This window comes from Piliocolobus tephrosceles, chromosome X (genome assembly GCF_002776525.5).
Source record: "Piliocolobus tephrosceles isolate RC106 chromosome X, ASM277652v3, whole genome shotgun sequence".
Taxonomy (NCBI): domain Eukaryota; kingdom Metazoa; phylum Chordata; class Mammalia; order Primates; family Cercopithecidae; genus Piliocolobus; species Piliocolobus tephrosceles.
In genome coordinates, this window is record NC_045455.1 from 4,133,711 (window position 1) to 4,205,799 (window position 72,089).

The 72,089-nt window shown below is 45.0% G+C and overlaps 1 protein-coding gene across 1 annotated transcript; it reads left to right on the forward strand.

Moving 5' to 3' along the window:
- Window positions 1–17,376: 17,376 nt before the first annotated feature.
- On the forward strand, window positions 17,377–48,480 carry IRS2 (insulin receptor substrate 2). The gene is made up of 2 exons (XM_023217642.2): window positions 17,377–21,941; window positions 46,021–48,480. The coding sequence occupies exons 1-2, from the start codon at window positions 17,921–17,923 to the stop codon at window positions 46,023–46,025; spliced, it is 4,026 nt and encodes a 1,341-aa protein (XP_023073410.1). The 5' UTR covers window positions 17,377–17,920; the 3' UTR covers window positions 46,026–48,480.
- Window positions 48,481–72,089: the final 23,609 nt, after the last annotated feature.

Genomic DNA, 72,089 nt, shown 5'->3' on the forward strand with positions numbered 1-72,089 from the left:
TTTTAGGGGAACCCAAAGTTAAAGAATGACCAAGTTAAATCTACTCCAGAAATGCAAATTTTTGTTTAACATTGAAAAATCAATTCATGTAGTTAGCCATACTTAGAAATCAAACTAGAAAGGCCTAAGATCACCTCAGGAGGCACCAAAACATATTTGATTAATTTTTATATTCATTCAGCTTAAAATCCTTGGCATAATGGGCTAGAGGATAACTTCTTTAAACTGAAAAAAATTGAACCTACCAAAATCTTAGAGCAAACATGGTACCAAATGGTAGAATCTGGAACATTCCCTTTCAAAGAGGATTAAGACAAGGTTGCTTTTACACCATACATTCAGGGCTCTAGCCAGTTCAATAAGATGAGAAAATCTGTAAGCAACACACAAAATGGTATTATTTGTGTATTATATTTATAAAATATTTCCCTCCAAACATCTTAAAAGCATTAAAATTAATGAGGGTTTAACAAAATTATCATAGATATAAGACAAATTACAATTTGATTTTATTTCTATACCCAAGCAACAAAGAGAAAATGTAGTTTTGAAAAATGGGAACCTTTTACAAGAGTAACAAAATATATAAGGTGTTAGATTTATCTAGCAAAATACTTTAAAGATCTTTATGGGGAACATTATAAAACTTTATAAAAAGACAGTTTACAATTCACTAAAGAAACAGGGAAATGTGCCACATTCCTAGCTAGGAGAACTCAGTACCTTAAAGATGTCCAATCTTTCTAATATTATCTCAGTCCTAACAAGGTTTATTAAACTTGTCAAACTGATGCTAAATCATAAGGAAAAGAGTTACAAATATCCAAGACATTCCTGAAGGAAAGTGAAGAACTAGGCGAAGAAAATGGTCTACCAGAAAGTGAGATTTGTTAATAAAATATAGTAATTAAGATAGTGAGGTACTGGCATAAGAAGCAGCAAAAGGAACATCAGGGGAAAAGAACAGAGGGCACAGAGGCTGACTCATGCAAACCTAGATACTTGCTATATCCGAGAAGTGCTATTCAGACCACTGGGAAAAAGTCAAATATTTAAAACAGGCTTCGGAAACAATTAAAAAAAAAACTGAAATTGAGCCACTATCAGACACCATGCACAATCATATAATGCAGGTGAATTAAAGCTAAAAAGAGAGAGAGAAAGGAAATACAGGGGTAAATATTTGAAAATTTGGCGATAGAGAAAAAATTAAAACAAAATGAAAAACAAAACTCAAAAGGGAAACTTGATAAATTTCACTCAGTTAAAATTTAAAATTGATGTTCATTCAAAAGAAAACATAAAGTAAACAAAAAGCCAGTAATAAATTTGACAAATCGATTTTTATAAAAGATTAACACATGGCATATATAAACAATGCCTACAATCCAATGGGAAAAATTATGAAAGACAATGATACCCTGTTGGTGGAATTTTCAATTTGTACACTCACTTTAGAAAATGATTTTTATTATGCATTAAAATTAAAGGTGGGCAGAATTAACACTGGCAATTCTATTCCTCTGTCCAAAACAGTGCGCCTAAGAATATATATATATGTATGCATAAATAAGTGTTAAAAGGCACTTTAATTGTTAAATGGTATGTAACTGTGAAACACACTTTTTAAAAAAACAAATAATGTTCAAATAGAAATTTTAAAAAACAACTACAAATAACCTAAATTTCTATTGGCAGAAGTGAAAAACAGTTATATATTTATTATAACCAAAAAAGATAAACTATGACTTCAGAAATCGTAATACATTTCTCTCAAAAACATAACAATGAATGGGGACAGAAAAAAGACTTGTGACCACCAGAGGTGAAGCACGGGGAACACAAAAGTGACTGCTGTGGGTACAAAGTTTCTTGAGGTTTCTTTTGGGGTGATGGAGATGTTCCAGACTTGGATTGTGATGACAACTTGACAGCCTTGTGATTATACTAAAAAATACTAAGCTGTACATTTTTATGGTACCTAAGTTGTATCTCAATATATGGTACCTAAGTTGTATCAACCCATAATGTTGAGCAAGTTGCAGAAGAATATTAACAGGATGATAATATTTCTATACTGCTTAAACTTAAGTACAATGCAAAATGTTTATATACATATCATGGAGACAGTCAAAGGATAATAATCACAAAATTTCAGATCGTGATAAAGCTAATGAGTGGACTTCAAAATATTGGTAATGTTCTACTTTTTAGGCTTGACTATGCCAATTTTAAAGTATTATTATTTATAATTTACATATATGTTAAATATCTTTTTGAATGTGTGTACTATGTTGCACAATATAAAATCCAAAAAGTAAAAAATAAATTTCTTAAGGTAAATAAACTGAATTTCATCAAAAATTTGAGAGAAAAATTGGAAGGAGAGTAACCATAGGGTAGGTGTGAAAAATAAAAGATAATAAGTACCTAGTATATTGCTGAACCAATAAGGAATTTAAAAATACTAGGGAAAAAATATTTATGAGGGGTGGAAGGAAGTGAATAAACTTGATAGATACTAAAATAGAAAATTGACAGAATTTGGCAATGGATTGGGATTGGAAGTGAAAACTATTGCAAGAAAGATTTCCAGGTTTCCAGCTGCACCATTGGATAGATGGTGACCTACTTATCAAGGTAAGAATCACCTCCCAAATAATCATTAGCAAGGGCAGTCAAATTTTTATTTGCAAGAAATTAGAAACACCAAAAATGAAGCAAGTATTAAGATGGTAGATAAATGAATCATGGTACAATGGGGTGGAGGAATGGTATGCGGACATTAAAAATCATGTTTTCAGAGACTGACGACATCTTGCATTTTAAGAGCAGATTAATATCTGCACATGCAGTACAGTTTCCATTCTGCAAAATAATACTAGCAATGGCTGTCTCTGGGAGATGCAATTATAACTAATTTTAATTGTCTTCTACTTACTTTTGTGGAATCTAAAAATGTCCTACAATAAACAAGTATTAAGTTAATATTATAGAATATGTGTGGCATTTCAAAATGCAACTAAAATCACCATGAGTCTCTTCAAGTCCATCTCTTTAGGACACTGATGTTACATGGAAGGCTGCAAAATCACACATTGTATCATGCATGTGCTATGAGGTAGTCTGGGAAACTGATGGGGAAGAGAAATGTTCCCTTGTTTGGTTGTTTGCTATGAAATAATTATGTGGCTGGGGTTAAAACCAAGTGGCAGCTTTCAGACACTTTTAATGCATTGGCAAAATGCCTTCTTTTCAAGTGCACCCCAGGTGATTCGGGGTAAAAGCTCAAAACAGCACCTTTTTGCCCAAAACTACCTTCAGAAAGAAGGGTTGTCAATTTGCTAGAAATAATTTTTGTCATCCTTTAGGGTTATAGGCACAACATGGTTATTCTCCTTCCCTTAACTTTGGGATGTTGGAGTTTTGCATGTCTATCGCTTCTCGTCCTTTGTTCCATTTTCTCTACTACTTTCTTCCACTTTCTTTCTGTTTCATCTTTTGAAATAAGAACTTTTTTGGAATAAATATTATGTTTTTATTTATTTATTTGTAAAAGGACAGTAGTTATGGTATTGTTACTTTAACCTTCTCTGCGTAGACATAATGTCTTAATCATGGCAGTTCTATTATATTTTTTAGGTAACATTTTCATAACATGAAATTATTCATTTTAAAATATGCCATTCAGTGACAATTAGTACTTTCTAGTGGTAGATTTTTAATACATTTATGTTTAATATATATCACTGAATAAATAAGATTGCACTGAATTAAATAGGCCTCCAAACAACAAAATGCAAATTGAAAACATTTTCTACTTTTTTTGCCAGGATGCTCTTGTTTCATTTGTTCAAGGGAAATACCTGCTTAGATATAAACTTCCTAAATTAATACAAATATCCTTACACAGTTAAATATGAGTTTAGGAAGCAAGCGTTTAGGTAACAAGGGATAATTCATTTCCATTATATGTCATTAGCTCTTGGAAGGTAGACTTCCAAATATGAAAACGCACTGATTTCATTGAAATGAGGGTTTTCTACTCCCTAAACAGAGAGCCATGGGAATAGGTGGTTTTATTCAAGTGACAAAGTATGGTTGGAATCACCTCTCACGTCCCTCTCCGCCTTAACCCCACAGATACAAACAGACTTCTCTCTAGCTCTAAAGATTACATACTCTATCTTGATAGTGTTGGGAAATGAAGAATTAGAAGAAACAAATTCTAGATCAGTAGCACATCTATAAGATGAGATTTTACAGATTAATCCTCTTTGCTGCAAAACTAGATTTTCTTTTTCCTCTAAAAACCTTCAGCTTTCTTTGATTGGCTTTACCCGTTTTTTCCCCTCTAGTAATGGTCAAGAGACAAATTGTACTCTTCCAGAACCAAATCTTGAAATATTTAATAAATACCTAATTTATCTAAATCATGTATTTACACATATTTGTTCAGAATACATAATATGGTATAACTTGTCATTTTTTAGTCATAAACCTTCTCTGACTCCTTCACAAAGGGCTCAGGTTTCCTTGCCTTGGCCAACTCGTTCACCAAGAGGCTCTAGGATTGGTACTTCCAGAAACCTGGAGGCCGACTGGGTTCCCTCTTCGCCCTTCCTCTACTCCCTTTTCCACCTTCCTGCACCCAGCATGCTTTGCTCTTCTCTCTTCCAGGTCATTCATTCCATCACACCCTCTGGAATTTCCACGTTCTTACAACAGAAGCTTCTTTCATCCTCAGATACCAGCTCTTCACTGCCTGAACAGAGAGGATCCGTAGGGCCCCATCTTTGTGGTCTGTAAACCAATCTGGTACAGAACACCAATGATCATAGCCAATATGTACTGGCTGTGTCTTCTGTGCCAGGCAGGACCTTTCAAAGGTCTTTAATGTGTTCATTTATGTGAACTTTTCAGTAGCCACACAAAAAGTACTTAATCAGAAAAATATATATATAAAAGTGTAATCTAAAACATAGAAGAACAATCCTGAAAAGAGTGTGTTGAGCACTTATGATGCAGCAGGTTCTTTGAGAAAGCCTATCAAGCATAGAGAGTGAATCAAAACACACCAGGGCAGGTTCCAGAGGCTACCAGGAATCCCCCTTGAGGAGGTGCAGTGGAGAAAGGACAGCCTGCAGGACTGAGGACCAGGAATGCCCCTTGAGGAGGTGCAGTGGAGAAAGGACAGCCTGCAGGACTGAGGACCAGAGGAAAGGCCAGACCCCAGTGTCCGTCTCTGTTCCAAGATGATGCCAACATTTAGTCTCACGTGTCTGGTGGCATCTAAGAGTCCTCTAATGGAGAAATCTCTGGAAAGGTTTGAGCTGAAGTCATTGGGAGGGAGGTGTTAAATGTAAATGTGTCGCATTCATTTCCAGTTGCTACATGAATGCATTCTAACAAGCTGTTAGAAAGGGAGTCAAGGAAAGGAAAGATTCTGATCCATATTCCAAAAATGCAAAGCTGAAGAGATGTTGCAAGATGACATTCAATTTGGGGAAAAGCCCAGTAATGGGGCTTCTCCACTTTGCAAGAAAACCATGAGATTAAGAGGAATGATGGACACCCACCATCCAGACATGATGGAAGCCCCTAGGGTTTCATACGTGGGCTCCCAGGGACTTTGACTCAAGCAGAAGGACCCTGGGCACACCCACCCTCTCCCTGTAGGCACCACAGGGCCCCTGGTTGGAGCCTCTCTCCTCACTGATGACAGCTATTGCTGCACTCACCATGGATGCCAATGCAAGCAACACAGAACAGGGGGTCCGCAGTGCTCCTCTCAGGTGCCAGGCCACACTTCCAGGCCACAGCTGAACTTGCATCTTCACAGACATCATTAAAACTCAACCTACCAGCCAGGTGCAGTGGCTCACGCTTGCAATCCCAGCACTTTGGGAGGCTGAGGTGGGTGGACTGCTTGAGGTCAGGAGTTTGAGACCAACTTGGCCAACATGGTGAAACCCCATCTCTACTAAAAATACAGTAAAAATTAGCTGGGCATGGTGGTGCACGCCTGTAGTCCTACCTACTCAGGGGCTGAGGCAGGAGAACTGCTTGAACCTGGGAGGCAGAGGTTGCAGTGAGCCGAGATTGTGCCATTGCATTCCAGCCTGGGTGACAGAGTGAGACTCAATCTCAAAACCAAACAAAATAAAAAAACTCAGCCTACCATGCATCATATTTCTGCCCATAGTAGAGGCCCTTAGAGCTATTCACTTTCTCCCATGGGGTTATCTTAACTGATGTTTTCCTTTCACCCAGTCCTTTTTCACTCCTTTACCTCCCAAACACTTCCAGTGTCTTCTCTCAAGTGTCCTTTCCATTGCAACACTACTCCCATGCTTTGTCAGCCTTTCCTGAAAGCTGGCTGCATCCTGGGGACTCTGACTCTTTCGCTTATTTTGACCCTGGACTTTCCTTGGGATTCTTCTCGTTCTCCAATGATTCTGTCAAATAGTACTTTGAATCCATAATGCAAAGTCTTCATTTATTGAAAGTTCATTCTCATGGATCCTGCCCCATCTGTCATGCCTTCTTCAGGCTGCATTCCCCTCTTCCTCATACCAGGAAACCAAGCACTAGATCAACATGGCTCGTATGTCGCCAGGTCCCCTGCCTGGACCACTCATCCTCGTTACCCCTGGCTGGCCAGTCCCTGCTGCAATGCTCTCTTCTGTCTACTCCCATGGTTCCTCAGCTGGCTAGTCTATGCCCCTTCATTGCGTTTTCTCTGCTAGCTTACCTTTCTGTCCCTGACTTCTAAAAGTTAGAGTAGTTGGGTCCAATCCCAGGTGCTCCCCTCTATCTCATCTCTCACAGTCACTTTCAGCAAATCCTAGGGACTTAAATGCAGCTAGATGCCCATGAATCCCAAATTAACATCTCCATTCCAAGCCTCACCAACAGCCTATGCAACATCTTCTCTCATATTTCTGTTATGTCCAACCTCGTATGTCCAAAATAAATCTCTTAACTCTCCCTCCCCCATCTCAGGAGAAGACCTTGTCATCACCCAGTGACAGTGAAGCACACTGAAGGTCCTCCCTTCCTCCCCCACTCCCAAATCATCACCAGGCGCTACTGAGCCTTGAGAAATTAAAGTCAATTATTTTTACACTGTTAAATGTTTAATACATATGTGTGCTACAAAATTCGGGAAGTCCAAAAAATAACACGATGAAACGCGAGTCCTCTCCCCAACCCGTCCCTTCCCCAGGAAGCCAGGTTGACGCCTTGCGTTGTCATATTTGTGAGTTCACTTGCAGTGGGTATCTGTGCACATACCCACACATTAAAAAAAAAAAAAAAATTGGTTGTACTATACCATACACACTGTTCTGAAGCTTGTTTTCCCACCTCACACTATACAGTCAAATATTATTCTGGGTCAGTATAAACAGAGCTGCCTCGTTTGTGTTAACAGTTGCATAGGATTCAGACCTTCGCCATTACAAGACAGTACTGTAATAAGCATGTGTATAAGTTTCTATTCCTAACAATAATGCAACAAAGACCCTTACAAAGAAATAATTTCCCATCCACATGAGTAATTCCTGGAAATTAAATTGTGGGTCAGGGAACATAAGGCATTTGTCATATTGATAGATACAACCAAATTGCATAGATACTGTTCAGTCCGCACCACCAGCAGCCTTGGGTGGGAACCCGTTTCCCAACATTCTGGCAAACACACTGTGTTATCAAACTTCTTGATCTGTGCCAATCTGATAGGTGAACTATTCTACCACACTGTGGTTTCCATTTGCATTCATCTTATTACAAGAAAGGTTAAGCAATCTTTCATACATTTAAGCCTTTCTTACTTCCATTTTCATTATTGTGAACTTTGTATTCAGGTCATTCACCTATTTTTAGAAGGTTTTTAGTTTCTTATTTTTTATAGCACTCTTTTCAAGTATTAAATAAGCATCATTAGCACTTCATCTATGATATTGGCTGCAATTTCCTTCCAGCTTGTACTTTAACTTTGTTTTTACTGTTTTTGTTTTGTTTTACTGTTTTTCCCCTACAGAATCCTATTTTAGAAAGTCAAATTTATCAATATTTCTTTACTTTTCTACTAGGTTTTATGGTTTCATGTTTTGATATTTAAATGTTTGCTTCACCTGATATTTTAGTGAAAGGAGACAGGCATCTAACTTTTATATGTCTATAGGTATATTTTCTGGCTCTGCCAACCCCATTTACTGAATCGTCTATCTATCTTATCCTCCAATGAAATAAACTGCCAGCTTTATAATATGCTTTGTCCTTTGCATCTAGATTTATTTCTGCACTAAATACAACTGGCCTTTTGATTTGGCTATATGCATGTAGGTTCTCCACCTCCCACTGGTTTGTGAGCTTCCTAAGCACACTGTCAGGGTCTGAGATTTTATTCCCCTTCCCTTAGAAAGTAATGTTGGCCTGTCACCGTTAGGTGGATGCTGGCAGAGGTGGATGCTGCAAGCCTTTCCGGTCAGAGACTCATGGCACAGAAAGCAGCATGACTGGCCTCTATTCCTTTTGCTCCCCAGGCAGCACGGGGCAACAGGGCGGGGCCTGTTGGATGCCACATCTGTAGTGGGATGTGTTTTGGCTGACACAAAGGGCTTGGAGAATCCACCATTTTTGCAGCAGGAAATAAGCAGGCCTGCTCTTTGTTCTGGAATGTGACCTCACCTTTTAGTGTGGTTTGCTGGAAGCACAACGCCTAGAAAAGGCTTGAGTAAAGCAAAACCAGGGTCTTGCTTATTTAACTGACCCACTAAGAGGCGTGGGAGCAGGAGAGACGCACGGAGGAGGGTCCCTCCCAGCAGACACAGCTGGGGGGTTGTGGTCCGTTTGCATTTTGATGTCCACAGGATCACACAGTGTCTAGCACAAAGTAGATGCTTAAGACACGTTGATAAATTTGACAGAATCCAACGTTTCTTGGGGTTAGAATGAATTTACCACCAAGTAGCATAACTACGAACCATTGATTATTATTCTCCTCCACACAGATAGTTCCTCACACTATTGACCTAGGCAGCGTGGAGTCTAAAACGTTACCTTTTAAAGGAATCAACCTAAAAGTAAATGAAAGAGAATTACTATTTGACTCATTAAAACTAATTTCTGTGAAATGAAATTTAGAGACTATTTACTGTCTTCATTTCCTGTGAAATGTTGAGCTGATAACTTAGAAGCAAGCACTGAGTTGAAGCACCCCTAACCGTTTTTTAGTGGCTGTACCATATTTGTCAAGGGCCCTTGGTTATTATCACTAAAATGTTTTAATTATGCCTTATTATGTTTGAATTTACAATCTAACCATGACCAGGAACACCATCTAGTGAAGAAACACGAGGAGATAAAAAAGTGTTTTTCCCTCTTACAAAATTAGCTAGAGATTGCAAATACCATTTAGAAACTAGAAAAACGAACTTGTTTAAGAACTTCAAGGAACAAAGACCCAATGGAAAACAGTGAGACAATTGGCAAATAGTTTAACTGTACTTTACTTAAGAAACATTTGGAAATGAATGACAGGGGATGCAGTCATATTAAACATGTAGACTTGTGACTCTGTGCCTGCACACTAAGAATTGAATGACACGCATGACGCTCTCTGTGGAAGCACATTAGAAGACGGTTAACGTCACAGGTGGATGTGCTGCAGACCTCACCGAAGCTGGCACACTGAAAACAGCCCTCTGGATCACTTGCAAATCAATGTAAATGTTAACATTTAACATCGATACATTAAAACAAAGCTTGCCTTAATTTCCCTTCTACTTGTTTTCATTTACCTCCTGTCTTCTAACTGCAAACATAACTTCAATCAGAGGATAAACCTGTTTAACCAAGATGGAGTTCCATTCTTTTTTTTCTTTGCTTTCTTTCTTTCTTTTTTCTTTTGGAGACAGAATCTCACTCTGTTGCCAGGCTGGAGTGCAGTGGCGGGATCTCGGCTCACTGTAACCTCTGCCTCCTGCGTGCAAGCGATTCTCCTACCTCAGCCTCCCGAGTAGCTGAGACTACAGTGCGCCACCACACCCAGCTAATTTTTGTGTTTGTAGTAGAGGTGAGGTTTCACCATGCTGGCCAGGATGGTCTCAGTCTCTTGACCTTGAGATCCTCCCACCTCGGACTCCCAAAGTGCTAGGATTACAGGCGTGAGCCACTGTGCCTGGCCCATTCTTGTCTTCTTACCTTATCTTTATATCACTTTTTCTTGGAATTTCCCTGAATATGTAATCTGATGTGATATTTGATACTTTGTGAAACTTCCTCAGCTCAAAGATAAGTCACTTTCTCTACTATACTACTATATATAGTAGTAAGAATCAGCTAAAATTGCAGCATTAGACATTAAAATTAAGCACTAAGAAAGTTAAAAAAATGCCAGATGATGGTTATAATACATGGAAATTTTTATCTTCACAATATGTGTGGCAACATTGTAACAAAAGACACAAGAAAAAAATACTTGAGGAAAGAAATATTTGAGGAAAGTAGTGCCTTATTACTTAGATAGAAAGCTAATGGGGCAAAGACCTATGTTTTGGTAATTCTTAGTATATGTTTGAGCCTTGACAAATATTTAGCACATTTTTAGTAACAATGTTTGCCGATTTTTATATTTTGAATTGAAAAAGCCATAAATGCACCTTCATAATAAAGGGTGAGCCCACTTTTCTATTATTCCGTAACTAAAACATGATGCTATTTAAAACAACAGGGCAAAATGATGAACTAGATATTAATTTCCTTTAAAGTTTATATTGTGAGAGACAAGGGTGCCATTTTGAAATTGTGTTGTACTTTTAGTATGAAGAAATGTTAAAACTAGGTACAAGTTTATCAAAATAAAACAGGTATCAAGTCTCAAAAATACCATCTATTTCATTTTCTGTGTGCTTTTAATGGCAGTGAGAATCATGTTTTTAAATTCTCACTTTTACTACCTAAAAGGAAATTTTTGTAGTATAAAATATAATTTTAAGATGTTTTCAATATATAATTCCTTTTTTTTCTCTTTTAGCAAGACAACTTTGGGCTGACATTTGAAACTTTTACTAAAGAACCAGCAAATATTAAAATGCAGGCTGATGTTTACACTTTCAGTAGTAATTCTTAGAATGTGTTTATCTGAACTGAAATCTCCACTTAACAGTCAGCGGGAAATGGCAATAAATGGCATCTGCCCTAAATTTCACAAGTTGTTGCTTTATTTATTTTCTTGTGAACCTCATTAATCCATACTCCCTCAAGTCACTTTAGTTTAATGTTATTTGTGTGACAAAAGTGTTTTAAACAAGGAAAAATGGAAAATTCATGTGTAAATAGCTAATCATTGCTTTTAAACATAGCATATACACGGAGGCTCAGAGGACAGGTTGGTGAAGATTTACTCAGAAAGAATTTAAAAACCTTACTTCAATTCTCATTTGTGTCATAATCATATCTTTATATTACATATTATAAAATATTTTTTACTTATCCCTCATACTGGTCAGAGTCAAATTCATGATCTTTGTGAGGATACTGACAAACTACTCTCACAAGCTATTACTATTATTGATATTTTATATATCAACTTTTTTTTTTTATCCATAAAAGCACCTCAACGACATGTTTGGTAGCAAACAAGTTTTCAGATCCCTTCACTCCATTGAATAACAGCTCTAAAAACACTTTGACTAACTTGAATATCTTCTATTTGCAATGCCTAAAGATTGAGAATAAAGCGGTTAAGAAGGAAGGTGTAATTTGTAAATTTAGAATTGCCAAATTAGTAATGAGTACATAAGTTCAAATAATTTTACTCAATCAAAAAGATAGTGACATTTGATGCTGATTAATTGCCATTTTTGTTATGTGTGATTTTCAGAGTATGTTTTCTTTCCTACTTTTTCAAATTTTGCTTTTCAGTATCTTTCAAGATGACTTTGGCTTATCCTAAAAAGAATTTGAGACCAAAAGGTCAATGTAGGGGAGAAATACAATTTAAAAAAATCTTTGCTTGCCAGCCAAGCAAATCTTGATTATAACTTGTTTGATTAGGCAAACATTCTAAAATAATACTGAATTTAGATTCTTGTTTTTATTTTGCTGGCTAGTTTTCTTAACTCTTAAGTGGGCAGTGATACACACTTCTATTAAACTGTATAAGTAACTATGCAAATTGGGATATAAATTGCATTAGAAGATGTGAACATATTTGCTTGATACTTAATTCAACCATAAAAAATAAATTATTGCACCTATTACTGTTCTCTTTCCTCATTTGTCATCTGATATTGCTCTTAGTCACTCACTGTCAAAATTTGTTTAATCTTACTTCTATTACTTTCCTTAAAGATTCATGCAAAGCAAATTTATGTCAGGTTGTAAGGACCTTTCTCTCAAAGCAACCACCACTGTATTTGTGACAACTCACACCAGAACCCTGAATCTGCCTTGGGAAGAAACATTGCCAGTTGGTGGCAGCATTCACAAGAGAGGGTCACATTTCCTCTGTTATCTTTAGGTTGAATTTCAAAACAACTCTAGAAAACAGACTCAGAGGGCTAGCCTTGGAAACAGCATGCAAACAACTGCAGAAAAGTGGAAGGTTTCTGACTACAATACAGTTCTACCAAACAGCAGAGCATGGGGCAAAAAAGCAGGCTGGCTACCTTCCTCTTGTTTACCTCCTGAGCAGTGTATAAAACAGGGTGAGCTTGCTCCTGGAATCAATACGTGAATCAATGGACACAGGCTGATCTTCCCCGCTTCGTAACATCTGTACTCTGTACAAGGACACTCCGGGCCACCCTCACTGAGCATCCTCCCGCCCTCTCCCAGAAAATATAGCTGTGTCATCTTAGAGACATTTTTAATGTCATCTGCTTATGATGTGCAGATTGAGAAGCAGACAATTTTGTTCTGCTCTGGCATGAAAAAACAAAACGTTTCAATCGGCTGCTAGGATATCAACACGAAGCAACACACAGGACATCAAATGTCATCATGCACAATATGGGTGTATTATATTACAGGTGCCAAGCATTCCAAGGAAAAGTAATGGTCTAAGAAGATGCTCTTGCATTTTAAAAGTATCTACTAGTGTTATACAGTCATTAATGTGTCATTTCCATTTCAATAATAGGAAGCCTTCTGGAAAAAAAAGCTTGTGTTGCTTCTTAAATCTAGAAACACATTCTCAAAATTCAAACACAACAAAATCCAGAGGCATATTAATAAAAATTTTAAACTCCTAACTGCAGTCAGTTTTTAATTGGGCATTTATGTATTTCTTCAACATAATTATATTTATAATGAAAAAATGTTGCGACTATTGGATTAGCTGTATTTGTACCTACAACATATTTTTCTAAACAGTATTAACTGATAGACTTTCAAAAAGTTACAGTAGTTTGTTCTATCCTATATGCACATTAAATAATCATTTATTTTAGAAAATCCTCCCTCATCAAATGAACATTTAGGAAAGAGACTGATCCATATTTTTAACAAGAAGAATAAACACTCAAGTAGAAAGCCTTTATAATTTCCAAGGGGCTGATCAATTCCATTAACACGTCCTGATACTTTAAATGTTTGCAATGCTGCACATAGCAAATGATCCAAACAGCAGTTACATTCTCTCCTGTAAGTCATTCTGTTGCACATACACAGACTTAGCAAGTTACAAAACTCTTGTGAAATTTCAGTTGAAACATTAGCAAATAAATTTGCTGGTAAAGTGCAAGAAGTCTCTTTATAAATCCTAGATGAGGAAAAGTCTGTCCACAGTTCATTCATCAGAGGAATGGAATTTCTCAAATGAGCTACTGAACAACATTATCTAATAAAATGAAATATAATGAAACGGTGCCACTCATTTTAAAGATTAAATATATCCTTTGACAGAAACCTGTGAAGTTAAAAATCTTTCCCTCTTAAAACACCTTTTAAATTAAAGCTATTCTAACTAGTTATATAGCATTCAATTTAATCTGCTTAGTTTTTAGATTGAGTTCACCTAAATACAAACTACTGTCAAACACCTACAGGGCAAATAACTAAAAAAAGAAAGACAATTTCACAAGCAATAAAATGCTATCCACCTTTCTCCTCCCATACTTGCCTCTCCTATGTGAAACAAAGAAAAGAATTAGTGATGTTCATTATTGGTAGTGCTACTAGTATTTGTATGGTGAACCTGTAACGTATTTTTAAATCTCTACACTTTAATGTAATTGACTCTTTCTTGAAATCATTTCGGAAGACTTCTAATAAAATAATCATTATTACATATGATTCTGTTAAAAATAGAAAAAACAAACAAACAAACAGAAAAAAAATCCCTGCTGAAAGATATCCCCATTTTATTAGCCGTGAAAGGAAAGAAAACTTCCAAGGAAAGATCTTGGACCATGAGAAAAAATTTCAACCAGGCTGTTTGCTGGCAAGAGGCCATGCCAGCCCCAGCCAGTCCCGCGTGCAGAGCATGTTGGCAGATGTTATTAGCTGACTTTTGCTGAAAAAGTATGGAAGAACAGTTGGAAAATCACAAGGTGTGGAACAAGCTTTAAATAAATAAATAGCTTATCTGGCAATAGAAAGAGGGAACGAAAACAAGTTCCTCAGTTGAGGAAGAGAACTGGGATACTTCTAATCATACAGTTTCTTACTGTCGGTTTGTTTCATGGGCTGACTCTCAATGAGAATTGAAATTGTATCACCCACATTTGTACTTAGACGTTCTAACTGCAGAATTGCAATTAATTTCCAGTTTGCTGTAGGAAATTTATACTCTCTATGACAGAATACCACGGATATAAGTGATAATTCTTTAACCTTCTCTCTTTTGTCCCCAGTCTGGTAACTGAGGCAATACATGGGGAAAGTGCTAACTGCCAATCCAGAGCTGCTGATACCTTAAAAACACTGGCCTTTACCACTAGGATGCCCCCAAGAAACAAGCAAACAGGAAAAGATGGTACTTGCTAACGTATGACGGGCACAGCAAGTAAATGTTCAACACAGATATGAAAATGTAACTTTATATTAAAAGTCAAAATGAAAAAGAAAAAATACTGCAAAATATACTTTCTCAGAAGAAACCATGACATGATCTTTAAAAGTGGTGGTTCCTTTAGCATTGTCTACTGATGGTTGGCAACATACAGGAACGTAGAGGTGGCCCATTTACATCCTCATAAAAGTGGGATGTAAGTGATCACAAAGCCAATAAAACTATACTACATTTTTTTTAAGTTCCAAGATAAGAATCCCTTCATCTTTCCTGAGTAGACATATTGCTAGGCAACATTTGTGAACATAAAAAAAGGTAACAAGATCTAAAAGCCGAAGCATAATGTTCATAAAGGTGGGGCCCCCAACACACACAATCATACACAATCATACCTACACACACACAATCATACACAATCTATTATATAAACAAACGTACACATACAGGTGCACAGACTTAAAATGGCATTTCTTGAGGTATTATTTTTTAAAGGCATGATTTAAAAATGGAAGATCAACTTTAAACACATCTCTTTGAGGCACATTGTGTGATATTTGCCACACTGATTATTCTTCCCAAATTCAGGCTACTAATCAATAATCCTAAAGTATACATGCTAAAAATAAAAACGCCATAATCTTTGTACTAGTCAGGGCTCTCTTGGCACATAAAATTAGCCAACACAATCTTCAAGTCACTTGTTACAAAAATATATTAAAATATGTATCAGCCTTTCAAAAATTACAATCTTATTTTCTCTTAGATTAAGACTTTATTACATTTAAAACACTTCTATGAATTATACAGGACATCCAAAAGTAAACATCCGGGACTTAAAAACAACCAATATCGTAAGACAAATTACTGCTGTAAATTATTTCATGAAGACATAATTTAAAAAAAATAAATAAACAGCCAAGGCCGGTTTTGTTGAGCTTTCTTCGTTGTGCAGGATCGGCAGCCCGCTGGGATCTGAACTCAGGAAGCCCTCACCTCACCCTGACTTGGTCATTGAGGAGACGCAATTGTGGGGATGCTTATTTGCTATAGGCTTTGAAAGTCACAAAAGCCCCGCAGATACCAGAATTCGAAGCAGTGCTCCAACGGCATCTCCAACTTGGCCGTCACCGCCCGCAACGCGCACACAGGTAGTGAACGCCCGCCCACCTGCCCGTCCGCTGGGCGCGGGCCGCTCCACGGGGGGAGAAGGGGCGCTCCTGCCTCGGAGGGGGAGAGGACGCCCCTGTAGAAGAAAGGGTGGCTCTTGAAGCGGTGTGGTGAGAGGACGCTTCCGAGGAAGGAAGGGGGGGCTCCTGCAGCGGTGCAGGGAGAGGACGCCCCTGCGGAAGGAAGGGGGCGCTCCCGCGGGGGCTGGAGAGACGCCCGCGCGGTCTCCCGGCTCCGGGGCCGCTGGTTCGCGGGCCCGCCCTCTCCCTGGCGCTATGGAAACCGCACTTTCTCCGCCTGCCGTCCCCAATCTCTTTCTCCTATTACCTCCCAAATGCGATTTCAACTTCCCGAGAAGCTGACAAGTGAATGGCGCAGAGGACGCCCCGTAAGGCGCCCGCGAGCGGGTGGGACACGGGCGCCCCCTCTGCGCCCCTCGCAGCCCCGCTGTCCTCCAGGGAAGGGCGCGCGCCGCTCTCGATCTGGAGCGCGGGGCTCGCGAACCCGCGGCTGCGGGCCCTGGAACCTCCCTGCGCTCAGCGGCTGCGGGGGACCGAGACGGGGACTGGGAACGGGGAGGGGGCGCGCCCACCCCGAGCGCGGGAGCGGCCGCCCTCGCCCAGAATGGGGACCCCGCGCCCCGAGAGCAGGGCCCAGCTCGCCGCCCAGGCTTCCCCTGCGAGGCCGCAGCCCCCGCCGCCGATCCAGATCCCCCGCCCCGCCCCGCCGCGGCCCCGCCCGGCGCCCCCTCCCCGGCGGAAGCTCAAGCCCAATTAATTGAGTCCGAGGCGGGAGGGAAGGGCCCTGCGCGCCGTGGCCCGCCCCGCCCCTCCTCCGCGCCCCTTTTCCCGCCCTGGGTGGCATCTCCCCCGCCGGCATCCACAACGAGCCGCTGATTAATCAGGCCGGGGCCGCCCCCACCCCGCCCGGCCCGGCCCGGCCCGGCCCGGCCCCGCCCGGCCGGGGCCTCCGCGGGAGGGGGAGGGGACGGCGGGAAACGCGGCCCGGGGAGAAAGGGGGGCGGGGCGGGGGCGCGCGGCCCGCCCCCGCGAGCGCCGCGCCGATTGGCCGAGCCCGCCGTCCGTCCGGGGGCGCGGCGCCAATGCGAGGCGGCGGGGCGGGGCGGCCGCGCCGTGTGTGCCTGCGTAACGCCGAGTCACATGTTGTTTTGCTCTTCTTAGTTCAGTCACTCGGTGCGCGATGTGTTACTCACTGTGCGGCGGGGACCGCGACGAGCCCGGGTCGCCTTTGGCAGCAGCAGCAGCACCAGCAGCGGCAGCAGCCCCGGCGGCGGCGCGGACCCCGAGCGCCCGGGCGCACCCCGGCTCCCCGGAGCGCGACGCGGCGGCAGCAGCCCCGGTGCGGCCGCGCGCGCCTTAGGCTCGGCCCCGCGGCTCGGGGACCCCGACTCCCGGCCCAGTCAGCGCGTCCCCCGGCGCCGCCCGAGAGCCTGAGGAGGCAGCGGCCGCAGGCAGCCAGGGCGGGGGGCGGCCACCGCCCGCGCCGGGCATCCTTGGGAGCCCCGGAGCGCGGAGGGCGCGGCGCAGCCGAGCGGTGCTGGCCCCCGCGGGCCTCCCCGGACCTTCCCCACCGCCTGGGCCCGAGGGACGCGTGCTCGGGCGGGCGGCCGGGCGCAAGGGTGGGAGGGAGCCGCCCCCGCCCGCGCCCCCTCCGCCCCTCGCCCCAGCCCCTGGGCGCCGGGCCCGGGCGGCGCGGCCTGAAGCGCCCGGGATGGCGAGCCCGCCGCGGCACGGGCCGCCCGGGCCGGCGAGCGGAGACGGCCCCAACCTCAACAACAACAACAACAACAACAACCACAGCGTGCGCAAGTGCGGCTACCTGCGCAAGCAGAAGCACGGCCACAAGCGCTTCTTCGTGCTGCGCGGGCCCGGCACGGGCGGCGACGAGGCGACGGCGGGCGGGGGGTCGGCGCCGCAGCCGCCGCGGCTCGAGTACTACGAGAGCGAGAAAAAGTGGCGGAGCAAGGCAGGCGCGCCGAAGCGGGTGATCGCGCTCGACTGCTGCCTGAACATCAACAAGCGCGCCGACGCCAAGCACAAGTATCTGATCGCCCTCTACACCAAGGACGAGTACTTCGCCGTGGCCGCCGAGAACGAGCAGGAGCAGGAGGGCTGGTACCGCGCGCTCACCGACCTGGTCAGCGAGGGCCGCGCGGCCGCCGGAGACGCGCCCCCCGCCGCCGCGCCCGCCGCGTCCTGCAGCGCCTCCCTGCCCGGCGCCCTGGGCGGCTCTGCCGGCGCCGCCGGGGCCGAGGACAGCTACGGGCTGGTGGCGCCCGCCACGGCCGCCTACCGCGAGGTGTGGCAGGTGAACCTGAAGCCCAAGGGTCTGGGCCAGAGCAAGAACCTGACAGGCGTGTACCGTCTGTGCCTGTCGGCGCGCACCATCGGCTTCGTGAAGCTCAACTGCGAGCAGCCGTCGGTGACGCTGCAGCTCATGAACATCCGCCGCTGCGGCCACTCGGACAGCTTCTTCTTCATCGAGGTGGGCCGCTCGGCCGTCACGGGTCCCGGCGAGCTGTGGATGCAGGCGGACGACTCGGTGGTGGCGCAGAACATACACGAGACCATCCTGGAGGCCATGAAGGCGCTCAAAGAGCTCTTCGAGTTCCGGCCGCGCAGCAAGAGCCAGTCGTCGGGGTCGTCGGCCACGCACCCTATCAGTGTCCCCGGCGCGCGCCGCCACCACCACCTGGTCAACCTACCCCCCAGCCAGACGGGCTTGGTGCGCCGTTCGCGCACCGACAGCCTGGCCGCCACCCCGCCGGCGGCCAAGTGCAGCTCGTGCCGGGTGCGCACCGCCAGCGAGGGCGACGGCGGCGCGGCGGCGGGGGCAGCGGCCGCGGGCGCCAGGCCGGTGTCGGTGGCTGGGAGCCCCCTGAGCCCCGGGCCGGTGCGCGCGCCCCTGAGCCGCTCGCACACCCTGAGCGGCGGCTGCGGCGGCCGCGGGAGCAAGGTGGCGCTGCTGCCGGCAGGGGGCGCGCTGCAGCACAGCCGCTCCATGTCCATGCCCGTGGCGCACTCGCCGCCCGCCGCCACCAGCCCCGGCTCCCTGTCGTCCAGCAGCGGCCACGGCTCGGGCTCCTACCCGCCGCCGCCGGGCCCGCACCCGCCCCTGCCGCACCCACTGCACCACGGCCCTGGCCAGCGGCCCTCCAGCGGCAGCGCCTCCGCCTCGGGCTCCCCCAGCGACCCCGGCTTCATGTCCCTGGACGAGTACGGCTCCAGCCCCGGCGACCTGCGCGCCTTCTGCAGTCACCGGAGCAACACGCCCGAGTCCATCGCGGAAACGCCCCCGCCGCGAGACGGCAGCGGCGGCGGTGAGTTCTACGGGTACATGACCATGGACAGGCCCCTGAGCCACTGTGGCCGCCCCTATCGCAGGGTGTCGGGAGACGCGGCCCAGGACCTGGACCGAGGGCTGCGCAAGAGGACCTACTCCCTGACCACGCCGGCCCGGCAGCGGCCGGTGCCCCAGCCCTCCTCCGCCTCGCTGGATGAGTACACCCTGATGCGGGCCACCTTCTCGGGCAGCGCAGGCCGCCTCTGCCCGTCCTGCCCCGCGTCGTCTCCCAAGGTGGCCTACCACCCCTACCCAGAGGACTACGGAGATATCGAGATCGGCTCCCACAGGAGCTCCAGCAGCAACCTGGGTGCAGACGACGGCTACATGCCCATGACGCCCGGTGCGGCCCTCGCGGGCAGTGGGAGCGGCAGCTGCAGGAGCGATGACTACATGCCCATGAGCCCTGCCAGCGTGTCCGCCCCCAAGCAGATCTTGCAGCCCAGGGCCGCCGCCGCTGCTGCCGCCGCCGCCGTGCCCCCTGCGGGGCCTGCGGGGCCAGCGCCCACGTCTGTGGCGGGCAGGACATTCCCGGCGAGCGGGGGCGGCTACAAGGCCAGCTCGCCCGCCGAGAGCTCTCCCGAGGACAGCGGGTACATGCGCATGTGGTGCGGCTCCAAGCTGTCCATGGAGCACGCGGACGGCAAGCTGCTGCTCAACGGGGACTACCTCAATGTGTCCCCCAGCGACGCGGTCACCACGGGCACCCCGCCCGACTTCTTCTCCGCAGCCCTGCACGCCGGCGGGGAGCCGCTCAGGGGCGTTCCTGGCTGCTGCTACAGCTCCTTGCCCCGCTCCTACAAGGCCCCCTACACCTGCGGCGGGGACAGCGACCAGTACGTGCTCATGAGCTCCCCCGTGGGGCGCATCCTGGAGGAGGAGCGGCTGGAGCCTCAGGCCACGCCAGGACCCAGCCAGGCGGCCAGCGCCTTCGGGGCTGGCCCCACGCAGCCCCCTCACCCCGTAGTGCCTTCGCCCCTGCGACCCAGCGGCGGCCGCCCCGAGGGCTTCCTGGGCCAGCGCGGCCGGGCTGTGCGGCCCACGCGCCTGTCCCTGGAGGGGCTGCCCAGCCTGCCCAGCATGCACGAGTACCCACTGCCGCCAGAGCCCAAGAGCCCGGGCGAGTACATCAACATCGACTTCGGCGAGCCCGGGGCCCGCCTGTCGCCGCCCGCGCCTCCCCTGCTGGCGTCGGCGGCCTCGTCCTCCTCGCTCTTGTCTGCCAGCAGCCCGGCCTCGTCGCTGGGCTCAGGCACCCCGGGCACCAGCAGCGACAGCCGGCAGCGCTCCCCGCTCTCTGACTACATGAACCTCGACTTCAGCTCCCCCAAGTCTCCCAAGCCGGGCGCCCGGAGCGGCCACCCCGTGGGCTCCTTGGACGCCCTCCTGTCCCCCGAGGCCTCCTCCCCGTATCCGCCGCTGCCCCCGCGTCCGTCCGCATCCCCGTCGTCGTCCCTGCAGCCGCCGCCGCCGCCACCGCCGCCCGGGGAGCTGTACCGCTTGCCCCCTGCTTCAGCCGCCGCCACCGTCCAGGGCCCAGGCGCCGCCTCGTCCTCGGACACCGGGGACAATGGTGACTACACCGAGATGGCTTTCGGTGTGGCCGCCACCCCGCCGCAACCCATCGCGGCCCCCGCGAAGCCAGAAGCTGTCCGCGTGGCCAGCCCGACGTCGGGCGTGAAGAGGCTGAGCCTCATGGAGCAGGTGTCGGGGGTCGAGGCCTTCCTGCAGGCCAGCCAGCCCCCGGACCCCCACCGCGGCGCCAAGGTCATCCGCGCAGACCCACAGGGGGGCCGCCGCCGCCACAGCTCCGAGACCTTCTCCTCCACCACGACGGTCACCCCCGTGTCCCCGTCTTTCGCCCACAACCCCAAGCGCCACAACTCGGCCTCCGTGGAAAATGTGTCTCTCAGGAAAAGCAGCGAGGGCGGCGTGGGCGGCGTCCCTGGAGGGGGCGACGAGCCGCCCACCTCCCCCAGACAGTTGCAGCCGGCGCTCCCAGCGCCCCCTTTGGCACCGCAGGGCCGGCCTTGGACCCCGGGTCAGCCCGGGGGCTTGGTCGGTTGTCCTGGGAGCGGTGGATCGCCGATGCGCAGAGAGAGCTCTGCCGGCTTCCAAAACGGTCTCAACTACATCGCCATCGACGTGAGGGAGGAGCCCGGGCCGCCGCCCCAGCCGCAGCCGCAGCCGCAGTCGCCGCTTCCTCAGCCGGGAGAGAAGAACTCCTGGGGTCGGACCCGAAGCCTCGGGGGTCTCATCAGCGCTGTGGGCGTCGGCAGCACCGGCGGCGGGTGCGGGGGGCCGGGTCCCGGTGCCCTGCCCCCTGCCAACACCTACGCTAGCATTGACTTCTTGTCCCACCACTTGAAGGAGGCCACCGTCGTGAAAGGTGAGGCCCTTTGCCTGGGCGTCTGGCGGGAAGCAGGGGTGGGGCGGTGAGGGAGCCTCTTGGGTTTCGCTGCTCTCACTTCTTCGGGACCTTGACCCAGAAGCCAACAGCCTGGCTCTGGCTCCTTGTTTTGTTTTTCTGTGGGCTGCCTTGTTCTCTTCCGTCAGAGAACTTGCCAGAACACTCGTCTTTGAGTTGAATGACGTTTTCCGCGTGGGAGGGAGACTGATTTTTTGAGGCCCCACCCATTCCCCCATTCTGTGCGTCCCACAGTCCCCTGTCTCTTAACACAGTGGAAGTTCTCCCAGACCGGCCACACTAGAGGCCGTGGGGCCCCCGACTGTCTTCCTCTGGGGGCCTGGGAGGACCTGCGGGTCCGGACCGCTGCCCGCAGCTGCAGCTTTCACCTTTCAATGTGTTCCCGGAGCGGGGCTCCGCCTGATTCTTGGTGAGCTTCAAGGTTCAGACCTGAAAGTCATTTAAGAAATGAGCATCCATTTTGACGGCTGTTAATAGCGACAGTTAACTATTTCCATGTTACACATAAACCGTAGGAGCTTTTCCATCGGAGGCATTGTTTTTCTCTGAAGGGTGAAACGGTAAGGCTGCACACAGCCTAATGCCGTGGTGTTCAACTTGAGCATATGTGGGAGTTACCTGGCGGGCTTTGCTGAAACATGGATCTCTGGCCTGTGTTAACCCCGCAGTTTCCGATGCTGTAGCTTTGGGGCGCGGCCCGGGCTGTGCCTTTCTAGTGAGTCTCCACATAATGACGACGCTGCTGGCCGGGGGACCACCCTCTGAGGACCCTGCCCCAGGTGAGACTCACCTGGGGAGGATTCAAAAATTACCTATTGGGCCTCACGCCAAGACACATTGAAGTGAAACAGGAGATGGCTAGGAGGCAGGGACGGGCGTTTTTCAGAGCTGTCCAGATGATTTGAATGTGCAGCCAGGATTTACAATCAGTGCTTTGGAGAAAACAGGGAAAGACAAAAAAACACAGGTCTTTTCAAGAACAATTGGATAGGAGAGTGCTGGTATTGTTCTTCGTGTGCTCATCAAATATCCATGAGAAGACAGAGCTGGGCTGACTTTGCAGCTGGTGGTGCATTCTGACTGTCTAAACTTTGAATGGTGTTTGGGTGGGGGAGATGAAAGGGAAAGGTGAGTATTCAATTCGGGAGAATTTATTTAATTTCGTAGCCGTTTTCTTTGTGGGGTTCCTAGCAGGATTGAGGCTTTATGGGAACAGTGAAACATATAGTAAAATTTGGATGCTGGACTAGATGTGAGCCTAAGGTGTAAACAGTCTTCAAGGGTCATAAGATGAGGATCAAGGTGGGCTGGGGATTCGCAGCCTTTTGTTCTTAAATAGACCAGTTTAGTGCTATCCAAATCTAGTATCTGTTTTATAGTATACTTAGGACTGTTGGTCCATGGGATTTAAAATTATAGCTGTGGGGTGAATACCCTGTTATTCCAGTGTAATAAAGAAAAGCTATTTCCTTTATTAAAACCATAGACTAGAAGATGAAAAGAGTCACAGAGAATTATCAGGATTGTGGTGCTTCAGCATCCAATTAAATCATTGGGAGTCGCCAGAATGTATCCCATGAACAGTGATTCTCAGCTGAAGGTCACTTTGGTTGGAGTTACTTATACACTATTGCTAGTGTGTCAGAAAGTTGAAGGATTAGCTGCCTTTAAGACACAGACCATTATAAACACAGCAGCAGTATAATTGAGTGGGGAAACACACACATATTTATGGTCTACACAAATGGGTATATGCTGGTGTGAACATGAAAGTAAACTACATCTTGCCAGAATCTGATTCTAATCAGAAAACAGCCTAAGAGCATAACACCTTTTCCTGCTTTCAGTGGAGCCGGTGGGACAAACCTGGAGTGGGTGGAGGTGAGGCCCCAGCAGTGGGCTCTGCCATAGCAGGGGCCATAAGCTGGAATTTGTGCCTACAGGCCTGGAGGGACTCAAGGCCTTTCTGATGAAGCTGATACGTTCAGAATTGGGGTCCAAATAGGAGACAGTGCCCTTTTCAGGCTACTGAAAATGTTGAACTCTAAGAGAGAAGTTTATTTAGAGACTGGATTGAGCTTTCATTTAAGATTTCCCACCAACATGAAATTCCTTTCAGCCATAGGATTCTCGATTTTGAAGTCCAAACAGAAGCCTGTGTTCTGTGGCTGCTGGACAAAGATGAGAGATCATTAGGGCTGCTGTTTTTCCGAAGTCTGTGTGGGTGTCAAGATGAACCCTCTTCTAGGAAGTAAAAGGACTCTTTTAAATCGAAATAGACAACTGCAGTCAGTCCACCATATGCCAAACCACATTTTAAAAAAGGAAATATCTGCCCCACTGGGTTTCTAGTAAAGTAAGTTAAACACAGAGAACGGCAGAATAGGAAAGACTAGTGTCACCTTAGGCCACGTAGCACCAAAGTTGTGGTCTGTTGAGACAGAAAGGAAACATTTAGGATCTTGGGATGAATATCCACTTTTATTTAACTCACACATGCACTAGAAATTTGTTTGTGATGCTCATAAATACAGAGTTCACAGTAGATAAGTGTCCTTTGAGGCAATGATTTGTAGAAGGCAGACTCGCAAAGCATTTCTTTGAAGATGAAGTAGAGAAAGCACTTACTAGGCGGCCCCCTGCCCTGCCTAGCTCTTAGAAGTGGCCTGTGTTTCCACCCTGAGCTGCTCCTGTTCTGCATGGGAAGTCCTTGTTAGTGATGCTGATGCAGAATAATTTGGGGTTACGTGGGTAATGTTTGGTATTTGCATAAGTGATAGCAGAGGGGTAAGGTTCCAGCCATGTCTGGCAGTTGTTTACAATAGAATTGTGAATGGGGATGGGGTTTCAATGCAAGAGCCAATTAAAAAGTGTATCTCAGGTACCTCTGTTTTTATTAGTCCAGAGCAAACTCTAAATTATGCATCTTATTTTAGGGCGAGTTAAAGTTACTTATCACGTGTTTTTGGTGTGTGTGCATGTGGAAACTAACCAATTTGTTAGGTTTTGTTGTTTGGGAATTGGAAATACGCTACTGAATTTCCTGCGCTTTAAAACTGATTTTTACAATTAACTTTATGTATTTTTGTGTTAGGATAGTAGATTGATGAATGCCATAAAATATGCTGTTATAGTGTTCCTCTTTAGTGATTTTAGGGATTTTATTCTAAAATTGGCGCGCGCGCGCGCACACACACACACACACACATATATATATATGTATGTATAAAACAGATTAGATCAGAATTACCACTGAAAGTATCCGTATTTAAATTTTGTTGGATACAAGGACTATCAATTCTTATCCTATGGTGAAAGAATGATAAGAGACATGTTTCCAAAGGGACAACTTTTATGTTGAAAAGTTTTGCCTTTTGAAGTTGTAAAGAAGAGAATTTTCCTAAATTCAGAAATCCAGAGAGATGACTGACAAACCACACAAGCTTTCTGTTTGCTGTGGCGGGCGCTGGTTTGCTTTAGTTGGCTGGCTCTGGCCATGAGAAGATAATAGCATGCACTCCTGCTGCCCTCTTCGCAGGAGCAGACAACTAAGGTGCTAATGAAAACACACACGGGCTTTCGTGAATGAAAGTCACGTGACTTGTTCTGTTTCCTTTATTGAAAGAGAAACCTTTACAAAAATAGTACTTCATAGAAGGAAGCATAGTATGTGGAACACTAAACCAGGAATCAGGAAACCAGGTTTCTGGTTGCTGATCTTAATGAGTCATTGTGTGTCTATGGGCAAGCCACTTAATCCTTCCTTCTCACTTTCCCTGTCTGTAAAATGGGGGTAATTATAATCCTCCCCTTTCTGTGTCACAAGGCTGCTGGAAGGCAAATGAGATCATAAACATCAAGAGTGTTTGAAGCTCTTCTAAAGGAAGATGCTAATAAATCCAGTTGTTGATACTTATTACTTTGAAACCATGCACGTATACAGGAGAGACACTTTTGTAAATGGGTACTCTTACATTGAAACAAACAGTAACAGTGTAGTCTGAAAATGGAGCCAGCACCTTGAAAATTGCTTACCTTTACTGCTTCATTGCTAGTTCCACTCCAGGCTCCCAAGAGCCATTGTTTTCCCCCTTTATTTAACTTAAAATCTGTTCATAGATATTTATGAACAGATTGTAACAAAGTGGTGTTCTGAATTACATAGTAAAGTAACAATTAGGGAAAACAATATGGTAATTCTGAAACTATTTTAAGACTGAACTTCTGATTACCTTTTATGACTTGTTTATGTATTAAGAGATGTTGACAAGATGAAAATGTATAATTCAAATATGCATTTTAAATATCACCTCTTAATGCTGAATGCGTTGAAAGAAAAACAGAACACTGCGGTTGTTTGACTACTCCTTGTTTAGTCTGGGGTTTCATTCTTTGGGGTTGATTTAATTAGGATGGTCATTCCTGCAGTTTTGATGGTAGCACTGTGCTTATCAAACATAGTAGGAAAATGTGTGATTCTTTTGTGTTTCTACCCCCCAAAAGGAATCTTAGTAGAGAATTGATATTTTATTTTCTTTAGAAGTATCAGTATTTAAAATGAGGCTCTTTTTTCTGAAGAGAAGAACTTGCAAAAGTTTTAGTAACAGCATGAATATAATGGGTTTTCTGTTAAAATTCCCACTAATGCATTTTCTTCAGAAGCATAGTTCCAAGAGCTAGTTAATTTTGGTATCAGATTTGGCAAGTAGAAAGGGTTTTTGTTTGTTTGTTTGTTTGTTTTGGGTTTTTTCTAGGGGAGTAGCACAGAATTAAGTGTTCCCATTTCACCTTATAAACTTAAGGGAAAATGTAACTTTATTCTTTTATCTGCAATGCCAAATAGAGTGAGGAAAACACTGGGTGAAGCAAAGTGCTGTGCCACCCTGTCCTGCATTTGGATAGCTGTAATGCAGGTGGATTCTCTGTTTAATTTCTCTAGTATGGATGACAGCAGAATTTATATTTCTATACAAGATGAACAAAACATTTTAATGTTGGCATTTTAATGAACAATTGAAAACAAAATTTTCTGAATGTCCAAAAGTATTGGTTATAAACATACTAACTGTCAGATCATGGTTTTTGTGAAAATAATGCTGTCCAAGTTTAGATAGGGACACTGTTTCTATATTTAGTTTGAGTGGGTTCTTCCAGATTGCAGTGGTTATTCTGACTCACTTAAGGTAGATTATTGTAGACAGAGTTCAGTGCTAGACTTTTCTGAAGAAAAGTAGTAAAATCATTTGGCATGAAGGAGATGATGAGGTTGATGATTGCTATTTATTTTCGTTTCTTTCAAGATAGCTACAGAGACTAACATTCCGTGGGTGCTAAAATAAAATGCATAGGTGAAGATTAGTATAGAGAGAGTTGGAGTATATGTTGTATACCAGCATTTTGCTCTGTAGGTGCAAATAATGCAAGATGCTTCTGTGTGTTATAGCTTTATTACTTAAGTGAATTCATTACATAAGAATTCTGAAATAGATTGGATTAAAACTTATAGGTTACATGTTTACAAATGATAAAATAGTCAATTTGGTGGTTCTGATTAATTTTCTATTAGACTAGAAAAATACTAAGTTTGTATAGAGTCACTTTTATGTGTCCAAAGACACAGTAAAACTTGAGTGGGTAGAGGTGAAACCTTGGAAACTTTGTCCAGTTTTCTTACGTCTTATATGATATCTGTATACACAAGGTTTATAAAATATTCCTTGCTTACTGTGTTTTTATTGAAATTTGTAATATTTGATCCAATATTTTGACCCACAATATGTTTTTTAAAGATAAGTGATCACATGCATTGCACCCTGTAAATGCTGGGGTTTTTTGTTTGTTTGTTTGTTTTTTGAGACAGAGTCTCGCTGTGTCACTTAGTCTCAGCTTACTACAACCTCCACCTCCAGGTTCAAGCTATTCTCCTGCCTCTGCCTCCTGAGTAGCTGGGACTACAGGCGCGTGCCACCACGCCCTGCTAATTTTTGGTATTTTTGGTAAAGACAGGGTTTCACTGTGTCAGCCAGAATGATTTCAATCTCCTGACATCATGATCCGCCCACCTTGGCCTCCCAAAGTGCTGGGATTACAGGTGTGAGGCACCGCACCTGGCCTGATGCTGGATCTTTTAATATTCATTTTAAAGAGTATCGGGTTTTCCAGAAATAAATATTGGGGGCTGGTGTGTGTGTGTGTGTGTGTGTGTGTGTATGTGTATGTGTGTATGTATATATGTATGTATGTGTGGTTCCATAATATCTCATTCAGTGATGCTCCAAGAGGCTCAGTGTGATATTTTTCTCCATAACTGAAATTCAAGTATTAATGATGTGTTCTTTGTTCGTGTTGAAACTTTATAACCTAAGCTTAGTCTACTGTTACTTTATCCCTCTACAGTTAGTACAAATACTTGAGTCCGTTATTACGGTGTGGTATGAAATTTCAATTGTTTTCAATGCATAAAAACAGATACTATGATATAGTTCATTATACTATGTGATTTTGTTACTTTACAAATACTGTGTGATTTTCTTACCTTAAAATACTTATGTTTATGTTAAGAATGACTCATTCTTGGATGGGCGTGGTGGTTCATGCCTGTAATCCCAGCACTTTGGGAGGCCGAGGCAGGCGGATCGCCTGAGGTCAGGAGTTCAAGACCAGCCTGGCTAACATGGTGAAACCCCTTCTCTACTAAAAATATAAAAATTAGCCAGGCATGGTGGCGTGCACCTGTAGTTCCAGCTACTCGGGAGGCTGAGACAGGAGAATTGCTTGAACCTGGGAGGCAGAGGTTGCAATGAGCCGAGATCGTGCCACTGTACTCCAGCCTGAGCAACAAAGAGTGAAATTCTGTCTCCAAAAAAAAAAAAAAAAGACTCATTCTTTTGCATAGTATTAATGCTTAATCTTTAATATTTAAGACTATGATTTAGTGCTTTCTCTGTGCATTCTGTGGACTTAAGTCAATCTTTGGCCTCCAAAGTATAACAGATAATCCCACAACTTGGCAGACAACTGGCAACTGAAGATTTTGAAAGAATGTTACTGAAGTTGAATGCAATGATAATGGACCATTATTCTGATCAATATGGACAGATAACTGCTGTTATCCTCTTGGGGTTAAAAGAGTTGTGTAAAATTCAAAAGGTGTTTTTATTCCCTTTTTAGTGGTAAGACATTTTCTGTATACGATATTGTACCATAATCCAAAAAATCCTGTGGCGTAGGCAGAACCACCATGAACCCCATTCTTTGGAACCAAGAACCTTCAGTGTGGAGAGGCCAGATGACTTGCCCAAGATCACTGAGCTAAAAGGAGGAGTGTGCGGTTCAACCTCACAACCTCTTAGCATCCCTAGCCCAGTTCTCTAATGTCATATTGTCTGCTCGGGAAGCTCACATGCAATAATTACATTAGGATTTTATTCTAGATCCTTGCCTTCAAGTTAATATTTTGCTGGAGTGATAGTTACTTACCCCCCACCCCTTTTTCTTCAACTTGGTATCAATTCAAAGAAAAATGGGGACAAATGAGGAGGAAGACTGGTAGGAAAGCCCCTATTTATTTTAATCAGTTTTTACATCCACCAGTTTGGAGAGTTTAGTATTTGATGCTATTTTCAAGGCTGTCATGTTGCTAGTGAATTTTAGAGTTGACTGTTAAGTTGGTGATGGATCTGTTCTGGGGACTCCAGTCATGCTTCCTGGACCTCTAGATGTGTCGACAAAGTGGAAAACTTAGATTCCTCTCGCTGTCTTTGATTACATCTTAGTAAAGCAAACAGTATATGATACTTGGTAAGATACCTCCCCACCACCACCATCAAATACATTAAAACTCTTGCAACTTAGGTGGTGACAATAAGAAAATAATATGCAAGGGTGTTCTGAGAACGAAGAGTTGAGAACTGTTGGTAGAATGTAACTTACTTATTTAAGTTGTGAAAACAGAGGCTGTGTGAGGTTGGGAGTCTTAGTCAAGGTCACTGATTTAATTAGTGGTAGAGTTGTTTGTAGATATCATCAAGAAAGAATAGGAGAATGTGATACAAACAATGACACATCTCAGTTGGTTCTTTGTATCCTGATGAATAACTGTCTCCCAGGATACAGCCTATGCTTTTTAGAACAACGTAGTATTTTAGAAACGATATTAGTCCTTTTACTTTGGAACATTTTAGTAACTTTCTTCATCCATAGACTAAAAGATACCCTGAAAGCCAGAAATAGAGAATGCTGAATTCCTAAATGAAGAAACGTGTTATAAATCAGAGAAATATGGCTGTTCATGACTATGTGGACAGTGTTTACTGACCGGGGAGAAGATTTGGCAAATATTTTCGGTCATGTATTCACTTTGTTAAAGAAAAGGAAACAAAGTTACTGGGATGAGTGAAATCTAAAGGCCTACATTATCTAGCAGGATTGAAGTCTTTGCTCTGTGTAACAGGTTCAGCCTGGGCGGTGACGCAGTGACGCAGTGATGGATGAGTCAGTGAGTGCGTTCAGTCACTGCTCTCTGTGTCTCTAAGACGGACGCTTGTTCTATAAGTGAAATCTCATATATTCCCCATTATGGGTAAACCCATTAGCATTTGCTAAGAAATGAGTCATTAACTTATTTAATGAGTTTATTTGAAAACTAACCAATTTAGAATCTGCCTAAGGACCAATAAGTAACGAGTCAGTCATTGCTAGGTGGTTATCTTTCTGCGGTTTTGAGTATTTCGTCAGTGCCTTTTTATTTTTAACACCCTTTGTTGTTTATTGTTTCTTTTTTATAATTCTCAGGGAAAAAATCATTTAGCTGGATTTTTATATGAAGATAAATAGTTTTCATGCAAATTTAATTTCACAGAAGCTGCCGTCTTTCTAAAGACGTGACTGTAACATCACTTTCAAAAGCAGAAAGAAACACTTCAGCAAACCCATAATATTTCTTAAGATATTCACACTTTAAAACATGTAATAGGCAAACCTGTGGCCTGGAACTCTTGTGGGCAGTGCAGTGTTTGGTTTGTGTGAGCTGTCAGGCCCCTCAGCATCAGGACAGAGTACCTCTTTCCTGGCCAGAACCCCCAGCGGTGAGCCCCGCGACTCACCAGACAGCAGGTGAGATTGGAGACCTGGTTGAATGAGCAAAGCAGGGAAGCAGTTTTGGTATCAGGGCGAATGGAGTTACGGACCCCCTTCCAGGTTAAGAAGAAAGCCGCATTCCCAGCGCCCTGTGTTGCAGTGATGGGTTTGTTGAGCACCCACCAATTTAGTCCGGAAAACTGATCCAGACGTGTGGTCTGGGGGTCTTCATGAATAGGCCAGAAGCCCTTTCCCCAGCGAGGTTTGGTGACTCTGGGAACTTTTGCCTTCTGCAGAGGACCTGGGGGGAAGAGCATACACCTATCTGCACTGCTCTGTGCTGTGAAGCCACTGAAAATAGGGACTGAAGTCAGGGACCATCTGATCCCGTGAATTCCCAGGTCTTCGGTAGAAGCCGCCCCCGATCCCATCATCTCAGTGGCCACCCTCACCCTTGACTGCCCTGCGCTGCCCGGGCCCAGCGCATGCCAGGTGGGCCTCTCTGCCCTCCTTTCTTTGTTCGGGACGTCCCATACTCAGATGGATGGATAAGTAAGGGGAATTGTGAAGCAGGGAGAAAAGTTTTGGAAATAGGCCAGAATTTCCTTACTAAATTTAAAAACCAGGCACATAATCCTTTAGAAACTCCAGGCAATAAGCAGGATTAAGCAAGTCATGGATTAGAGTGTATTGAGCAGAGACTGTTTTTGTTTGAAGAGGTCAGAAATGGAGATACTGGGACCCTGGTTTACTGTGGACATTGCAGGGTTTCTGAACTTCCCAGATGGCAGAAATTCCTGGAAAAGTAGAGTCTTGGGGTCGGTTTTTTACCCCACACCTTGGGTGCATTTTTAAAAAATAAATTACTAAAGTGCTTTGCTTCAGTTTTGTTCTGGTATGATAGTAGGTATTCACTTTTTTTGTCTCCCTGCGTAAAAACGACCTACAATAGCATTTTACATATACAAACGAAACAGAAAACAAATCCGTGAGCTACCCAGGCCCTCGTCCAGTTCTGTATATCAGATGAGTGTGCGGAGACTTGTACAAATAACTTCTGTTATGTTGTCAAGTAGACATCTACTAAGTGTATAGTTCAACTGAAAGTATATTTGGGTGTGCTTTAGCAAAATGTATTAGTTGCAAAAGTATCAAATCTCTTTTTCTCTTTTAATGTATTATAAATCCAGGACTGTAAATTTATTTTAATTGCAGTCAGTTTCAGAAAACTAACTTTAATTCAGCTGGCTGAGAAAGCAAAAGAGAAAAAATTGGAACTTTAATATTGAACTGTATGAAAATACTAGATACAAATGCTACACAAAACCCCTTTAGATGTAAGCATCAATGAATTTGCAGACATTGTTGAGATTATTTGTTTTGACAAGTTTTTTAAATGATAATTTTCTCCTAAAGGCTTTGTAGCTTCCACATATAAGGGCATTTTGGTGTTTGAGGACAGGTGAAAGTTTCAGTGGTCCAGTAGAAAGGACACACCTTGGTTCAGTTTGCCATCTTACTGTTATTTGCAGCTTAGCTTATCAGTGTTCCTAGTTCCAGATGAAACAATCACTGCAATAAAATGTCCAAGTTTTACCAGCAGGGAGCATTTAATTAAGTTCTTAGAACAAGTCTGAGTGATACGCATTCATCTGTGTGAGTCTTGGTCTGTCCAGGTCAGCTGGACTGTTTAGAATTCACTGGGTCTTCAGCCATTTCCAAAAGGCGGAACATAGTTGATATTTTAAGCCAATCAATGTATTGAGAGTTCAGCGTGTGTCAGCGCAAGAGTAGATGTCCTGGGAGATGCAGAAGAAATGTGAAGCCGGGCCTCTGTCCCCTAGGTGCCTTCAGAGGCAACTTGGCAGCATCCCACCATGTGCCATTTTCTGGGTAGCCCCTCTGATCCGTTTCCTAAGTGTCCACCCTGTAGGCAATCTTGGCTGAGCACAGAGAACGGCATGTTTCATGGGATGTCTCTGCTGCAATTGTGGATGTCCTTGCTGGAACATTCAGAGTACTGGTCCCATTCACAGCTGGGACCACTCAGATGTTTCACCCCTTCACCCCTGCGTGAGCCTGGGGTGCATCAGATGAGGTGGTGGTTGTGAGTTTTCTTCTCTGAAAAATAGTAGCTTTGATTCTGCTCCTCTCCCGATTCCTAGATGTTAACTTGCCCTGAGCTGTTTGGTGGTCTTGCGGCCAAACTCTCCTGGTATTTCATTCTGTGCTCAGTCTCTGTCATAAACGGTAGTATTCCAGAAACTTCCCCATTGTTAGGTTTCTTGGCTCCTTTTCGTAGGCGGCCCCGAAGCCTGCGTTAAGAGTATTGATCTCATTCTTTGTACAGGCATCCCTGGCCTGTCTAGGAAAGCCCCTCCCTTCCTGGCAACCACAGCCCGCCCCCCCCCCCCCGCCCCCGCCTCAAAGGGCTGCTTCCCATTCTTGGTCCCCCTGCCCACCATGGTGGTGGCCAGTGGAGGAGAAAGAAGGAAGTCCCATTGGGTTGGAGAGCTCCAAGTCACCCACCCGTGAGGCTGATGGGAGAGTTGGTCACAGAGTCTTGTGTCATTCTCAGCTTCTGCCACCTTTTACAGTTCTTTTAGGAACAACAGCAACAACATAAAAGGAACTTTACTTATGGGGTGTTTGAGAAAGGTAGAAAGTTGGAGGCAGAAAGGACGATGGCAAAAATGGTGAGATCTCCCTTTAATTTTTAAATTTATTCAAACCGTTAAATTTCTGCATGTTTTCATTACAAAGATGACAATTAGTACATGTGGACTATCTCAAAACTACTTCATCCATTTGAGCAATATGAAAGGATAGGCTAGAGAGAAACAGATTTGATTTTTCAAGCTAAAAAGAATAACAGAAAGTGGGCGAGTCTTCCGTGAACTGTCTGCCTTTGAAACGTAGGAAGTAAACTTAATTTTGTTGTGCATTTAGGACATGAAGCACTACAGGTGGTGAAACACTCTAGAAATGAAGCAGGAAAGGGAGAGGGGGAAAAGGAAACCTGAGCCAAGCAACCTGAAGGTGGGGAAAAGCCAGTCTTATGGATGTTAAGGGAAGAATCCAGGTAGGCAAAGGGGATGAACAGCAGTGCAAAGGCTCTGGGGCAGCAGGTTGCCCGGTATGTTCCACAACAGGAAGGAGGCCAGTGTGGCTGGCATGGAGAGCTAAGGCTCAAAGGAGAAGGTCGAGAGAAAGAGGTAGTAAGGGACCAGGAGGAATCCAGCCCGGCCAGCCGTGCTACTGATGTTTCTTCACATATCACAGTGTGTCCGGGAGATAGAGTCCTTGGGAACAATATGCAGAGCTTTTAAAAACTTTCATACTGTGGCCATCAATTCCATCATCATCGTGGTGGTATCCCTGGGTCCTGGTGGCTACTTGGCAGAGTATATGTCAGCTCAGATTTCTTCCTCAAAAGTATAGAAAATTGGAAAGGACCTAGTAGTGATCTAGTGGAATGAAGACACTGAATTGTCACTGAGGTTGGGGAAACCACTGGGACATGCTTCCAGGATAAACTGCAGAACAAAAGCGCATGTCTGTAATCATGGAATGACATGCCTTATTCTAAAAACTTACGTTCGTAGCGTACCTTATAATTTTAAGACATTTAAAAATGGTATTGAATCCCGATAACCTATGCGTAGGGTTGGATCTTGTTGTTATCCCTGTTTTTTAATGGAAAATCTGAGGCCCGAAGATGGTAGGCCACGTATATGCCCGCCCCGCCGTACAGCCTGGCTCCTGCTGTTGGAGAAACTTTCCCAGTCTGTAGAGAGAGGATGTGGTCCTGGCAAGCCTGGCTCCTGCCTGATTCTGTATCTTCTGGGTAACACAGAGCCTTCATTTTTAAAAACAGACAAAGTCTTTCCCTCTGACAAACTAAACGCTGAATCCGCTTATTTTGAACTCTGCCTTGAGGCGGGGTGACCCGTGCATTACGGTTAACTGTAGGACCTGCTAACTATCGGCTTATCAAACAAATCAGTTTCACTCTTCAGTTAACTTGGAAATGAAAATTACAGAAATTAGAAAAAATGTGCAGAAAATGTGTTATTCCAGTGTATTATTCCATTTGTTTCATAGAGATCCTGGCTTCACAGGAAAGAGCTGAGGGCATGGGTTTTGCTGAGGGTGTAAGAGCTTGGGGAAGGTGAGGGCTGGGTGTGTACAGGCGCCCTGATGTCCTCTTAGCCTGCTGGTGAGGAAAGTGCACGTTTAATAAATGGGCTCCAGCCAACTGTGTGCAGTTACTTGCATAATTTTAAAAACATGGTGGAGCGTTTAGGTCTATCTTTAGAATTTAGGCTTCATTTGACTTAGTTTTCCTGAAATATGTAGAAAACTAATGGTGAAAGAGGACCTCATTCTTGAATTATGTGCTTGAACTGTGTTGCTAGTTATTCCTTCCAAGTAGAAATTGTAAAATGGCCCATCATTCTCTAAGCAAAATGAGAGAAATAACAATTATTTTATAGGAATTTCATATATATTGAATATCACAAAATCATGTAACTGGAAATGTTTAAGTGGTCGAGCTGGGCCAGGCACAGTGGCTCACACCAGTAATCCTAGCACTTTGGGAGACCAAGGCGGGTGGATCACGAGGTCAGGAGTTCGAGACCTGCTTGGCCAGTATGGTGAAACCCCGTCTCTACTAAAAATACAAAAATTAGCCAGGTGTGGTGGCGCACGCCTGTAGTCCCAGCTGCTTGGGAGCCTGAGGCAGGAGAATCACTGGAACTCAGGAGGCAGAGGTTGCAGTGAGCCAAGATCGCACTGCTGAACTCCAGCCTGGACAACAGTGTGAGACTCCATCTGAAAAAAAAAAAAAAAAAGGAAAATGGTTGAGCTGATTTTCCAGGATGGAATATCACTGCGTGATGCTCTCCAGGAAGAGAAGGCATTAAGTCTGTAACACACAGGATAGAACTATTGTCTATTCTGTGCACATCTGCTTGATCCTGAGTTTTGTCACCTTGGTTACTAACAAGATGGTTAGAAAGGTGTGTCTCTCTTAAAGGCCGCAGTCACAGCCTTGGGAAACCTGGAAATGTGACTGTATCAATCATCACACAGTCCAACTTCCTTTTCGTGTAAGAAATGTTTTCTTTATCATTAATTGATCGTTTCTCCCCTTTCCAAACTTCTGGCAATTTGTGAAATGGAATCTTTACATTTACCGGTATTTCCTTCTTCCACACCTCCTCCTCCTTGCTGGAAAGGAGATATGTTTGTGGCCACATTCCCAGTGTGGCCCGCCTGGGCAGGAGCCTGGGTGCACACCGACCTGCACAGCCTCTGGCCTCTGTCCCTGGGCCTGCGAAGCAGGAGCAAGGGGCCTGTCCTCACTCTGAATCCAACTGCTGGTGACTCAGGGCGCCCTGCTGGACCCTCCAGGAGAAGTTGGGGTCCACGTTTCTAGGCTGCCTGCTCATCCAAACCTCCCTCCATGTCCCCAGTCAAAGCGTTTCAGGGATCTGGGTCTTCTGGTGTGTGAGGCTCCTCCCAGCCTGTGAGCATTTGAAAATGTCTACAAGATCTTTGCCATTTTAGGTTCTACGGAGGCTAAAGAATGTATGTTTCCTCTGCTTAGACTTCAGTTTTTGAGTAATTTTATAGACACGTTGGCATTTTGGCAGAAAGGGCCTATGCAGTAACTTAATATGACTTGTGCACTGTTTCACTGCCAGTCGGTCACATGCAGGGGAGTCAGAGCCAAGGTGGGTGAGGCTGGGATAGCTACATGCTTGGTGGGGAGGAGGAACCAAAGACACGGATTTCCTGTCTCCACATCCCTGGGCAAGGCCTGGTGATCAGCTGCTGCTGTCTTATTTTATTTGCTTCTTCAGTAAATGAACTTATATAGTTGGTAACTTGGCATTTTCCATTTTGCATTACTGAAATTTCAATAAATAGTGCTTTATTTAGATGTAAATCTCTGTCATTTGTGGCAGAGGAATTTAAATATTGGCCTGCATTTTAGTGTACCTTTTGGTATAGAGCAGAGAGAAGGGAAGTGCCATCCCCCCGGTGGCCGGGACCAGGCGGAGTCCAGCCTGTCGATGATGCGTCGTGTGTGCGTGGCAGGTCTGTGGTATGGTGAGGGAGCGTGTTCTCTACGGGCAGCTGTCTGCGTGGTAGACATGTGCGACCCCTTCCTGGGCGTTTTGTCCTGTCCTCAGGACATGAAGAAAGCAGCTAGGCAGAGGCACTCTTTGCAGCTTTAAATGGCCTAGAGTTACCCCCAGAAAAACAATTCTACTTTTGTTCCACTTCTGTCCAATTAAAACAAGTTCGTTCATTTCATTCTGGGAGCTATTTGCCATTGTTTTTGTGCATTCGGCAGTTGTTTATTTGCTGCTTGCAGTTGTGGTTGCTCGTGATATCATTCACGAATACAATTTTGAACGAGGAAGAACTGTGATGACAAGTGCACTGGGAGACACCACTGTGGCTCTCCACAAATTAGCCAGAACAGGAGGGCGGGAGGAGCCTGTTTCTCCCTGGCAGCACAGGGCTGCCTGGTCTTGAGAAGTCTGTAGTTGAGAACACAGCATGTGGTTACATGTATACATTATTTGAAGGTGCACAAAGAAAGCAAAGGGAAGCCAACCACAAAATGCCAGTTGTGCTAGTAGCATGTGCTTCTTTATGAATGAGCATGCATATTTTTGTATTATTTATATATTTTATACGTGAAATCTCATTTGCCATATTCCCTGTGACTCCACTGGGGAATTCAGGGTGGGGGAGGTAATGCCCCCATCTTCATAAGAAGGAGCAGACTTAGAGACATAGCTGTAGAGATTACACAGCTGGTAAGAGGTGGTTCCGAGATGCCAGCCCTGGGGACCTGGCTCTGGTGTGGCCACAGTGCCTTTCACACCAGTGTCCTGAGAGTCGTGGGAATGGCATGTAGTTCAAAGCACAGAGGTGGTGGCCTGGAGTCATTTCCAGGCTCCTGGGGAAAAGCGGGATGTTTTTGATATGGCCGATTAGGAAGAATGGGTACTTTGATCTCTACAAAGAAAGTCTGCACTTCAGTGACTAAGTAGGATTTGACCCTTCAACCTTGACTGTAGTAGATGCTCAGTTAAAGGCTACATGGTCATTCTTATGAGGCTTTTAAATTAGATAGGTGAATTTGTCCCCAGAGAGACAAAGCTGAAATCCTGTATCACATAGATGTTATAGACCGGGGAGGGGTATTTACCTAGTTATTTAAGCTTTTGAAGTAGAAAACAGGTCCAGTTGAATTGATATATAACAACAGGCTATTTGGAAATGGATATATTTCGAATAAATAATTATTCTACATTCCCTTAATTTGGTAGCAAAAATATAATTAGGTTTTATAATTTCATATATAAACAATATAAACATTGTTATGGTGTACATAAAATTTTTTAGATTAGTAAAAAAACCATACGTAGAAGTGTGTTAAATATGAGAAAAGAATTACATCGTTCATTGGCTATTTGCAATTTTAATGCACATTATATCGCTTGGCCCAAATACTGTTAGGGCAGAAGCATAATGCTTACATTCACATTCTCAAATGACCCAAGAAAGAAAAGATTTGGACCCTTTATGAATTGCAGATTTCACATGTAAACCTTTACTTCTGTTAAAGGAGGAATGCTAGTGTAGGATGTATTTAGCAATGATTAGATTTATTGAGCATTTTGTATTATGAGTGAAAAATCAAATAGAACAGCGGTAGCTAAGAGAAGTTCATTCCAAAAGTGTGCTGGCTTCACAAATGATTTTGTGATGTGCGTCCTCTTTTTCAGTAGGGTCTGTAACAGGATAGTGTGGTTTTTAGTAGAGAGTATTGCATTTCTAAAGTACTTAAGCTTGCAGATGATTTTCAAAGGGGCATCAATTAGTTTCCCAGTAAAACACACAGATGGAACTGTATGGTGTTATTCTGACAAATTTGCCTGTGTTTCTTCGCATTGTCTTCCTTAGTAAAGGTTGCCATGTTCCTGTGCTCCTTGAAGGGTTAATAAACATTCTGTGAAAGGTCAGGTAGTAAAGAGTTGAGGTTCATTGCCATGCAGTCTCTGTCACAACTGCTCCACTCTCCTTATGGTGTGAAATCAGCCATATGTAAATGCATGAGCACGGCTGCATCCAAATAAAACTTTATTTGCAGAGACAGGCAAGCCGGATCTGGCCTTACTTTACTTACCTCTGCTTAGAACGTCACTCTCCGAGTGGGCTGGAAAGGGTTTTCTTTTCTTCTGGGTCTCACGCAGTCCTAAAGCTTTGTTCTCTTTTTGAAAACTACTTGAGCATTTCTGCCTGTGAGAAATGGCACGAACCACATTTAATACCTGTAAGCTTTACTAAGGATCTGACCAGCAGGGTGCCAGGTGCTGGGGACAGGGAGGTGAGAAGGCAGGGCCTGGGCATCGCCTGGCAAGGAAGACAGACCGTGGAGCACACCCACGTCGACTCACAGGCTTCACTGAATCGTGTGACATGCTAGTGTGCTGTTTAGTATCCTTCGAGGAGAGTTTTATAAAGAGCTAGTGGTTCAGTGTGGAAGTTGACACTTTGGGGTCCCAGTTGACAGTTGCAGGTGTCTCTGCTCCTGCCCCGTTCCCACCCATCTCATTGTCACCAAAGGGAGGCAGAGAGGAAAGTGTTCTGGGAGAAACTGAGGACTCTGCTCTTCCACAGATGGGCGGGGAAGCTTCAGCAAGTTGTTTATGCTTCCTGGTCTGGGTTTTAACTAAAAAAGGATCTAACATTTCATAATTTAAAAGAAAGGGTCCACCCGCAATTCTTGGGACTTCTTGTGTCTCAGGTGTTTGTGCGGAAGAATCATCGATACTGTTTCTTGTATGGCATTGGCGACTGCTGCAGGGGCAGTGGGCAATTCTTGCCATAGACAAATAGCTCACATCATGCACATGGCAGGGTTTTTAACAATAACATTCAGAAAAGAACCATGTACGTTCTGTGTTATACAATCTGCTGTAGCCGCGCACTGTAAAATTTATACAGGCTCCTGTGTAGGAAAGTTGAATGTGTAGAGGGAATTTGAAGTGCAGTAGGTAAAAGTTTAGGAGGCCTGATTTTCCTAGTTTGGGATGATTAAGATCGGGTCTTATGTGAAGGACTAAACAGGAGTTAAAGGGGGAAGATACCTTTTACTAAACCCAGCCTGTGAGACAACCAGATTGTCTCATCCTATTTCATATTGTGTCATTAACATCAAGTTGCAACTTGATATTAGGATTTTTTTTTACTAACAGGCATTCAGAATGAAATGACTTTAATTGTCAGTGGAAGTGATGAGCTCATAGAAAAGAATGTTGTCAGTCTTTCTCAAGGAGGACTGGAAAGCAAGTTATTGCCCCTGTTTGTCATGGGAAACTTATTCTTCCATATTTCCCTTTTAAGTTATTTTTTTTCCAATTTAAAAGAAAAGTTCAAGTAACCGTTTTTCCTAGAATCTCTGGCTTTTGTTATCATACCCAACCTTACTTTTTTTTTTCCATATTCTTAGAGTGTCTTGCTTTAGTAAAGTCTGGAGATACTAAATTATCGGGGTTTTTTTTTTTTTTTTTTTCTCAGAATTGCTCCTGCAACTGAAAAGTTAATTTTCCCTCGTAATTCTGTGTTTAACATAAAAGGGTGAAACTGGGCACTGAGATGGACCTGTACGATATGTTTGAGCTCATGGAAGGTTTAATTGCTTTCTGAATCACATTTACTACTAGAAATACAAATTTTAATTTTAAGAAGTATATGGTTTCATTTTGTCAAGCACATCAGTATTTGTAACACTCCTAATTCAGCTACGGCTGAAAATGTGAAAGCATCTGTATCTACTCCATGAATCTGGCCTCTGGGTGGTCCAGTGTTGCTCACCAAAGGCCTGTGAGGCGCCATGTCCACAGCCTCTCTGCAGAGCTGCCATGACCCCGGTGTATATATCCTGGATTTTGAACATGGAAATGTAACGTTGGAGGCAAACGTGTCCAAACCCAACTTGTCATGAGAAATCATGAAGAAAAAGGATTGGTGAGTCCGACTGTGTGCCTAAAATGCTGCCTGATGTTATTGGCTGGAGCAAACTGACCTTATTTCCAACATGTTCTAGGCTTGATGCCCACTTCAGTTTTCTGTAATGTGATTGCAGTCATGGTGCCCAGCACCGCGTGACATGTCATTGTTGGGACACTGTTCCATATATTATAAGGAAGCTTTCCTCCTTGTAATCGCAATGTTTTCTAGTGATTTGTTTTCTCCTTTCTCTCTTTTGGGAGAGTCAAGTTGAGCAGTTTGGAGGTGGAGCTTTTACTGACAGCTCTCCTTCATTTGCATTCTGATTGCTCTTTTAAGTGGAGGAGAAAAGGGGAGGAATTATTGCCCATCTGCAGGGCATTATGGTGAGTGGCACAGGGGACTGTATCCCACGTATGAATGTCATCTGTCACAAGCGACAGCAGAAAGGAGGTACGGAGTGGATACACTGCGTGACAGGTCATATGGAACAACTTTCATCTCTGCTAAAAGGGTTTTTGTTTGTTGATTTTGTTTATTTGCTCAAATAACTCTACATGGATACGTCTGTGGATGGATTTCTTTACAAAGCAGCGTCTAAGGGACGGAGTAATACAGTGTGTAATGAATGGTGTGACAAATTCAATGAGTGTCAGTAAGTTTACGTTTTTTTTATATATGTTACCTGTAGTAGCAGAACTGGTGTGTGGTGTTCTGTCATTGGGTTCATGAACAACACGTGAGTCTTAGTGTTTTCTTTTTGGTTTTGCCATTACAGCTGATGAATTCTGAAAATGTCTCCCTTCTTAGTGAATATTCAGGGTAGAACAGCCACAAAATTAATAATTCTTTGCTTCTACTAAAATTAACACAGATAATACAATAAATAAATTTTTGTTGGAATCTCATCTTCCGGAAGCCTGATGTTTGATCATATGTAAAGCTTGAGGATGTCAGATGATTAGTGTTAGAAAATTGTTGGTGTATTTTTTTTCCCTAGTCAGGATGAACCAGGCCGATTTTCAGGGTGAGGGATAACTTCGGTTCCTTTGAAAGTAAATGACTATAAAGGCAAAAGTTTACTCTCATTCCTAGGTTTGAATCCACAGGAGTGTTTTCCAGCTTTCTTCTTCCTCGGGTGGGGAGTGTCACTGATGAGTGGGTGGCTGTCAGGTGGATGGCAGGTATCGTGTTTCCGTGGTGGCTTCAACCAGGGGCACTAGCTCTTGGTGTTTGGTGTCTGAAAGCTGTGTGTGAACGACAGAGAGCCCTCCCGAGCCATTGCCCGTGTTAATGACTTTAGCCCTATGCCGGTGGGGCCTTTGATAGTATGCGTGTCAAAGATTCTACCACCGGCTCAATTGGAAAAAGGTATTTGAGACATCAGTTCAGGCAGATGGCTTCTGTCTTAAGCCTTCTTTCTCTAACAAATGAATACAAACTATACTTTGGGTTTCAACAGAGATCCCTTTTTTCCACCATGCATTCTCAGTACTGATGCTTCTCAGGTCTCCGTTGTATCCCAGGTCCTCTGCTGCGGCTGGCAGGGTCCAGTCTGAGGTGCGCTCCAGCCTTTTCCTCACTGCCCTTTTGCACCTCCACAAAGGATTGTTTCTGCTGGTTAATTCTGTTTAAATCACCGCGAGTGCTTCCAAGCATCCCTAAGGGTCACCTGGCATCAGCTGTGGTCTCCTGCGGTGGGGGGATGTCTAAACAAGCAGGTCTGTGAGAGGCAGGGTGCTGAGGGGCAAGAGCACAGGCCTGTGCCCGCTGAGCACACCCAGACCACAGTTCTTGCTTTACCGTGAAAGGAGGCGGCCGTGGAAAGCGATTGTATTTTAACCTAACAGGAGACAGGCTAGGTGAGACACATGCACGGTGTGCTTGCTCTGGTAACACGTGTGTGCATGCAGATGGATGTGAAACGCTGCACAGCTAACGCCCCCGTGACTGGCTCTGAGCGGGTCGTCATCCTATTTCTGATCTCCCTCACCTCAGCTCTCTTGAGTCCTTTGAGTGTGCCATTAACAGATTCATCTTCCTGTAATAACCCTTCCTTCCTCCCTTCCCCTTCCCCTCCCTCTTTCTTTTTTTCCTTTCCTTCCCCTTGCCCTTCCCTTTCCCTTTTTTTGTTTTTTGTCAGCCATCTTCCTCCAAGTTATCAGTGAGGCCCTGCACCAGAGTAGAATTAAACAAAGAAAATTGTTGAAAGGTCATTGCATGAATAAATGCATGGATTATTTCCTTGCCATTTATCAGCTCTTTTCTTGCATAATGCTAATGCTTAGAAATTAACGTTTTGATAACTATATTCTACTTCCAAAAAATAAAATTACATGTTCAACTTAATTAGAGCTCGCAAACAGATGTAATGATAAGAGTGGAGTTTTACAGCGATACAGCATCCTAAAAAAACAATGAAAATGAATCTCAGCACTTTGGGAGGCCGAGACGGGCGGATCACGAGGTCAGGAGATCGAGACCATCCTGGCTAACACGGTGAAACCCCGTCTCTACTAAAAAATACAAAAATCTAGCCGGGCGAGGTGGCGGGCGCCTGTAGTCCCAGCTACTCGGGAGGCTGAGGCAGGAGAATGGCGTGAACCCGGGAGGCGGAGCTTGCAGTGAGCTGAGATCCGGCCACTGCACTCCAGCCCGGGCGACAGAGCGAGACTCCGTCTCAAAAAAAAAAAAAAAAAAACAATGAAAATGTCAGTGGCCTCATGAAATCACAAATGAAAATGGAAAGTGATTTTTTCAGCAACAATTTATCCGCCATTTATACGACAAAGTTTGAGAAACTGCAGAACTTACTTGTTTAGCTGCTTTCAAAATAACAGACTTAGAGTTAACATGAGATAATTCACCCACATTTAGCTAATTGTTAGTGTCAAAATAAAATAAGCAATTGATTAGAAATCTTTCTGTCAATGGATTTGCAGACTCTCAGTTACCTGCTTTATGGTGGCCATGGGGTTCTTCCCAAATCAGGGCCTCGGGGACAAAATGCAAGTTCATTTTACAGTGAATTACAAGTCAAGGTGTATTTTAGCAAATGCCTGCTTTTTTTTAGGGGATACAATTAGATTCTCGCTGAAGTCTGCTGGGATTGAAAATCACAACAATAATGAATCAAATAACTCACAGACAGATCTTTCCTTAGGAAGAAATTAATTCTGTTAAGTTTCATTGGCAGAACATTGTTTACTTATTAAATTTCTCATGGACATAAGCTTTATAAAAATAATAAGATAGGCCGGCCGCGGTGACCCACTCCTGTAATCCCAGCACTTTGGGAGGCCTAAGTGGGTGGATCACCTGAGGTCAGGAGTTCAAGACCAGCCTGGCCAGCATGGTGAAACCCCATCTCTACTAAAAATATAAAAATGAGTCAGGCATGGTGGCACGCACCTGTAATGCCAGCTACTCGGGAGGCAGAGACACGAACACTGCTCAAACCTGGGAGGCGAAGGTTGCAGTGAGCCAAGATCATGCCACTGCACTCCAGCCTGGGTGACAGAATGAGACTCCGTCTTAAAAAATAATAATGATAAATAAGATAGAGTAAAAACAGCCTCAGAATGTCTCATTGTAGGGAATTTAAAAATGTATACCTTGTATATTGACAAGTATTTTTTCTGTAAAGCTTTTAGGGTTTTTGGGGGGGGCTATAGAGTGTAGTGCCTTGAGTTCCTAAGGAGACTTGGTTTTGAGGGACTCACTCAGCTTCAGGGCACACTGGAAGTTTCTGTCTTGTTGAGTTCAGTCTTCTAAACTTAAGATGGATAGAAAAGAATTTGATTCACAAAAAAGTAAGTCAGGGAGTATGTTAAGAGTCTAGGATCAAAATTCTAAATGATTTTAGAAGAGTGTCCAGAAATGCAGTTTGTATAAATGCATCTGCAAAGGAAGGAAATGTACCTGTTTGAGAGCAAAGCAGTGCTGACCATCATGGAACTGAGTGATCAAAATGAACAGTATGTCATTTTCGTTAAAAAGCCAAGAAGCTTAGAAGGAAAAAAACAACACGCTGTGAAAGGTCAAAATCTTCCAATTTGTTCTGTCCCTTGAAGAAGGAATATATCAAGTAAAAATAGGCCTAAAACCCTGGAAATTGAGAAAGGTTAAAGAATTTTGATCCTTCATCCTGGAAGGGAGGAAGCAGTTAGATCTGGCCAAGTGTCCTCAGTCCCTGTGCCTTCTGAGCACAGCGAAAGGGTAAATTACCTCAACTGGAACATATGAAAGTTGGGTGGATAAAAATAACGCTTTCCTAATGTTGAGGGTTATGCAGCCGCACGTGAGGCAGTGCAGCAGCCTTCCATTGCTGGACACGTTCAAAAAGAGATGGATGATCCCGTTGGAAGTTTTCTGAGGGCAGAAGTGTGGAGTTCTTACTTATTCCACTTTCATAACATAATGCACATTTGTAGGATAAACATAGTTTACAGAGCATTGTAACGTGTGTCATGGTTTTTCATCTCTGCAGCCGTGGGAGGAAGGTAGTGGATTCTGTGTATCGCACACAACACAGGGAGCATCAAGGCCTAAGGAGTTCAAGGGATCATTCCATCACACAGACACGCAGTGCCACCTGGGAACTGGCCCTTCTTTTTCTATCTTGTTCGACAGAATGATTCACAAAAACACGTGTGAATATTTTTCTTAAATTGAAACCATGAACCTCACCGTATAGACAGCCCACCATGAACCTAACCGCTCTGTTTCCAGGAAAACTCGGAGTTTTCCCACTGAACTCACTTTTGGAAAACAGAATGAATACGTGTTTCTTTCTCAAAGGACATCAGTTTATGAAAATGACCCAGGTCTTAGCCGTGGGTTAGAGGGGCTTTTTCTGGAACTCCAGAGATTGCTGTTTTCTCCTGAGGATCTCTGCTAACTTCCCTCCTTCCTTTTTCAGAGTGAAGATCTGCCTGGCTTTATCACCAGGATGTCACACGTCAGAGAATAGCATGAAAAGAAGATGCTCAGCATTGTTTCAGCCCGAAGCTGCTTACGTTTTCTTTTGGATCTGAGCAGTGACTATGTTTGGAAACATCTGTGGACTCTGTTAGATGAGGCACCAACAAGGCAAGGTCACCCGCCTCTCTCCCTTGTTCCCGGATGGGGCATTCGTCATTGTGCTGTTTGCGTTTGGTTTTGTTTTGTTTTGTTTTAACAAAATTAGCTGAAGAAGTTGTTCTCAAGAAAATTGGATGTTTTCATTGGCCTTCTTCAACTGTGGCCCGTGTCTTAATTTCTTCTTTTCCTGTTGGCAAAGCAGATGTAGCCCTCAGCATGCTAGGAGAGTGCACCCACACCTGTGAAAGTGGTAAAATCTGGTATTTCCTGGCTTACACTCAAAACGACCACAGTCCTACCTCAGTTCAAGGTAAAGCCGGATTTCCGTGGCGGGGGTCCGACAGGACCTCCTGTAGTAGCCCCTGCGCTGTGTGTCTCGAGCGCGGTCCTCGGCCTTAGTGAAATGGTCCAAGTAGACGGCTGCTTGTCGGATTCCAGTGCAGGTACCTGCGATGTTTACGTCCACAGCGAGCCCCGTGTGGGACTGACGTTTCTCCATGGAAGTGAAATTTGGGATTGGACTTCAAAGACAGATTACTAAATAATAACGACTATATGTAACTGAAGCAACCTGCTTTTGAAAATCAACTGTATTGGGTAGTGGGGGGTGGGAGGGAAGGGCTTTGGGAAGGGGATGAATATCTCTTTTTACCTTTAACAGACTTGTTTAATCTTCTCGATGTAGATGTTTATGTAGGTACTTCACATTGCAAACGCCTTTTATTCTATTTACAAGCTCAGATGTCTCTGCTCTCTTGAATCTTGGGCATGCCTTTCTGTAACCAAAAATCCCTGTAGGTGTGCTAGCGATTCCACGGTGGTCCGGGTTGGGCAGATTTAATTTTTTTAAAAATGTATTATCTTTAATAAAATATTATGTCAACCAGTGAGGCTGCCCTGAACAAAAAAACAAAAAGAAAAAAAGAAAAGAAAGAAACTGATAAAAAGAGGCATTCCAGCCCCTATGTTGCTGACGGAAAAAGAAAAAGAAGAAAAGCAATCTCGCAGTACATGTTACTTGTCGAAAAAATTCCTGACAAGACTACCCTTGTTTTATGTTTTCAGTATTCTGAAAATACCAGTGTTGTGGCAGTTCTTGCAGATGTTACCTAAAACTGCTGAACTTGACCGGCAGAATGTTCTGCCGTTTTCTGCTCCCTCGACACTCAATTGGAGGGCTGTCGACCTCTCCTCCCGTGGGGCTTCCCCAGTGCCTATCTTCTCTGATAGTCATGGAGAGGTTACACTAATTCATTGGAGATGTAAGTTGTTGTTTTGTTTTGTTTTGTTTTGAGAAAAATATATATAAATATATAGATATATATCACTATAGAATAATGCATTAATAAATGAGGCTTTTTTAGAGGAAGACCAAAAATTTCAATGTCTTAAAAATATATTTAATGGCAATGCAAAAGTCTTCCTGCTTCCGTGCTGAACTTTAGAACAGAGGATTGTATTGCAAGACAAAGTTGAATGTAAAGTGATCTCCCTGAACATTTTTAAGGTTTTACTTTTCTGAAGTTATACATCACAGCAGCGCCTAGGCCATACAATGTTAGCTGGAAGGTCAATTTCAGTGTATGATGTACTTTATTAAGATGTATAAAACATCCTGAAGTTTTTATTTAGTTTTGGGAATAGGCATCGATGGGTGGTATTTGCTTTGTAACTCCCCCCAGGTACGATAGGGACTGAATATGGACCCTGCTGAATGCAGTGTATTGACGCATATTTAACTCGCCCTGTCTCCTTAGAGTAGTCATGACACTATACAGATGGTTCATGTTCATACTGCAGCTTAAAACAAGCAAAATACACAGATGATAATATACTAAATTTTCCTCTATCCTGTACATTTCAAAAAAAAGGCATATGCAATATTTACATTTTTAATTTAGTTTACAGAATGGAACCAAAATGTATAAATGTTATGTTTGCTAAAACTTCACAATGTATATTGGGTCTTTGTACATTTTGCCTGACTTACCTTAAATTTAAAATATTTTTTGCTATATAAACTTTAACAGTTATTAAACAGTGTTTTCTTTTTGGGTACGTATTGTTTCTGGATATCAAGATGTTAAATATATTTCTTGCTATTGTGATATGACAAGAGACTTAACTTATCTTGCTCTGTCTTCCACTGTACACGCTGTATATAGGGGTCAATGTGATGCTGCTGGAGACGAGAATAAACTGGACTAGAATAGTGCATTGTATTTAGTCTGTATTGATCATGGATGCCCTCCTTAATAGCCATATGCAATAAAATAAAGTACATTATTTATGAAATGAATACAGTCCTGAAGATTTTTTTCTGTATGAATTCTCCGTTTAACGTAAAGCCAATCTACTTTTAGAGTTTGGGAGTAGTTGAGGAAATAGCTAGGCTCCTAAAAATACTTTGATACCTTTTAATTTTAAAACTTTTATTCTGGAAGCCAAAAAATACCTGCCAGATAGCAACATTTATGAAAAACAAATGTGTTATAACAACAAAAGAAGAACATTCTATTTACAAAACATAGAGTCCTCATGATGTGCCGGATGCTATTCTAAATGCATTACAAATATTAACTTGTTTCTATCTCATGACAGTCTTAGGAGGTCAGAATTGCCATCCTCATTCTGCAGAGGAGGAGCCTGAGGTACAAAAATGCTGAGAGACTTGTCTGAGAGCACACAGTCCGTGAGTGGTAAAACCAGGACCACTCCCCAGCTCTGCAGTCCAGAATCTGCTTACGCACCTCTGCTTAGTGCTCCCTTCCTGATGTGCACACAGAAGATACACCAATGTGTACATCAGGAATGCTCCCTCCGTGACATGCACACAGAAGAAGATGTACCAATGCATACATTAAGAATGCTTCCTCCAGCCGGGCGCAGTCGCTCACGCACCTGGCCGGCACTTTGGGAGGCCGAGGCAGGCAGATCAGCTGAGGTTGGGAGTTCAAGACAAGCCTAACCAACATGGAGAAACCCTATCTCTACTAAAAATACAGAATTAGCTGGGCACGGTGGCACATGGCTGTAATCCCAGCTACTCGGGAGGCTGAGGCAGGAGGATCGCTTGAACCCAGGAGGCGGAGGTTACCATGAGCCAAGATCGTGCCATTGCACTCCATCCTGGGCAACGAGCGAAACTCTGCTTCAAAAAAAAAAATAAATAAATAAAAGAATGCTCTCTCCATGATGCCTACACAGAAGAAGATACACTGAGGCATACATCAAGAATACAAAGAACAAAATCATCAGATCCAGGAAAATGCAATTCAGGAAGCAGAAAATATAAAACTGATGCCATGAATTTTTATCCAGGACAGTTTTACCTCCTTGCTTGAAACAGTTGTCCATACATCCACTTTGCCCTAAAATGATAGTCATGTAATAATGTGTGTGTTACCTTTTGAACAAATAAAATCAGTGCAATTTGGAAAGGTGACTTTTAAATGATGGTTTTTAAGTCAGCAAGATGAGCTCACACTGTGGTGTGGAAACCCGTGATGGGGTAGCCACGGGCTGCCTCCCCTGTTTGTGCCTGGATGGTTTGTTCTGGGGGAGCCTGTTCGTCACACAGAGTAAGAGGCCTGATCTGCAAGGCTTGATATACCTGAAATCTGATCACCATTTTAACAACAAAAGGGCAAATGATGCAGTCATTCCACAGGCTCATCTAAGGCAGGAATGGACAAGTGATTCACCTGAAAGAGCCACCGTGGATAAAGTACAGTGACGTGGAGTTTGTTTCAAAGGTCTACAGATCCTGGAAATATTGCTCAGAACCAATGCAGGGCCTTTTCCAGAATGTTAAGTATTACATGACAAGATGTGATGACTGCAGACTGCAATAATTTTGGAAGAATTTGGTTCTAACCCACTGATGGCCTCGACAGGCAGCTTGCAGGAGGCACCTTAGCTCATGGTACTGTCATGATATTTGAGTCCCATCCTTGAGCTGATCTGCAGCTCGTCCTTCCTCAAACCTTCCTTAAGCGTTGCTTCACAGGTTAGATGGGTTGTTCATTACTGTGAGTTGTGAGTTAACCAGGGGTAATAGCATTTGAGTGAAACTAGCATTACTTGACATAGCAACTTTTGGATGGCACCAGTTGAAGGACAGAGCGGATGATTCCTCCACTGAGAATGTGCAGTGTCTCTTCCCTGTCATTGCCCCAGCAGCTTTTCTCTGATTTCTGTAACCGAGTGAAATCTGATGTTTATGGTTCTTGCTTTGGCGATGATACACAGATGATAGACCTAGCATGCCGCAGTGGATAGCTTGAAAACATTAAGCGTCCCTTTAGGAGTTCCTTTTAGATTTCGACCCTCACAGCTGTGTCCTTCCTCTTGTCTCTTCAGCCTGGTTTCCCTCTGCAGATCCCAATGACCCTAAATAGCAATTTGGTGGTTTCTTGTCTGCTTATCATTAATGCCTCCTTCATTTCACACTGGTCCCGCTTTCCTACCTGAGCTCTCAGATTACTCACAGCCTCTCCGCTGCATCTGGAAACTCTCTGTCCTATTTCAGGCACTTGGTTCCTCTGACAGGAGCTCTGCCTGAGTTTGTGCCTCTGAAGTTTTCTTTTTCTCCATTTCAAAATCCTCTCCTTTCACCTTGGAACTCAAAAAGTTCTAAATGTTTATGAAAATTACTTACACCCCAAGAAGCCTACCCCCAACTATTTTGCAGCCTGTCTGGGTGTGTCAGACACATACCAGAGACTGTACAACATGCTCCTATCTCTCTAGACCTTTCTGGCTATGACACTGGTAATTCTCAGATGGCATTGACAGAAAACATACCGATTGATAGATTTTTCTAGAAAAGATGCATAAAACAATAAAGGAGATGTATTAATTCACATGTGTTTAGCTGCAAGTAATGGAAACCCCAATTCAATGGCTCTTAGCTGATCTGAGCTGCTGTGATGGAATGCCATAGACTGGGTAGCTTATAGACAGTAGTGTTTTTTTTTTTTTCCTCACAATTCTGGAGGCTGAGAAGTCCAAGAGCAAGCTGCTATAATGTGACGTCTGGTGAGGGCCTGCTGCCTGGTTCATAGACGGCACTTTCTCAGTGCCCTCCCATGATAGAAGGGGTGACCTAGCTCTCTGGGGTCCCTTTCATCAGGGTACTAATCCTGTTCATGAGAGCTCTGACCTCATGACTGAATCGCTTCCGAAAGACCCCCACCTTCTAATACCGTCACTTTGGAGATTCAAATGTTAATATGTGAGTGGTGGGAGAACACAGACATTTAGACTATAGCAAGCTCAGAGCAGTAGTTCTCAAACTTCAGGGCTTCTTAGAATTATCTGGAGGGCTTGTTAAAAACAGATTGCTTGACTCCACTCCTCCACTCTTCTCAGCAAGTCTGGGGTAGGGCCCCAGAATTTGCATTTCTAAAAATTTCCAGATGCTGCTGTTGCTGATCTGGGACCACACAATGAAAATCACTAAATTGCGAAGGGATGTATTAACTCACACAACAGGAAGCCCGGGGCTGGTTAATTAGGCAGCTAAGTGGCGTGCACAGAAGCCCTGGGTCCCTTCATCTTTCTACTCAGCCATCCTCCCGATCTTTGCTTTCATTTCTCACACTTGGCCCCCTGTGTTTATAAGATGGTTGCAGCAGCTCCAGGCAGCAGATCATCTCATAATAATGTCCAGCGAAAGACAGTGTCTCTTCCTTGGGTGTCTTTTTGGCGTGATGCAAATGACCCCAGAACCACCCCACCACCAGCTGCCTCTGCCTCACTACCATTGTCTGGGATTGGGTCCTAAGCTGCTGGTCCCATTGATTATGAGGAAGGAGATGGCTGATTTACACTAAAAGAGATGCACCCTCCAGGGCTGGGAGGTGTCCGCATCCCAGGAAGAGACCATTGAACAAAAGCTGGGCGTTGGAAACCAGGAAAAAGAAGGAATACTGTCACTGCAGTAGAAACTGTCTGCTACAGCAGCAGAAAATGAAAGGACCACCCTTTTCAAATGCAATTATATCTCCCATGTATGATCTCCATCTACAGTGATTTTGAAAGGGGGATTTGTAATAGGGTAAAAGTAGGACAAAATTATGAATCTAGCGTGATCAAAAAGAGGATGGCGTCATTGGCTTATGTTTGCAGAATTGTTACTTTCCAGACTCAGAGCATAATTCTGCCACTATAGGCTTCACATATCCTTGCTTTTGTTATTAAATTCTGTGCAACATGGGAAGCTGTTTTATAAAAGATCAAGATACAAAGGATTGGAAAATTGGACCTTTGAAGGTACATCAAAGAGCTAGGACTATTTAGACTGGAAAAGAGGAAACTACGATGATTAATTAGCATTGATAACATTAGGGGCTATGGATAAAATAAAGCCTAGTCAGCTGACCTTCTCAAAAGATGATAAAGCCAGAGAACGTGGTAGACTACAGTTAGAAAAATGTGTCCTATTCCCATAAAAAATAACTTGATAATAATGAGGGTTATTAAATATCAACTTTGAAACCATTGTCGATTTCATTGCCTGGAGGCCTTAAAAAACAGGACTTTGCAGCAGTCTTTCTTCGTAGTGATGGGAGAGGGGACATAGACCACATAAACTCGACTGGCTCCTCCTCCCAGGGGCTCAGCATCGCACAGCTGATGAGGCAGCCACCCGCTTTGTTGCTCATGTCAACAGCTGCCCTGGACTTGCACAGGGCATGACCTGCAGCCTGAGATCCTGGCTTCTCTGAAGATGAGAGAACTACTGAGCATCGGATTTAATCAGGAAAAAGAATCGCCATAGTTTATTCTGCCTAATTTAGTCTGTAAAGTGTTTACCAAAGTAGTATTTAGGAATCTGAAGGAGAGATCGAAAATTTGAAGGAAAGATCAGAGTGTGAGGTCCATCCTGAATAGTCCAGGTTCATAAGATCATAAGATCATGCTGATAGAGCAGCTCTAAATCATGTTGCTTGAAGAGATTTTAAAATACAGGACAGCCTAAGTGACAAAGTGATCTTTATCAAATAGCCACGCCCTCTGACTGGCACCTGTAGTCCCAGCTACTTAGGAGGCTAAGGTGGGAGGGTCACTTGAGCCCCAGAGTTGGGGGCCGAACTGCACAATACAGCTAGATCCCATCTTAAATAAGAAAAAATAAATAAATAAACGCATGTATAATTCAAATTCTCCTTCCTCCCCACCCACCCATTATCTTTTAGGAAAAGTCAAAATTCCTGAGCGTGGTAGGCCTGAGACATAAGGTGCTATATGAATTGGCATCTGCCTAATTCCCCAGATGCATCTTCAAGGCCCTGTCCCTCCCCCCCCCACCCCTCCCTATGTCGGCACCTAAGCCTTCCTAGAGCATATAAAGTGCACCCAGCTCAAGTAAGGAAGAGAACATAAAATGAAATGGAAAGACAAAGAATTGCTGAACCTAAAAATAAATGTTTATCTACCAAGAGTTATTATTTCCTAAAAGATCCCTTGAGAAAAGTTATGCAACAAGTTAGAAGCATTTTTAAAAATACACATTTAAATGCTATACAACATTGCTTCATTTCTTCCTTTGAAATCTGAGGACATTCATCATCTCATTTCCATTCACCTCTCCTTTCTCCTTTTTCCTCGCCTTAACATTTGTCAGTTACATTATTTTCTGCATTTTCAAGGTAAAAAAAAAAATACATTTTTTTCTGTAATGTAATTCATAAGAGTTTAAAATACTTATCCGTCATTTACATTGATTCATTTCATGCCGCCAGTTCTTTGAACATGCTTCATTTTTAGCCATCTATTAATTGCTTGGATTTTGTTACTGAAAACAAACAACTCAAAACTTTTTTCCAGAAACTTTTTTATATGCTCTGTTCCCTGAGCTCTCTCATATGTGAGAGGTAATTTGCCTATTGTCTTTATAGATGAGCACAAATTGGCTGTATAGACCACTATTAGGTCCTATACTCCTTTCCAAAGAACTTTGTGACACTTCTCCAGCCTTCTTATTTATTGAATCAGGAGGTTCTGATGAGTGGTTTTCAAGTTCAAATTACTTTGGGGAAATTCACTTTGCGCAAAGGTGCTCTAACTATACAACCCTGTCTACCTAACCAGACTCACCTTCTGCCTCTCTACTACCCCATGAACCCAGTGTTGGTTACAGTTGCGCTGATCCTATCACCAAATTTTAATCCTTTTATGACTCTGCTTTGCGTAAAAATATTTCATTTGCCCTAGAGTGTTGAAACCTCTTTCTTCATCTAGAAACTTGTACTGACTCTTCAAGACATTTCTACCATGTGTCAGGAGAAGGAAAACTGGAAATATCCAGTGAACGGTTCCAGTGACTATAATGCAACCTGATTTCAACTCACCTCAACAGAGCTAGTGACTCACTTCTCCCGATTCTCAAAGCACTCTGCTTACCCTTCTGTTAGGGCACCTTCCAAGTTTCACTGTAGTATCTGTTTATCTGTGTTTCTCCCACGAGGGGGCTCCTTGATGGAAAGGATCACATTGCAGACATGGTAGCTAGCAAAACTGTGTTACCGCAACTGCTGAGTAACTCTGTTCAGACATTTATCTACCTCTCATCCATATTCACACACCTCTGAGAACTAAGTGCTATGAAGAAAACTGAAGCTCAGAAAGGTTAAACACCTTGCTCAGGGTCACAACTAATAAGCAGTGAGTCGGAATTCAAAGCATTTATTCCAATTCCACCTCTTTCCCACTGTGTTTTAGTGAACCTAACACAATACATGACACACAGTAGTAGGTACTCAACAAATATTTGTTGACTATTTTAAATGAATGCATTTGTCTTGCATACGACTAGAACACTCGCAGTCCAAGACAGTAGGGTGCTTTGAATGATTGTATTCTATATTTGCACAATTTCTTCAACAATTACCCTGTTTTATTGGCTTTATGAAGGCATAATGTTGCCCAGAGAAGTAAAGTACATTCGTTGAATTACAAAAAGTGACCAACATTGAATCCCAGTGGTTCTCTGATATATGTATAGGAAACCTTTAACTATATATAGCAGAAAAGCCAAAACAACAACAGCTGGAACATATATAATGTTTTATTCTCTCAGGTGAAACTAGACAGATGTGGCATTCCAAAGCTGGCACGGGGTTTCCATCACTTCCCAGGACCCACCTTCCCGCCATCATTCAGCTTTAGCATTCTCAGTGCACATCTTTCTGTCTTCAAGATTGCCTCATAGTCCAATGTGGCTCCTGAAGCTCCAGCCATCACACCGGCTTTATCCACAAGAAAGGTGAAAGGGGAAAGCGTAAAAATGGGTGCCCCTGCTGGGTGAGTCAGCTACTTTATAAGTGAGTCTTCCACTTAAGTCTTGTAGGCTGCATATTTGAAACACTTCACTGAGAACATTTCCTTTCTCCATGATTCATTTCTGCGACTAATGTCTGCAACTAATTTCTATTGCATTCTCCTCCTCATCCAATGTGCTTCTGGATGCTGGCTCAAGTCGGGAGGAAGCCTGAGGGCCTGGACTCATAAGGCCTTCTTCTGGTGATCAGCAAGTAAACAAATAGGAAACATGAGACGAAGATAAGAACCGGGAGGGACAGGGGATAGCCCAGGCGTGGGGGAGAGAAGGCTGGTTTCGCTGGGGATGGTCAGAGGAGGCCTCTCTGAGAAGGCAACCCTTGATCAGAGTTCCAAAAGGGCCTACTGTGGGGACCGGAAGAGCAACTCAGCAGGTGCAAAGGCCCCGGGGCAGAGGCATGCGTGACATGGCGGAGACCGGGAAGGAGGGCCACGACTCGGCGCGCTCCTCTCATTCCACTTCTCAAAGTTCTCTATTTAGAACTCCCATGTTTCAGTGAGAACCAATTATAGAAACAGCCTATCAAAGTCTTACCATTTAAGGGAGATCATTAAGAACTTTGCTTTACTTCTTCATACACAAAAGGGGTGGAAGAGGAGGAAGGACGGTGTGAAGCAGACAAACAGAAACTCCCCTTTGGCTTTGAAGGTGTATTCTTTGGGGGTGCTGACATATTCCACGAGACAAGGCAGAGCACAGGGAGGCTGGGCCTTCACGTAGACAGTATGTCTTCCAGCAGAAGGTGTGCACGACGCCTACCTACATAGGAACGGTGCAAGCACTCAATACCTGCTTTCTCAGGGCACTGCCTGGGCTCTGCTGTTCCAACAATGCACTTGGCTTCTTCCGTGACCCAGAGCTGCTGCAGAAACGCTGCTGAGAGTATGACTGATTCTCCGTATGCCGACGTGTCCAAGGACAGTTAGCAGGAGCGGAGGTTTCAGAGCATCCAGGAGTACTGTCCTTGCACATGGGCACGGTACTGATAAGCTATTCTCTGAAGCTTGAGTGCCGGTGCACCCTGCCGTGACCAGACGCAGCTCTGTGCTGCAGGATAACGCGAGCTATCTCATCACCGTCTGATCACTTAAAAGGCTTCTGATGAAACCCGTGGCTGAAAGGGTTGGGTCTCATGCTAACAAGATCTTGATGCAGATGCACCCACCACCCCATGTTTAAGATCTTTAATTTTATGGGTACAAGTAATAAAAAATTATCAGGCTGTGTATTTTCTGCATCCACTGATATAAATGTTACTATCGGCATTATTATAATCCTAATTACCATCATTGGTTACATCTGCTAAAAATGTTCATGCTGTCTAAAAGAAAATAAAAGCATCCGGTGGCAGGACCCCTGCTCTCACACAGTAAAGGGCAATACACATTTATTGACATGCTGAGGAGAGGAGATTGTCATATCCTATTAAAATAACCAAAGATAAGGTTGGAAAGAATTCAACCTGTCAGGCTGTCTTTTCACACGAAGGCCAGAGACTTCCCAGAAACTGTGATGTCCGCGGTGGCGTTGCAGGATCTGCTTTGTAACTGTACAGTGCTGGGTGTGTGAGAGCAGGCGTTCCCTCAGCAGCACCACGGACCAGTTCATTTGAAAGGCATTAGAAAAGAGACTCCTGCGGTCAGCCTTGGCAACCTCCTTTGTCCCTGTGGATGTGCCTGGACACCCCTCGTCACCCTCCCTCGGGGGATGGGCAGCCTCAGTTAAGAACGGAGCCCAGTGCCCTCCCTCCGGGAAACCCCAGAGCCTTCACTTCAGGGGTAAGGGGCTTCGTCTACACAAGCTCCACCCGTCAGCCCCAGCAGCCTGTGAGCTAGAGCTGGCAGAGGGCACCGCCTGGCTTTGCTTCTCCTCCACCTCCCTGCCCTTCAGGGAGCTGGGCCGGGGAGTGGAGGCGTGAGGAGCGAACCCTGGGGGTGTTGCCTGGGATTCTGCTGGCCTCCCTGCTGGGTGTGGCCGAGGCCCGATGCCCACTGCTGCAAGGGGCCACGGCAGCCCTTGCCCCGCCACCCCATCCACAGCCCTAAGGAGGCTTCCTCAGCCGCTCTGTGGAGCTTTCGAGGATCTCCTGCTTGAGGATGTCAGCACGCTCCTCCCTGGCAGGCAGCCAATATTTTGTTTATTGCTCTCAAAGCACACTCACACTTTCCTCCCGTCCGGTCCATTTTCTGAAAACATTGAACTCTTGGCTTACGGTCAGTGCCTCCTGCTTTTATCTGCTCGGCCTGAAACAGTGACGTCCAGCCGAAAGGCCGCAGCCAGCCCTGGGGCTCCTCCGACGCTCCAAGGGTGGTGGCCCCACTCCCCTAATGAGGCCCATTCCAGCAAGGCCAATGTTTGGGCATTTCAGAGAGATGCGCTCTCCCTCTTCTTATCACTTTCCCCTTCTGAGTTATTAAAATTAGGTGACTTTTCAAGACTCCATGCAAAGGGTGGCATGCATAGCTCTGGCCACTGCAATAGAAACTAAAGTAAGGCTCCTGTGTATAATCCAATCACACAGCTGCCCCACCTTGGTCTCACACCAGGTCTGCAAGATGGCAGCCCCCTTGGTTTGCCCTCCAGCCTTCTCTTAAGTCCTGGAGCCACTCTGGTAATTGAGCCTTCCTTCTGGCATCCTCTGGAAGGCTAATTGAATGCAGCAGGAGGCAGTCACAGAGCTTTTTAACATTTCTACTTCCTTTCAATTGCATACTTTTCCAACAGGAAGCAAAGCTACGCAATGCAGGAGAGAACTTCCCTCTCTTTCCACTTAACCTTTCTGCTACATACACATTCAGGCTACTCAGAGGTATGCTGTTTCCTTTCCACTAAGTTTCCTCCTAATTACCTGGAGGCATCCAGGTGTGGCTGAAAATATGCTCAACCCTGGGAGTAAATATCTGCACCTAAGGGCAGTGAGTAGCAGAGCAAAACAGCTTGTGCAGGGCTCAGTGTGCTTAAAACAACCTGCAGCTATTTATCGGGTGACTCAGACAGGATGCAGCGGCCAGATGGTTAGCATCTTGCAAAGGCTGATGGGCGCTTTCATTTGATTGTTAAAGAATAAGTTCACACCGGAAAGGGGATTTCACACGTCCTCTTCCATTCTGGAGTTTCAGTGTTTCATCAAGCTACTCTATAAACTATTATCGTGGAGAAGAAACAAAAAAAAAATTTAATTATGTTTCCTTTGCATTGGCGGTCAGGCAGACAGGTAGAACTTTTAATTATTGAACTGCTCCAAGGTGTGCCTGTAAGTATATCTAAAATATGTCTTGAAAGAGTGATTGTACCTTTTTCTAGAAAATGGTAACTTCTATGTTTCCTTTGTAAAATGAAAACCCACTTGTGACTGGTATACAAGGAAGCAGCTGACCTGAAGCTGTCTAAATAATAAAGGCAAAACTAGTAAGACCCCCAAAAAGGATATAGCTCACTCTTCTCAATCTCTGGCACGTGGAGAAGGTATGGAACTATCAAAGGAATTGAACCTGGGAAAGCTTGGTTCAAGTCCAGTGGGGCAGTGGGCAAAGGGTTGATGTTGTTGAACCTCACGGACTTCATCATCAGTAGGCATAAGAATATAACCGCTTAGGTGTTTAGCGTGGCAGTGAAATAGTAAAAGTGCATAAAGGTCGTCTTTAAAGAGTGAGTGAAGCACTACGCCAGGCAGGTACTGAAGCCATGTCAGTCACTAAGCTGAACATCAACAATTTGGGTTGTTTTGCTTTGGTGCTTTGGCGCGTACCTAAAATTGTCAAATGAGTCCTTTATTGAAAGTCAAGGATGTTTGGTGTCTAGTTTCTTCGGAAGTTTTTATTTGGAAAACCTTGGGTGAAGTGTCATTAAATAATATATAATACTGCTTTTCTTTCTTTCCTTCCTCTTCCCCTTCCCCTTCCTCTCTCTTTTCCTTTCCTCTTTTCTTTCTTGACAGGGTCTCACTCTTTCACTCAGGCTGGCGTGCAGTGGTGCTATCAGAGCTCACCACCGTTTCAAAATGCCAGACTCAAGGGATTCTCTCACCTCAGCCTCCTGAGTTGCTGGGACTACAGGCATGCACCATACACCTGGTTATTGTTTAAAAATGTTTTGGCTGGGCATGGTGGCTCATGCCTGTAATCCCAGCACTTTGGGAGGCCGAGGCGGATGGATCATGAGGTCAGGAGTTCGAGAACAGCCTGGCCAACATGGTGAAACCCTGTCTCTACTCAAAATACAAAAATTAGCTGGGTGTGGTGGCGCACGCTTATAATCCCAGCTACTCCGGAGGCTGAAGTGGGAGAACTGCTTGAACCTGGGAGGTGCAGGTTGCAGTGAGCTGAGATCATGCCACTGCACTCCAGCCTGGGCGACAGAGCTAGACTCCATCTCACACACACACACAAAATGTTTTGTAGAGATGGGGTTTCCTTTATTTGCCCAGGCTGGTCTTGAACTCCTGGCCTCAAGCAATCCTGGCCACTATGGCCTCCCAAAGTGCTCAGATTACTGACATGAGCCACTGTGCCTAATAATGCTTTTCAAATGTTAACATGCACACAAACATCCCTGGTGATCTTGTTAAAATGCAGATTCTGATTTGGGAGGTTGGGTGGAGAATGAGAGCCTCATTTCTAACAAGCTCCTGGGTGGTGCTGATGTTGGGCTGTGGTGTGCATTTCCAACAGCAAAGGGTGGGTGACAGTAAACAGGAAATTCATGTGCGAAGAGGAGCTAAATCCTGAAAGTCAGTGGCCCTCACCTTATTCGTTCTTCCTCAAACTCTGCCTTACCCAGGGGCCACAGTAATAGGGCTTAAAAGCCCCAAGGTGGAACAGGAGGGTGGACTCGCAGACATGGCAGGAGGGGAGCTGGGAACCAGCACCGTCTGGGCTCTGAGGCTGGAGTGCTGAGGGCCTGCCCCCGCACTAGGGGTGTCTGATGGAGGATCCAGCGCAGACCCACTGGCTGGAAGGATCTCTGTAAAATCCCTGAAAGAGAGGAGGAGCCTCACCACAAATGACTACCTCTTCTCTAAGCCTGTCCGCAGTCACCCATGCATCCCAGAGGTCCATGCAAGATTTGTCTTCTGGAGCTTGGGGAGAAGTAACTGGAAGTCGTGTAAACATCATGGTCTTGATTCTTTCTGTTCCTGTTGATCCCATCTCACTCCAGTGTGGCCCTCGATGACTTTCCTCCTCCTTTTCTGCAAATGTACCTGACGGCTTGCCGGACAGAATTTCTGTGCTTGGTTAGAAAGGACGACGCAGCTCAGAAGACGTGAGATATTTGTCGCCTCTCGACTGGAGTTTGTGTGACACCCCACCTTTCATCTGCAGATTTGTCTCCCGTCTCATAAAGGTCAGGGTTCTCATCTGTGCACCGCTCTCTTGCTTGACACCCCTTCCTCAGGTGCCCTCATCCCCCTCATGACTTCAACTCACTCATCTACATCCTCAACTTTGACTTCCACGCTCACATCCTCCGCTGCCTGTGCGGTAACTCCCAGGGCTGTGCCGTGGACTCCCCATGCCTAGCTTCTCAGACAGAAGGTCTCACCCTGCCATGGTCTGCTCCACCTGCTAAATCTAAGCCCCACTCAGCCATTGCAGCCAAACATCCTCTGCCTCTTCCGAACAAGACCTGGGCTGGCATCTCACTAATTCACATGGCCTGAGTCCATCTGTATGCCGATGGCACTCAAATTCACTCGGCATCTCCATGGGCCTGGCCTGCAGATGCCTCAAAACCAACATGATCAAAGCGTGGTCTTTCCTGAACGGACCCACCCAGCCCACCCCTAAGCTGCCCTCCCACCAGCCTTCCCTGCGATCAACGGTCAACGGCACCACCAGCCGTCCACACACTCAGGCCAACCAGTCGAGCACTCGCCAGGACTCCTCCATCTCACAGCCCACACTCCATCCTTCAGCAACCCTGTCGCCTTGGCCTCAGAGCATATCCCGACCTTTGACCTCAGAGCATATCCCGACCTTTGACCTCAGAGCACGTCCCGACCTCAGTCCCACCTCCCCTCATCCCTTCCCCTGATAGAAAAGTTGCCTTCCTTTCTTGCTTGGGCTACACAGCAGCCTCCTAAGTGGCCTCCCCCTGCATCCTTCCCCTCGTTCCACTCCATTCTCCCTACTACAGTGTGGTGTCAGCCAGTTCAGATCCCTCCCCAGTGCCTTCCAGCACACTTGGAGCAGAATCTGCCATCCCTTCCAGGGTGCACAAAGGCCTACCGTGCGTGTGTCACATCCATTTGTGCCAATATTGCACATCCATTCACCTTTAGATGTTGTTGGGCTCAGGGTGTGATTGGGAAAGGAGAAAATAGAGATCTAATTGTGATTAGGTGATTCATGTTCACACAATCATTAGAATGGAAAATGCCCATCTGAATGCCCACACAGATGTCATCTATTTGAATTGGTATAATCAGCACATGAGAATAAGAGCCTTTGCCTGCACTTTCCTCTTTTCCTTTATAACACGAGTGCCTGCACATTCAATTCCGGCACAGTCGCCTCTGACTCGCTGGCCGTGCCGCTTGCCACCACAGATGTTTCCTGGTCACGTCACTGTCCACTGGCTGCATCCCATGGTGCAAGCTCATTCTGGAACCTTGTCTTTGAGCTGCTTTCTTGTGCTCTATCTTCTGCAGACACCACTCCTCTGTGGTCTGCGGATTTTCTCTGCCAAGAACGTCATGCAGTTTGGGGGTGCAGTTTCCATTTGTCTTTTGACAAAGGGGAACACTGACAAGTGGATTGAAAGTAAAAACATAAGGGCTCTCTTTCCCCGAAGCCATTCCCGAATCCTGAAACCGAAAGAGAGGATCCAGAGGAAGTGTGAAATTGGTGACCATGGAAAAATCCAGGGTGGAAATCAATTAGGCTAATGATAACATAATTGAACAACACTCTTGGGTCTGACTTCCTAAGCCATGGTGTTAGAAGTTGGCATAGAATCTGATCCCTTACGTTGTAGGATCATCTATTTCATTCCATATAGTATAGTACAGGAGGCATAATAGTTTTGGGGGGAGACATGGATTAAATAAAAATTATTACAAAACTTAATGTCACTGTGTCTTCAGTCATTTTTTCTTTATTTTATTAAGTAATTAATTATTATTATTATTATTATTGAGACAGATTCTCACTCTGTTGCCCAGGCTGGAGTGCAGTGGTGCAATCTCGGCTCACTGCAACGTCTGCCTCCCGGGTTCAAGCGATTCTCCTGCCTCAGCCTCCCGAGGAGCTGGGGCTACAGGTGTGCGCCACCACACCTGGCTAATTTTTGTATTTTTAGTAGAGACGGGGGTTCACTATGCCAGACAGGCTGATCTTAAACTCCTGACCTCGTGATCCACCCGCCTCAGCCTCCCAAAGTGCTGGGATTGCAGGCATGAGCCACCACACCCAGCCCTATCATTTTCCCTTTTTTTTTTTTTTTTTAAATCACTAACAAAACATTAATTTTCAAAAGGGGGAAAAAAAGGTAGGGTAGACTAGGATCCAGGAGAAAAGTGTGTTCACCTGTGTAGGACTGCGCAAACATTTTACCTCTCGGGCCCTCACTTTCCTTCTACCTGAATCATCTCACAGGTGACTGAATGAGATTAATTCAGCAAATATCTATACTGATCACCTACCTTGTATCAGTGCCCCTGTGCCTCAAGGCACAGATCCTTCATACAATTCTTTTAAAATAAATTATTACAAATTAATATAAAATTATTATTTTGAGACAGGGTCTTGCTCTGTTGCCCATGCTGGAGTGCAGTGGCATGATCATAGCTTACTGCAGCCTTGACTTCCTGGGCTCAAGCGATCCTTCCACCTCAGCCTCCCAGGTAGCCGGGACTACAGGTACATGGCACCACGCCTGGGTAATTTTTTGGATTTTTTTTTTTAGTAGAGATGTGGTCTTGCTATATTGCTCAGGCTGGTCTCGAGATTCTGGGTTCAAGCAATCTGCCCTCACAAAGTGATGGGATTACAGGTTTGAGCCACCATGCCCAGCCAATTAGATAAAATTATTATAAAATAAATTAATTTTACAGTAAATGACAACCATTCAAAATAAATCATGTAAGAAACCCTGAAGATCCTTCACCCAATTCACTAAATTACATTGTGTGTGGCAGATTACAGTATCAAACCGCAAGTCTTAGGGCCACACCTCAGGCCTTATCAGGAACTGAAAGTGATCCATCTCCAAGATTTTGAAAGCAGAAGTTCCCCTGCTTGGCCACAGTGCCCGTCTTCCTTGTCCCTTTCCCCTTCCTGGAGCGTCCTGGGGTAGACAGACTGTGAAAACAGCCCACGCTGCATCCAGCCTGCGGTGATGTCACTTGGTGGCTCTTCTCATCTGGAAGTGGAGGGTATTTCTCTCCACTCCTGAGTCTGGCCAGCCTTGCAACTCACTCTGCCCAGTGGAATGTGGAGGAAGTGGCAGGTGCCGGTCCCGAACCTGTCCTCAGAAGCTGTCTGCTGGGAAACAAGCCCAGGCGAATCTGTGAGATGAAGAGAGACCACACGGAGCTGGCACCAGTCCGTCCGGTTGTCTCAAACACGTAGGAAGCCCAGCAGGATGAGCCGTCGCCACCCCCACATCCCGACTCACAGACATGTGAGCAAAGGTCAAGGTGGGCTGGTGTCCACCATGAGGTTGTGTGGTTGTTCAGCCCCGTGTCCAGGTGATGGGCACCTGCCATCCCTCCCCTCTTCCTCATTCTCCCAGCCCATCTCCCTTGCACAGTTTTACATACCTTTCTGTACACACTGATCCCGAGGCAACTGTGTGAGCATAAACTGAGGCAAGAGACCAGCCCAGAAAGGCTGACAGATTTCGAATCCCAGGCCCCAGGTAACCTCGTGGTAAGGGATATTCCTGACCCTGGGTGACAGGTGACACTAAAAGTCAAATCGGTAATTCTAATCTCAGTTTAGGTCGCACCGATGTGTTGTTATTCCTTCTTTAAATGACACCTCAGGTGACTCAATACATGGACTTTTTCACTCCCTCCCCTCCGGCCCACTCACCTGCTAATGGGCCTGCTCCATACAAGTGATCTCATATCCAGGAGATGGGGTGCCCCAAGCAGGAGTCCCCCTCCTCTCCCTCCTCTCTTCTTTAAGCTGTCCCTGCTCCTCACACACCCCACCTTCCTGCATTCTGCTTCATGCTCAGAGCTAGCCAGCTGTTCAGCAAGCACTTGATCAGAGGCTGTTCTATGACAAGGCCATCAGTTCTGCCTTGAGTCACTCTCAAGCTAATCGGTGTGGGTAGCTGGTGGAAAACATGCCTGTAAGAAAGCAAATGACTGGATGGCATCATTGGTACCTCATATAAAGAACAAAGACCCATAGAGACACCGGAAAACAGAGCCGTCCCCGGGAAGCTCTAGAGAGAGAAAATGTCAGCTACACCTTGGAAGAAAGAAGACCTTTGTCCAGATAGAGAAAGGAAAAAACAGAATATCCATCTATTTCTTGCCTTGTCACTTATGCCCTGCTCCTTTGCAGTCTGGACTCGGCCACCCTCAGCCGCTGACGGGGCTGTGTTGACAACCTTCTCTATGCTTTCTGTTGCTAGAGCTCCCAACACCCTGCAGCAGCAGCTCATTCTGTTGACTCCTCCCTGCCTAACAAAGGTCATAGGCACCCTTCCTTAGTGCTAGTTGTCACAAGACCTTGCACCAAACACCTTACATCTTATTTCGCCCTTGCAACAACTCCCATTTACAATGCAGGGAAGCACTGATAGGGCGCTCAGATAGGTGTTCCAGGTTACAAGACCACACTAGCAGAATCATGGCTTCACCCTGAGTCCGGCCAATTCCACACCTACACACAGCCACCCTGCCCCTCGCCTTCCCTGCAGGGTGAGTGGCTGAACATTTTCTTTGGCTAGCGCACAGGCCACCCCTTCTTTCTCCCTCTGCTCTCTAAATGTCCTTGACCCCCAAGTTTTCAACAATGACTTCTCATCCCTCACTTCCTTCCTGTGTGATCTCCTTCTCTGGAGATCCCTTACTGCCTTCCTGTCTTTGCAGCCACCTCTCAAATCCCAGAAGCCAGGATGTTACATGTGCAATTTGCCTGCAAGGTGCCTTAATTTGGTTTTCCTAATGGCATCTTAAATTCAACACCTCCAGAATGGATCAGTGTCTTCCTTGAAAACCTATTCTACTTTTTGACCATTTTCCCTGTCACTGGGCTAACATTTAGAGAGGGTCACTTATTTCTGGCAGCTCCCTCCCCACATCCTTGGGCCCTCCCCACATCCAATCAATTCCTGTCTGAAATGTCGCCTGTAACCGCCCCTCCCTTGCCATTTCCACTGATATCACTTTACGTATTGCTTGTTACTTCTTGCTGGGCCACAGAAACGGTTGGACTCACCTTCCTCTCTCGGGTTTATGTGCCATTCAAAGAAACTCTGAGGCATCACCTGACAAATCATTGCAATACTCAGCTTGCAGGATCACACTTCTGTACTCAGGGACCCCCAGTACTTCCCCATTCTTACTGAATAAAGTCCAGATTCTGCCCTTCAGTGTTCTAGCCCCTTCTCACGTGGGCCGTGAAACCTTCGGCTTCATCTCAGAGAGCTCATGGGCAGGTCCCTCTCTGCTGTCACACCCAGAGTCAGGAAGGCCTCAAATTCACTCCCCTCACATTTACGCTTGCCTGTCTCCTCACAAACTGCTTTCTCTTTCTTCTTAACTCTTTCTGGGAAATCTTCCCCATCCTTGAAGGTCTTTCTCCACTGTTACCCCTCCATGACCCCCTGACCCCCAACAAGTGTTTGACCCAAAACACTTTGGCTTTTGCTTATAATACTTGTCTGTGACTTGGGGCACATGTTTCATTCTCTATTTGAGCGTATGCTCTTTGAGGGTAGGAATGAGGGACTGTCCGGCCTACCCTGAATCTTGACTCTTGTGAATCAAGTTTTAAAAATTGACTCAAAGTAATAAGTTAGAGTTACAAGAATAAGGCGGTAATGGTGGTTTTAGAATTCAGAAATAATCCTTTTAAAAATGTACAAAGGACTCCAAAAGAGTCAGCTGTAGAGGTTTGCTTGTAGTTACCAAGGAGCACAGACTTTCTGAGAGCTTAACTCTGGTGGGTTTGAGCCTCCCTCTGATTAAAGCATCGGTGCCAATAGTACTGGATCCCTCCAAGAATGTGATGTTTGGGATTTTACAATCATTTGTTTGTGGAATTGTGTGTAGGTCTGAAAAGTCAGCCCCGTGGGGAACTAACTTTGAATTTTGATACATGACTTTCGTGGTCAGTTCGGGTCACCCAGCAACACTCTGTGGTGTATACTTTGGCACATCTGCTCTTGAAAGATATGAGTATATGTAACTCCGACAAATATATCAGAAGTGTGTTTTAATTTTTTTGCCCTTTAGATTTAATGAACCAATTCCTAAGAGAACCCTACATGTTTCTTTAGAAGATCTAACCAATTGACACCACATTATGAGAAACTCTCTACCTGAATTCCCTCATTCATTCAAAATTATGTTTAAACCCATATTGTCCACATCCATTTCTTTTTTTAACATGAGAAGACATCATAAGAAATGAAATAACAGTTTGAGTCACGGCAACAGAGTCCAACTTTCCTTCCAAGAGGCCAAGTTGTTTTAGCAGAAAAGGACATTGGCCCCAAAACCCATACTAGGTCCACCGGCAGCAAACACAGAATGGTGCCCTCACTCTAGGAAGCTGGCTGTTCCATATTTTTATACTAGATTTAAGGTTCAAGATTTCATGTTGGTGTTCATAAATGCAAACACACAAGTAAGCAAACAGAAAGAAGAGTTATTTAGTTCATATTTTCTTCTCCCATCCTTTCTCTCTCTCTCTCTCTCTCTGCAAATGTTTCAATCACATAGGTTTGACAGAGTAGCTGCCTCTTACACCATTCTCCTCTATGTAAAGATATAAAGCACCTCTGCACCTTTTTTTTTTTTTTAAGACAAAGTCTCACTCTGTGGCTCAGGCTGGAGTGCAGTGGCACAGTCTCCACTCACTGAAACCTCTGCCTCCCGGGTTCAAGTGATTCTCCTGCCTCAGCCTCCTGAGTAGCTGGAATTACAGGTGTGCGCCACCACACCTGGCTAATTTTTGTATTTTTAGTAGTGGGCGGGGGTGGTCACCGTGTTGGCCAAAATGGAAAGTGGTATATTGGGCTAAACTGTCCAGCACCTAAGGAAGTAACAATGACTTACTTTTATCGTCTGGAGTCACAGACACATAAAGTTGATGTACCTGACTAGAAAATTAATCCTGGTATATCTTTCATGTCTTCAACATCACTATGAATCTTCTGTTTTTTTTTTTTTTTTTTTTTTTTGGGGGGGACGGAGTCTCACTCTGTCCCCCAGGCTGGAGTGCAGTGGCCGGATCTCAGTTCAATGCAAGCTCCGCCTCCCGGGTTTACGCCATTCTCCTGCCTCAGCCTCCCGCGTAGCTGGGACTACAGGCACCCGCCACCTCGCCCGGCTAGTTTTTTGTATTTTTTTAGTAGAGTTTAGGGTTTCACTGTGTTAGCCAGGAAGGTCTCGATCTCCTGACCTCGTGATCCGCCCGCCTCGGCCTCCCAAAGTGCTGGGATTACAGGCTTGAGCCACCGCGCCTGGCCGAATCTTCCGTTTTTTAAGTGACATGGAAACATTCGAATTGGGACATGGAGTCTAAGAGTGACGGGCTGCTGGAGTCCACAACTTGTTGAGGAAATCCACACCTTCAGTGGCCAGCTCTGTTTTGGTTTTCAGACTTTAAGCTCCCATGTATCCCCAAAATATATGAATGAAAACAAATCAATGTATTTATTTATTTATTTTTATTTTATTTATTTATTTGAGACGGAGTCTTGCTCTGTCGCCCAGGCTGGAGTGCGTTGTCCTGTTCTTGCCTCACTGCAACTTCTGCCTCCTGGGTTCAAGCGATTCTCCTGCTTCAGCCTCCCGAGTAGCTAGGATTACAAGCACACACCACCTTGCCCGGCGAATTTTTGTACTTCAGTAGAGACAGGGTTTCGCCATGCTGGCCAGGCTGGTCTGGAACTCCTGACCTCAAGTAATCTGCCTGCCTCAGCCTCCCAGAGTGCTGGGATTACAGGCATGAGCCACTGTGCCCGGCCCGAGTCAACGTAGTTATAATATGTGAATTGTCTGCACACCTTTTCCAAGCACTGGAAAAGAAGAAGAAAAAAAAAAAAAAAAAAGAAAGAAAGAAAGAAAGAAATAGGTCCGTGAATGAGGTAAGCAGAGTTGGACCCAAATACTTGGATGCCTTCTCAACAGTTTCTTCCAAATGGCTTCCCGAAATTGGCTCTGCATGACCCATCTTTCTTGGGGGGTGGGGAAGCGATTACTTTCTGAAAGGCACATTAAAGTGTATGTTCTATATCACGATGGCAGTTAGGGGAGGGGAGGCGTCTACAGCTGACTTGGGAAGGTTTTAATGATTGAACTATGCACAAGCGGGGCTGGGGCAGGAAGCAGCAGGAAAATGAGGCACCTTCTCCAGAACCCAGCCAGCCTGCAGGCGTTCCTGATCTGAGGAAAACACTTTAATTAATATGTAAAACAGCAGTGGGGAGAAAAGCAAGGTTAATTTCCAAACCACATCACTACCAGCGGCATTTGGGTTATGAAACCTTGGGAAACTTCTAGGAGATCCTGTTTGAAGGCACAGAGGTGCTTTTGTGTGTGAGCAGCTTCCGAGATGCTCAAAAGCTCTTTTATCTGCCCCCTGCAGTGGTATTGCTCTTTCTGTGCTTAAAAACACTGCCTTTGACTGGCAGGCTGTTGTTTTTAATTTGCAGCGCACCCTCCATTTTTGTTTGGAACCTGCCTGAAAGCAGCGTTTAGGAGAGAAAGAGCTGTTTGATTTCCTTTGTTGCGGCTTTCTTAGCTGCTGGCTACCTTTGGAATGTGTGACACAGGCCGTCTCTCCGGTTAGGAAAATGTTCTGCAGTTGCCTGGGGTGAGACTGTAGCTGATTACCTGGGTTGAGGTCTAAATTCCTGAGCAAAGTGTATCAAATACTCGCTGTGCCAAGGATCAGTGTCTGGTGGAGACAGCGGATTCTCCAAGGTCAGGGAAGTGAAGAAACAGCTGACAAGTCTTTCCCTAGCTTGAGCAGAAACAGCTCCATTCAGTGCTTGAACAATTAACTCAATTAGAGGATGTGCAGCTTTCTAAAGACGCGTCCACTGTGAGTGTGTGGGCCTGCGTTTCCTGCCTCCCTCTCCTCACGGATACCTCAAAAGCAACATATCTGAAAAGCAGTCCTCTTAGCTACCCTGTGTAGAAGTCAGAGGCTTGAGGACGATACTATGTTCCTCCCACCGCTTGGTATCCCACCAGCACCAGCTCCTGGCCATTAGACACAAGCATCTTTCAAGTAGGGAAGAGGAATTCTCCTTTGAGAATTAAAATTTACCCCAGGAAGAAAATAATATCTGCACATATCAAGATCAGCACACATTTTCAGGGGTTTTCCCATATCTACTCTGAGCCCAGTTAGGATTTCTATACTAAAACCAGTCTCTGTCCCATTTCCTCTGGCACGGCCCTATGTGCAGCCCCAGGCATCTCTTGCATTTAGTCTGGAGGGTTAACTTTGACTTCCCAGCTTCTGGCACCGTTTCCTTCTCCAGCTACCATGGAGGCCACAGTGGCCTCCACATTCCCAAGGGCTCACCCATGGCCTTTAGAAGAAAGTCCAAACACCAACTTGGCACTTGAAGTCTGAGGAATTCTTCATCCCTTGCTCCAGGCACATGAAATGCCTGTGTTTCCCTGGGCAAACGTCTCTCCTGCGGCCTTCCAGTTTCTCCCAGTCCATCCTGTGGACTATTGTGGAGGATTTGCATTGCAGTGTGCACCTCTCAGGTCCACATGGGAGCGCCCTGCATCCACCTCCCTCTGCGCGGTCCACTCAGCTCCGTGGTGTCACTGGTGGTTGAGCTTTTGCCGCGTTCCCTTCACTGGAAGACTCCTCAATCAGAGTCTGGGTCTTCAGCTCTAAGCCCCCCGGGGCAGCGGCAGCCCCGGATTTTGACACAGGAGGAGATGAGGACTGCGGCTTGTAGGGAGGTGGTAATCCACGGCGGGGCTTCGTTTGAAGCTGACTTTTGTAGCAAGCACAGTGTTCCAACTTACATTAAATACATATGTGGGGTGGCTTGATATGACGATGGAGAAGATCCCACATTGCACAAGGTTGGAACTGAAGCCCCAGTCCTCACCCTGCAGCTGTAGCGCACAGCCTCACAGTTATGTGCAGAGCCACATGTATGTAATATCTGGCATGTAACAGGTGCTTGTTCAACATTTGTTGGATGAATGGATGAGTGACCCTAGAGAAACATAATGCAGACCTATGGGTAGAAGAAGCAAAGAACCCTGGAGTTTCCTGGAAGTTAGGAGTTCCAGCCCACTTCTGTCTTCTGTCCACAGCCATGTGATCTGTCTCTCTCTCTCTTTCTCACACACACACACACACACGCACACACACCCCTGCACCCGTGAGCCTCCCCACTTTGTCAGGGATAATGATTCACAGGTTATGCCACATCTTCTAACTTCTCCATTTCTTTACATTCGCTTTTTCACTCCATTTGTAGGCACACAGCAACCCCCGTCTCCCACAACGACCCCTGCTCCAGACCTCACATGAACCACTTGCTGTCTACACTCAGCAGCCCTGGTCCACAGGCAAACACAGTCCTGGTCGCTCTCCCTGCCACCCCGCCCCGCCCCAGGACGATTGATCCTAGCATCTGTTATTCACCCTCCAGCTTTCTCTTGGCTCCACCCTCTGCTGAAACAGCTAACCCTCTTGACTGGCAGATTCAAGGAACTTTTTGAGTCCAGGGCCTCCAACCTTGTGTCTTCAGGAGCCTCTGCAAAGCCGGCTGCCGCGTAGGTGGGCTCTCTCCCTCCACTCCTTGTCTTCTTCATTCTCTGGTCCTCCGCATCACCCTTCTGGGTCATTCTTTCTCAGCTCACTTAGTGGATGTAAGGAAGTGTTTCATTTTCAGTCTTTCAAATCTTTCTTCAAATACTTCGTTTTCAATCATTTCCTCTTCTTGGATAAGAGTTTTGTGTTGGTTTAAGTATAGTGTTGTCCAATGGCTAGATCCACACCTCTAGCCAACTCACTCCTGTGTGGCCCAGACTCTTTTTGCCAACTGTTTAACTCTCGTGTATAAATGACAGGCAGCTGCATATGTCCCTATGTCCAGCTGTCTGTTCCGTAGTGGGTCACTTATGGGGTCAGATTGTACATCTGCCTATTTCACTTCAAATTGCCTCTTTCTTGCAAGCATCCGGGGATGTCTTGTTTCACATGCAAATAAACACAGAACAAAACTAAAAACAACCTCAAAGAAATTTCTGTGTTGAAGAGATTTTAACGGTAAAATAATTAAGTTTACTTGTGGTTAAAAAATAATTGTAAATTTTTTATTAAAAAACTCAAAACTATCTTGCTGTATTTTTCTTTTATTATAATCAAAGTTTAGGCAAGAAAAGGGGT

Excerpts from the sequence above, each read along its gene's own strand:
- IRS2 (XM_023217642.2), top strand. The coding sequence starts at position 17,921 with ATGGCGAGCCCGCCGCGGCACGGGCCGCCCGGGCCGGCGAGCGGAGAC.